At 38.5% G+C, this 72089-nt stretch overlaps 6 protein-coding genes and 1 pseudogene across 6 annotated transcripts in view; 2 read left to right on the top strand and 5 right to left on the bottom strand.

Moving 5' to 3' along the window:
• The first annotated feature begins 3529 nt into the window (after positions 1-3529).
• On the top strand, positions 3530-7349 carry LOC104095258 (uncharacterized). Its single transcript, XM_070195915.1, has 4 exons — positions 3530-3847; positions 6006-6104; positions 6192-6300; positions 6378-7349. The coding sequence occupies exons 1-4, from the start codon at positions 3555-3557 to the stop codon at positions 6471-6473; spliced, it is 597 nt and encodes a 198-aa protein (XP_070052016.1). The 5' UTR covers positions 3530-3554; the 3' UTR covers positions 6474-7349.
• Positions 7350-8773: 1424 nt separating this feature from the next.
• Positions 8774-9409, bottom strand: LOC104095271 (F-box protein CPR1-like). The gene has a single exon (XM_009601356.1). It carries the CDS (start codon positions 9407-9409, stop codon positions 8774-8776), a length of 636 nt encoding a protein of 211 aa, XP_009599651.1.
• A 1576-nt stretch (positions 9410-10985) lies between these two features.
• LOC104095259 (protein AUXIN SIGNALING F-BOX 3-like) lies at positions 10986-19481 on the bottom strand (annotated as a pseudogene).
• Positions 19482-22624: 3143 nt separating this feature from the next.
• On the bottom strand, positions 22625-23494 carry LOC104095260 (histone H2A.Z-specific chaperone CHZ1). The gene has a single exon (XM_033655862.2). The coding sequence runs from the start codon at positions 23377-23379 to the stop codon at positions 22846-22848; it is 534 nt and encodes a 177-aa protein (XP_033511753.2). The 5' UTR covers positions 23380-23494; the 3' UTR covers positions 22625-22845.
• A 31784-nt stretch (positions 23495-55278) lies between these two features.
• LOC104095264 (B3 domain-containing transcription factor FUS3) lies at positions 55279-62759 on the top strand. The gene is made up of 6 exons (XM_009601348.4): positions 55279-56218; positions 61012-61101; positions 61318-61418; positions 61766-61812; positions 61924-62000; positions 62124-62759. The coding sequence occupies exons 1-6, from the start codon at positions 55976-55978 to the stop codon at positions 62442-62444; spliced, it is 879 nt and encodes a 292-aa protein (XP_009599643.1). The 5' UTR covers positions 55279-55975; the 3' UTR covers positions 62445-62759.
• Positions 62760-63444: 685 nt separating this feature from the next.
• Positions 63445-67645, bottom strand: LOC104095262 (mitochondrial phosphate carrier protein 3, mitochondrial). The gene is made up of 6 exons (XM_009601347.4): positions 67197-67645; positions 65892-66253; positions 65767-65810; positions 64205-64419; positions 63946-64070; positions 63445-63827 (listed from the first exon to the last, which is right to left on the bottom strand). Exons 1-6 carry the CDS (start codon positions 67488-67490, stop codon positions 63767-63769), a joined length of 1101 nt encoding a protein of 366 aa, XP_009599642.1. The 5' UTR covers positions 67491-67645; the 3' UTR covers positions 63445-63766.
• A 2694-nt stretch (positions 67646-70339) lies between these two features.
• LOC104095265 (pentatricopeptide repeat-containing protein At3g26782, mitochondrial) overlaps positions 70340-72089 on the bottom strand; it is a 2809-nt gene continuing 1059 nt past the window's right edge. The window contains exon 2 of the mRNA XM_009601349.4: positions 70340-72009. Within this exon, the coding sequence (XP_009599644.1) occupies positions 70966-72009 (1044 nt within the window). The 3' untranslated portion in view covers positions 70340-70965. The remainder of the gene's footprint in view (positions 72010-72089) is intronic.

The following is a 72089-nucleotide window of genomic DNA, read 5'->3' on the forward strand; positions in this document are numbered from 1 at the left end:
TATTCATATAGATATCAATTAATATTAATTAATCAAAGAATACAATTTACACAAGGCATGCTTTGAGTCCTAAACTACCCGGAATTTAGCACTAATAGTAGCTACGCACGGACTCTCGTCACCTCGTGCGTACGTAGCCCCCCACAATTAGCAAAAATTATTTAATTTTAATCACCTATGAGGTAATTTCCCCCTCACAAGATTAGATAAGAGACTTACCTCGTCTTGCTCCAATTCAATCCACTATAAGGCCTTTTCCACGATTATCCAACTCTGTCTGGCTCGAATCTAGCCAAAATAATTCGATACAATCACTAAAAATTATAGGAATCAATTCTATAAGGAAATACTACATTTTTAATAAAAATCTCAAAATTAATTAAAAATTCCTCTGTGGAGCCCACATCTCGGAATCTGGCAAAAGTTACGAAATCTGACAACCCATTCAATTACGAGTCCATCCATACCAGTTTCACTCAAATCCGACTCTAAATCGATACCGAAATCTCAAAAATTCATTTCTATAAGATTTCTAAAAATTTCCCAAATTTAAATCTCAAAACACTAATTTATGGTGAAAATAATGATATACTTGTATATGTGAACCAAATTTGAGTTAGAATCACTTACCACAATATTTTTCCCTTGAAAATCTGTCAAAAGTCGCTTATGCTCAAGCTCAAGTTCGTCAAAAATGGCAAATGGGACGAATGTCCTCTGTTTTTATAATTTACAACTCTGTCCAGTTCGATCAAGGAGCTCGATCTCAGGGAGGTCGATCTTGGGAGCTCGATCAAGGAGCTCGATCTTGGGAGCTCGATCATGGGTGCTCGATATTGGGAGCTTGATCTTGGGAGCTGGTCATGGCCTCGATTCTGTCTAGTTCAATCAAGGAGCTCGATCTCGGGAGCTCGATCTTGGGAGATCGATCAAGGAGCTCGATCTTGGGAGCTCGATCATGGGAGCTCAATCATGGCCTCGATCAGGCCTCGAGCCTGGGACATGGTCATGGCCTCGATCAAGTTCGATTTTGGGTCTTGATCCTGTCCCTCGAGCCTTGCCTTCGATCATGGCCCTCGAGCCTTGCCTTCGATCGTGGCTTCGATACTGAGCTGGTCATGGCTTCGACTCAGGCCTCGATCGTGGGCTCGATATCTGGGTTCGATCTGGGGCTAGATCACATCCCAGAATATACAGCAGAAAGGAAAATTGCAGCAGCTTTTTAAGTCCAACTTTTGATCCGTTAACCATCCGAAACTCACCCGAGGCCCTCGGGACCTCAACCAAATATACCAACAAGTCCTAAAATATCATACGAACTTAGTCGAACCTCTAAATCAAATCAAACAACGCTAAAACCATGAATCATACCCCAATTCAATATTAATGAAACTAAGAGTTTTTAACTTCTACATTCGATGTCGGAGCCTATCAAATTAACTCCGATTGACCTCAAATTTTACACACAAGTCATAAATTACATAACGGAGCTATGAAAATTTTCGGAACTGGATTCCGACTCTAGTATCAAAAAGTCAACTCATCGGTCAAATTTCCAAACTTAAATTCTTGTTTTTAGCCATTTCAAGCCTAATTTAGCTACGGACTTTCAAATAAAATTCCGAACAAGCTCCTAAGTTCAAAATCACCTTACGGAGCTGTCGGAATCATCAAAATTCTATTCCGGGGTCGTTTTCTCAAAATATTGACCGAAGTCAAACTTAGCACTTTAAGGCCAACTTAAGGAACCAAGTGTTCCGGTTTCACCCCAAACACTTCCAAATCCCGAACCAACCATCTCCGCAAGTCATAAATCATTACAAGCACCTACGAGAAGTTTTATTTTAGGGAACGGGATTCTAAAAGTTAAAATGACCGGATGGGTCATTACATAAAGATAATTAATTTAATGGATAGAAAAGTAAATGGGTAAGTAAGGGTAAATAGTTCTATTTTATGGGTAATTGTGTCGTTCACCCAGTTGTTACCGTAGTTCTGACTACACATCTCAAACTCCAGTACTTGTTACTGAGCAATCTCCAATTTTCAGTAGTTGTTGCAGGATTTTTTTCTATGATCTAGTAGGGTTGGGCATAATACCGACCGAACCAAAAAATCGACCGAACCGTAAACTTCAGTTTATTCAGTTTCGATTTTTTGACTTATTCGGTCGGTTTGCGATTTATATTTTTTATAATTTCAATATTCGGTTCGGTGCTCGATTTTGCAACTTCGATTTTCGGTTAAACTGAAAAATCGAAGTTTCATAGAGGGTACGGCTCCACCAGCCTTGATGTTGAGATTGACATTTTTCTTTTGCATTTTTTCCCCAAAACTTGCAAGAAAAAGTGTTGCAAAGCGTTTGTCCAAAACTTTCTAGAAGTTTTTGGAACAAACGTTCTTTATAGTTATTTTCTTGAAGTTGTGATTAGCGGGTGATTTTTAAACAATTTTTTCAAAAGTCTTGTCCTTCACTCATAAAATACACACAAAATCGTCAAAAGCGCTTAACGGTCTAAACAAATGTTCTAACTTATACAAACTCTTTTTGAACTTTTTTCCAAACGTTATCTAATTAGCTAAAATCCAAGTCCACCTCAGAAAATAAGTAGCAACAAAGTATTTGTACTAAATAGTTCTTTCCACAATCTTCTTAAAGCACCTTTCTACAACAGCTCGAGTGAATTTGCCAATGTGCATATTCCTCATTTTTTTTCTTGCTCATCAGCCAAAGATGTTGTAATGGAAGCTACACACCTTTGGGATTTGAACTTGCTTAGATTATGCTTCTAGATGATTGTCTACCTCTCTACGAGATAATTATATTGTATGTAATATTTATCAAATAAATTTATATTTGCTACATCAACTAAATGATTTGGCTAATCATATTATAAGTATCGTGTTTTCGAGTTTTAGTTGCGCTAAAATATGAAATTAGTCATATTTTTTAGTAAAAAAAGTCCATTTTAAAAGCTCAATATGACAAGACTAAACCGACCGAATTGAACCGAAAATCGACCGAACCGAATTAGCAAAAACCGAAGAAACCGAACTAATTTTGGTTCGGTTATTGGTGCACCAAATAGAAAACCGAAAAACAGAACAAAACGAACCGAACTTCATAAAAACCGAACCGAACCGGCCGACGCCCACCCCTATTGTCTAGTTAGGGGTATTTTTGTCAAAATATTTTTTGATGTCAAAAGAGTATTTATTTTCCTATTACATTTTAATTAGTGACTAAAAACTCATAACATACCCAAAAAAGGGTCATCCCAGCTAATATTTTTCTATTAAAAAGGCTCCAGACCTGAATCAATTCTGAGTGGAGTACAACTACAGGTCCTAGGGACTGATTTTGTTCAAGTGGCGGCCCCTTGCAAAAAGTGGCTGCACCCTAAAGAGCAATGTTAAAACAGGCTATTTGTAGGAGTCCAAATTCAATACAAGGCCGACTTTAAACTTGGGCTTAATCCAACATTGCTAATTTAACCCATGTCAGTGTAGGCTCAGTCCAGTTTAGAGCAACGTCATCGGGAGCAACTAGACCAATGACAGTCGGACATGTGGCCCATCTCCGATGCCAAATGCAAAGACCCTTAGCTGAAGACTCTTTTTATCATTTGTATCTGAATCTGAATCTGCAGCTGATTGTAAACATGGCGGATTGGACGAGGAAGTTCCTTTTAGCTACGGTCTTAGCTGTATTATGTTTCTCGTGGACCATCGCCGCCGACACCGACGGGCCATTCATCGTCGCACACAAGAAGGTGGCTCTTACTCGCCTCAAATCCGGCGTCGAACGTCTCTCCGTCTCCATCGACATCTACAATCAAGGATCTGCGTATGTCTTCTGTCCCTCTCCTTTTTTTTTTAATCAGATCCTGTACTTCCTTTTTTAAGCTTTTCTTTCATCGATGCTTTGCTAAATAAATATGCATGTCTATTAATTGCTTTCCTTGAAGATTCTGTTGTTTGGATCCGCGCGTTGGTTGGGTAAATAGTTATGTTATGCGTAATTTTTTTATTATCTGAGCTCGTATACTGTTTCCATAATAGGAAAATGATTAGACAGATAATCCAAAGTAATTCGCATTGATTATACTAGTAAGAGGCGTATTTATGGAGTCAAAGCTGATAAATACAACAATAGTTTGCTCAATTGGTAAGGAAAAAAGTTATATGCTGCATGCTAGCATAATCTCAGTTTTCTTTTGTCTCATTTCCAAATAGGAGTGCGAATTCTCTCGATCTGATTGTTTTGTTGGGTTATTAAATGTAATCAGTTTATGTTCTTTCTTACTTGTTTTTTTCTTTTTCTATCACTGTTACCTAATTGGGACTCGCAATTTCAGATCAGGAAATCAGATTCCTTTCTTATTGAAATCCCTATTAGATCTTTTATTGTTTTCCTTTTATTTATTTTTTGATCGGAAAAATTTTCTATTGCTTCTTGAAGGTGAAGCATCCGTGGAATATGAGCAAATAAACTACAAATGAAGAGATTGGAATCCCTTTTTGACTTTACCTCCCATCCTCAATAATTAAACATTTTATTTGTATATCGCCAGGAATAGAAAGAGTAAAAGATATAAACACACTTTACATTAGCTTTCATCTTTAATTTTGTGTCTATTATCATCCTATATTTGCAGTTTAGAATAGTTGTTTATCTATCATCTATGGTTGTAGTAAGATCCTTCTTAGCGCTTGAGATTGGAATTCTTGTCTGATGCCACTGACTTGTCACCAGCAGGTAACAGCTGAGTAAACTTTATAATGCTTGATAAACTAACACCAGCAGTTTAGAATTCTTGGTTGTAGAATAGTTGTTTATCTATCATCTATGGTTGTAGTAAGATCCTTCTTAACGCTTGAGATTGGAATATCAGCTAGTTTAGAATAGTTGTTTATCTATCATCTATGGTTGTAGTAAGATCCTTCTTAACGCTTGAGATTGGAATTCTTGTCTGATGCCACTGACTTGTCACCAGCAGGTAACAGCTGAGTAAACTTTATAATGCTTGATAAACTAACACCAGCAGTTTAGAATTCTTGGTTGTAGAATAGTAGTTTATCTATCATCTATGGTTGTAGTAAGATCCTTCTTAACGCTTGAGATTGGAATATCAGCTAGTTTAGAATAGTTGTTTATCTATCATCTATGGTTGTAGTAAGATCCTTCTTAACGCTTGAGATTGGAATTCTTGTCTGATGCCACTGTCTTGTCACCAGCAGGTAACAGCTGAGTAAACTTTATAATGCTTGATAAACTAACACCAGCAGTTTAGAATTCTTGGTTGTAGAATAGTTGTTTATCTATCATCTATGGTTGTGGTAAGATCCTTCTTAACGCTTGAGATTGGAATATCAGCTAGTTTAGAATAGTTGTTTATCTATCATCTATGGTTGTAGTAAGATCCTTCTTAACGCTTGAGATTGGAATTCTTGTCTGATGCCACTGACTTGTCACCAGCAGGTAACAGCTGAGTAAACTTTTGCTTGATAAACTAACACCTAGATGAATTAAATGAAGGGTTAAACGTTATAGTTCCAGACTTTGATTGATAATAAGAGGCTGATAGTTTGGACTCTAAAATTATTGTGTACAATGTTCAACATGATTAAACCATCTAGAGGAGTGCTGAGGATTGTTTTTGGTCAAAATAGTATTTTCCTTTTGAATAATACGGTGTTCTTACTTTCTTTTCACATTGTTAGCAATCTCTCGGTACATCAGCATGATTCAACCCTTGTGCTCATTCCTGAACCGTCTGTGGGATAGACTAATTCCCTTGGCTTCAATTTGGTGAAAAGTTAAGGAATCTAAGAATTCACAAACTTTTTAGAAATGACTTGCATGATTCTTTTTATCCTTTCTTGTGCAACCGACTTCACTCTAAATCGTTCCCAGAGATCTACCTCTAGATATCTGTCATATGCTATCTGTATAATCATTTACCAATGATGTGCTTTGACATGAAAAAGCTTTTTTTGTTCAGGACGGCATATGATGTGAGTCTTTATGATGACAACTGGTCTCAAGATGTATTTACCATTGTCGCTGGTAACACATCCATGTCATGGGAAAGGCTGGACGCGTGAGTCCTCATATTATTGGTGGCATCTAACAATTTGATTTCTTTATCTTGTCTCTTTCTCATGTTGGTTTGCCTGTCTGATGTCAGTGGGACCGCTCTCTCCCATTCCTTTGAGTTGGAGGCTACAAAAAAAACAGTGTTTTATGGTGCACCAGCGGTTATAACATTCCGCATTCCCACAAAGGCTGCTCTACAGGTTCACATTCTTGCTTGTATGGTTCTATTTAGTATGCTTGATATGGACGACATTGATCTATAATGTTTTTGTTTTAGGAGGCATACTCAACTCCAATCCTCCCACTTGACATACTAGCTGATAGGCCTCCGGAGAAGAAGTTCGACTGGGTAAGCTTGAACACTATTAGCTAGCTGCACAAACTACAGCACACATATTCTGTTAATTGTATTTGCTAAGAGAATTTCCTTTTTTGCATGGATTGTCCCAAACTCTTGGTGAATATTCACAGGCAAAGGTATGACATCTTCCTGTAATAGTGTTAGATTTGATAATGCTTACTGTTGCATAAGTTACGTACAGAAAGTGGAGAATTCCACAAGTTTCTAGGTTATCAATCATTATCTGATATAGAAAAAGCGTATCTGAATTTAGAGAGAATGAGAACTACATGGTTTGATAACTTATCCTATTTGATATATCTCTGAGAGCACCCCTAAGTTAGACGTGTTGTTAAATTTAGAATTTCTGTATCTTATATGTCCCACGTGTTGCCTTCTTCATAAAGCAGTATGGTTTTTCTATGAATATGATGCGCTTTGTGGAAATATTTGAAAGTTATAAGAATTAGGGCCTCATTTGTATCTCCCCTTGTTTACAGAGGTTGATGGCAAAATATGGCTCTTTGGTTTCTGTGATCTCAATTGTGGTTCTATTTGTCTACCTGGTCGCGACCCCTTCAAAATCAAGCAAAAAGAAACGCTGAATACAAATTAGATGTCTTGGTCATTATTCCGGCAAGAATCAATCGGAACCTTCAGGATTTATCTTTTCTTCCTCGTTAGTCAAACATCAGTTTATTTACCAGTTTTAACTTTTACACTTTGTAACAACATCCAAGCAGGTAATTAGACTGAGATTAACTCTTCGGCAGATCTCTAAGCTAAGATTTTCTTCACTTTTATGAGAATTTTGTACTGGGTTACTTGAATACCTAAGTTTTGTTTTTTGTGCTTTCCTGTTTGTGGTTGGCATGCTTCTTGAGCATCAACGATTTTCATTTTCTTACACTTCCATATGTGCCTTTCCATTTTAAGAAGTGCGAAATATTTTGCTGGTCGGATGATGGATCAATTAGAGTTGTTTAGTTGACAAAGACAACTGGGTTTAATTAAGGTTCTAATCATTTCAGGATGCTTGTAATATTATAGTCGACCAATATTGACCCTTGTGCACGGTTTTCTTTGGAAATATTATGTCTTCATGCCCATGAGTAATGATGTAGCCTGTAATTTGGGCACTTTTGGATTGTGATTTGGCATGCATATGATGTGGAGCTGTTCAGTCACATTATCAGAGAATAAGTCACCAGTTTTGTCTAAAGATCTCCACTGACATTTGAGCTACCAACTTTGGTGTTTTCCCCCTCTTTTAGGAAACAAACTCCACACAAAATTACATACTCTCTTATGTCTTCCTTCACCACAAATATTATTGCTGCAAATTGATCAATGCGGCTTGCCATTTGCTAAGTGCCAAGAATACAAGCCTTCCTTGACTAGTGCAAAATCTACAGTCTCTTCGTAGGTACACGTTATATATATTCGTGGATCTTTATCAGAGTAATTTGGATGCAGGAAATTGACCTGTAATGTGACAGGAACAAAGACATTATTATAGAGTATTTGGGCTGTGATAGCAGTGGCGAAGCCAGAAAATTCAATAAGGGAGTTCAAAATTTTGAAACCTTTGCCAGTGGGCTATGCAAAGGGTGTTCAACGTCTATTTTTGACGAGTTTAATTTCTATGCATTCACATTATAGAGAAAGATTATTGTTTTTCGGCGAGTTTAATTTCTATGCATTCACATTATAAATAAAATAATAGTTGCATAATCACATCATTTAAAAGATAAGTACAGGTAATTCTATTTAATAATATTGATTATTAATTTAAAATAAATGGAAAGTAACATGTTATAATAGGATAAATTACAATATGAGATAAAAAAAAAATCATAGTACTAATATATAGTACCTCTTAAATCCTTAAAGCCAATTCAATTCAATGAGTACTAATTATTTGTCTCACCAAAATCAAACAGCCCACTCAGACGCATACACTATTAATCTGAAATCAAACAATCCACTTAGAGCGAGGCGGACTCAAGTAAACCCTCTTCTTATAAGATGGGGTCCGCGCCCCTGCTCGTGAAGTAGAAAGCACGAGTTACTAACAAAATGAGCTGATGTGCTTCCTGAAGAAAACTTGGTTTACTAACTAACATAAGTAATACATAGATGACAAAACTAAACTATATAAATTGAAGGTAAGCAATTTCAAAAGGCACTACATTTCAAAGCAGTAGATAAAATTATAAGAATAACATGTTGTAGTAACCAGAAAAAAGTGCCTCGATCTAGCATAAGCAAATAATAATATAGTACAAAGCAATGAGAGCCATAATTATTATCTAGACGGTCAACGACATACTCTAATGACCCAATTTCGGAGAGATCAGACTTTCCGTATAGACAAATTGATCAACACCATCATTATCAATGGTAACTGCATCAGTATCATCACAATCTAGAGGCCACATTCGATTGCTTAATCCAACTGATCCACCGGATATTATTCTATATTCAATTTTTGTTAGTTTTCTCCAATCTTCATAGCCGAACAGTACTTCACCATCTGAAAACATATATACTGGTATTATACGTAGAATTCCATTATTTGGTACAACGAACAATTTTGTCCAAGATTCTTTAACACCATAGTCTTTCATCACCCATAAATTAAAAATTCTCTCGTCCGTGTAGTAAACACAAAGGTTTCCTCCCAACACTGATGCGCCCACATCAAAATCAATCTTGATTTTATATAAAGGGAGCAAGCATATCGTCTCTGGCAATGCTATCTCTCCATACATTTCATCTGAAATATTAAACATAACCATGGAAAGCCTTGATAAGATACCAAGCCAATTAAATGCTCCGTGTAGAGATGTCAAACGTTCTCCAATAGACAGCAAAGAGCTATCTGTCCTACCTGAGGATCGATCAATTTTTCGCCAGGAACCACTTTTTAGTGCCAGAATTTCATTAGCGTCGTCATCCCCCGACATGTCAATCCTAATAACTTTATAATCATCAGTAGTAGAGTCATATCCCAATCCATAAGTAGATTCCTCCTGATATTCATCACAAATAAAGTTTAAGTTTTCAGAGTGGGGAAGTAGTACTGATTCTCCTGTGGAGGGGTTCCATATCAATAATATTGAAGGCTCTTCCTGATTAGGAATAATCCAAATCCCGATGAGAAACAAGCCATCGCAACAAGAAAAGACTTTTATACCATCGCCTGGTTTAGAATTTGAAGGCCAATCAAATCTTCGGATATCCTTAACAAGTTGAACCAAGGATAAAGAAGAACAATAGAAGTAATAACGTTTATCCTTAGGGGTCCATTGGGAAAAAAGAATTTTTTGGGAATTGGGTTCGTACTTGGCATGATGGAGATGTTTCTTCTTAAAATAAGGTTCAGAGATCAATGTATTCTAAGATTCTGAAACACACTTGAAACGAATAAGTGATTTCACCGGTAGCCTGCTGAGGATGTCCGTAAGTATTTCATCCTTTTGGATGTGAATTCCCATCACCATACTACAGGACAAAAATAGGTTTTTGGTAGTTCCCATCCAGCGACTGCAGGTAGCTGTGATCAAGAGAAAGAATATAATGCAGTCCGGAGAAAGAAATATGTGTCGAAATAGGGTTAAGCGTTCTATTTATAACTTTGTTTCCTTGTTGAAATAAAATAAGGATTGGAGTACTTTTTTGTGTTGTCATTGTATAAGGATTCCACGTTCTAAATAGAATGGTCACTTTTAACCTAAATAATCTATTATTTAAATAGTTAACCAAAAAAAATGCCTAAATTGATGGCTACAAATAAGGACGACGTTTTAGGTATATTGGTAGTTCCCCAGAATGTTTCATTACTCCAACCAGCTCGTTTATATATTCATCATACAGTAAGTGTAACTAAATTCAAAAGCAACAAAGTAAATACTGTTTTCAATGCCAAGCGGGTTCTGCCTACCTAGTATAAAGGCTTTATGCTTTTCAGATAAAATTCACATATAAAAGTAATTTAAGTTTTTTCGATGAAGTCATCATTAACAATTAAACAACAATAGCAATTTAAAGGCTGCTCTTAGATGCAGGTTTTGGTCTACTTTCTTTAACAAAATGGTGGGAACAAAGATCCAGAGGACTAGTCCAGTTCATTACATGTATCAGTTATAGAGAGAGGACAATGCACTAAAAACTGACAAGAATATGAATTGATTTGGCCTTCCACTGGAGGAATCAAAGACATAGGGAAATGCCTAAATTTTTATAAGAAAAAGTTCTAATTAATGATAAAATTCACCACTCTCACAGTCGCAAGAATATCTAGGCACGTCAACTTGTAATAGTACAACAATGAGAGTTGGTGAACTAAAGTAGTGCTCCACTACAGTATGCTGATAAAGATAGAAGCTGAGACCTGAGAGACCCAAAGTCTATGAGAAGATTTGTAACTGGAAAAGCTATATACCGCAAGGATTAAGAAATAACGTAGAAGAGTTAAACTATCAAGATATAAGGATTAAGGGGAAAGCTTTTGTAAGGAGAAATTAACAGAGCAAGGGCAGCTGCTTTCAACTCATGGATTGTTCTCATTCCAACAAATACATGAAGTTAATCGCCAGATTAGGATTACATAATAGTTCATTTAAACAAACTAAACAAACAACTGCAGCACTGGGAAACTTCTCCAGTGCAGATGCACACAAGTATCCTCTACAATGTCCGAACAAAATTAGGTGCATCTTTCCTGGGCCCAACCAGTGTGCGGTACAAGTACATCATCTCTATTTTATCGTCGTCCTCCTCCTCATCATCATCATCAGGGCTAGTGATCTCCACATTGAGCCCTGGCATCTTCTGTGCCAGTGTCTTGCATGCTCCAAGGGTCACTTGGCAGGACAACATACAAAGGGCGTTTCATACTTCCTCACGCCCCCCCAGGAGTGCCACATTACCAAAAGGGCTATTCATGATATCAAGTTTTTTCAGTTTCTTACAGCCATTCAACACATATAGCATCCCGCCATCACTGTCTCCAGCAAAGGGTATGGTTAGCACCTTCAGCTGCTCAGCATACATTCCTATGTAAAGGAATACTTGATCAGTTAAAAGACCAGAGAGTTTCAACTGCTTAAGGCCTTTGCATGACTGTACAATTGCCCCAAAACCTTCATCAAGTGGCTGCTTAGTCATTGCATCTGGCACTTTCGAGTTCCCAGTATGCAATATGAAACGAACTAAATTGGGGCAATTTTTTGCCACAGTTATTAGTGCTGCATTAGTCATCTGCTCGCACACATACGACAATGATTTAAGCTTTGGGCAACCAGCTGATACAGCAACCAAGCCTTCTTCAGTAATACCCTGCATCCTCCCTGGGAAGACCCTTAATTCCTGCAGCTCTTTACTAGTAGAAGCCACAGCGCCGAGCCCTTTATCTCCAATATTATCTCGAATCTATAAAAAGAAGTTTATGTCATTTCATGTAATTGTCTAGAAAGAAAGCAGATAAGGTATTCAAATTTGGGGGGGGGGGGGGGGGGGATAGAATATCGAACCAATAGGCGCTCTAGCTTCGAGCAATGATGAATCAGTTCGCTGAGATTACTACTGTCGATCCGCGAACAGCTCAAAAAGGATGTCAAACTCTGACAGATTGGATAAATGGCTGGCAGGCAGCGAGGAGACACCACAATGAAGAACCCAGACAAGCTCCTAATTGAAGTACACTTCTGAAGAGCATTCTTTAGTTTATTGTAAGTCTCTGAAACTGGACGAGTGACAAAGGTCTCAACCCCCAAGTCCACCAATTGAGGAGTTTGAACTACAATCCTTTGAAGAACATCAAGAGGCACGTGATAATTTAACCTCAGACTTGTTAGGTTTGGACATCTGGCCACCAGTCTCTCAAGAGATCTAAAGTTAACTTGTCCTTTGAGGCAACCAAAATTTGAGGAGACAAGGGTGGTGCAGTTGTCAGGGTAAACAACTAAGCCACTGTCCTCTGTCATCATGAACTACATTTTCTTGCAAGTCCAGCTCTCTTAATAACCTGCATTTGTGTGAACTAGATCAACAAACTAAACATTTGAAAGCAAAGGAAGGTTCTAGCATGTATAGACCAAAAATCTGTCCTTGTAATATTTAGCATAAAATGACATTAATGAATGTCATCGGCCGGGCTCGCCTAAGATGTAGCAAGATTAACTGCCGAGGTGCCAATAGAAGCCGTGGTCGAGATATCAATAGAGATCGCAGTCAAAGCGTCAACAAGGGTCAGGTCGAGATCGATTATTAGTGATGAGATTTGTAACGGCTAATTTGTCAGAACAGGGTATTAGAAAGGGAAATATTCTAGTGAATATTCCTGATGTTTGTATTATTAGGGTTTTCTAAGAAAAAGGGCTCATATATATAGAAAGAGACAATGATAAGGGCATGTAATATTTTCTGATAAGAGCACTTTTTGAGAAGAAGACTCTCTCTAAAAGATACAAACACTACATTTCTAATAAGATTCTACCATCCATTATTCTCTATTTTTCCATCAGATCCGAGAATTATTCATACAAATCTTGGACTTATATGTCATTTATCATTGTCAGGAGAAATATTCGTTCACCCATTCATTATTGGGTGAATCTTCCTCCTTATTTACTTAAATGCCACTTATTGTCATTTATTGCTAGCTATATCTTCATTAACGTTTATGCTTCAAGAATATTTTGCATTTATTATCACCAACCATTTACGGGGTCTGTCCCATCTACTGTATATTTTCAAGATTAGTGTCTAGAGTTATTATTCTTAACTAGATTTAACCCCTTGTTACATAAATTTAATAGTCTAACCAGAAGTTATCCTTTTTGGTCAAACAATTTGGCGCCGTCTGTGGGGATTTTCTAGTTAAATTTTTAGTTTCTTCTATAACTAGCACAGTTTACCAAAAAAAAAAAGTAACAACAACAACCCAGTATAATCCCACTAGTGGGATCTAGGGAGGGTAGTGTGTACGCAGACCTTACTCCTACCCCGGGGTAGAGAGATTGTTTCCGATATACCCTCGCCTCCCTCCTCCAAGAACTCCCCACCTTGCTCTTGGGTGACTCGAACTCACAAGCAAAACTCCTTTTTCCTTGTCCACACAGATCTGACATGGCAGGTAATGGAGAAGAAAGAATGAAGGCAGTGGCCGATCTCACCACTAACTTCTTGAACACCATCAACAAGGTTTCTGGAACAGAAGGCGAAGATATAACGCCTAACGCGTCCCCTAGGCGAGGTGGGTCGCCCCTCCCTCACGACAGTATCACAACATCCCGTGGTAAAGGAGCTTCCACGTCCACGACGGAAGAGGCGCCACCAGCAGTGAAAAAACTAATTGAAGCTTGGCTAACAAACACGCTAGCCAGCATCCTCGACAAGCCTGCCCAAGAGGAAGCTAGAGAGAACACAAGGACTTGCATTACGCCGACAACGGCCGAGAAGCACGGCCCTTTCCATCCAGCAACAGGTATCACTCACAATGTTAATAATGCAAGTGACGGCACCCTCACAGCCATTCTGAGGAAGATGGAAGGAATGTAAAATGAGAACAAAATGCTTAGGGACCAAATGAGAGAGCACCAAGAAAGAGTCGACAAAATACCGGTTGCCCCAAAACTCTTGCCAAAAAGAAACGCTGGTCGATTCGTCGAGCAACCCTACAGTGATGAAGCCTCCCCACATGCCATACCCAAGACCTTCAAGATGTCGCCTTATTTGAAAATATATGACGGCACGACCGACCCCGAAGATCACGTAACTCACTATGTCACTGCGGTAAAGGGCAAACAAGTATCCTCCATCTTGTTGAAAAGGTTCAGCGAAACCCTCACCGGAGGAGCATTAACTTGGTATTCACAACTGCACGTGCGTTCCATCGAAACATTCGAAGAGATGGCCGACAAGTTCGTAACGGCCCATGCTGGGGCAAAGAAAGCGGAGGCAAGAGTGAACGACATATTTGACATCAAACAATCGCCCGGAGAGGAATTGAGGGACTTCCTCGCTCGATTCAACCGAGTAAGGATGACCTTACCAAATGTATCGGAAGGAATAGCTCAAGGGCAACCAGAAAATTATTAAGTCGGCTTATGAAATATCCTCCAACCACTTGGGATGAAATACACAACGCCTACTGTGCTGAGGTCCGTCCAGACGAAGACGACCTGAATGGGCCTACCCATCGGTTGACCTCGGTACAGGCCGAATCCAGGAAGGATCGAACAAATGATGCCAGAAGGACCTTGCAGCTCCACGACCCAACCGAGAAAGGCATAAGCCGTACATCAGAAGCGCCATCATGCCCCCCTACTGCCACGAAGAGGGCCAATCTAGACCAAGGACAGGGACTCGCCGAAACGAGAGAGGTATGCCCACTTTACTATCCGCTCACAATTTCTGTGTGTCACCCTCAGAAATAGTCTACGCATTGGAGAAGCTCTGACCAAGAGTAAAGTGGCCACAAAAGATGAGGTCGGACCCAAGCATTAGAAAGTCAAATGCCCTCTGCGAGTTCCACCAAGAGCGAGGTCACAAAACTGAGGATTGCATTACCCTAAGGCACGAGGTCGTAAACATGCTTCACCAAGGACACCTCAAAGAATTGCTGAGCGACCAATGGAGGACTAACTTTGCCTGAGGACGCGAACAACAAGGACCGCCGAAGCCGCCCTCACCAGCCCGCACCATCCACACAATCATCGGCGGTGAGGACGATGCTTTCATCAACAACGTAAAATTCACCACGACCCACAAGCTCAAACTATCGATCACCCACGAACGGTATGACGAACTCAAAGAAAGTATCATCTACGATAAGTTAGATACCAATTGTTTGGCATTCCCTCACTATGACGCTCTTGTTATTACTTTACGAATTTTAGATACCGACGTAAGACGGATTATGGTAGATGACGGAAGCGGTGCGTGTATTATCCATCCCCGAGTACTCACACAAATGAAACTCGAGGACAAGATAATACCACGCTGCATCACACTAACAGGCTTTAACAATGCAGTTGAACGAATATCTGGCGAGATCACACTCCCCGTCCTGGCGGGTGGCGTCACCCTGGAAACCACATTCCACGTCATGGATCAGGACACGGCATACAACTCCATAATACGGCGACCGTGGATACACACCATGAGAGCTATACCCTCCAGCTTGTACCAAGTCATCAAATTTCCAACTCCATGGGGATATTTAGCATATGCGGAGAACAACGTACATCTCAAGAATGCTACTGCATCGCCTTAGACTGCATGACCACTCAACAAATGAAAGACAGAGAGAAGAGAACATAGCAATCAACAGGGTCGAGGTCGGTAGATGACGACATCAAATACGTCATCAGAGATCCCGATGTGGCAGAGGCCGCGGGATCGACTATAGAGGACCTCGACCCCGTTCAGCTAGATGTCAACGATCTCAGCAAGAAAGCTTACATCGACTGCAAACTCCAATGACCAGGTAAGTTTCGCAAATTCTTAATTGCTAACGCGGACCTGCTTGCTTTTAGACATGCAGATATGCCAGGTATCCCAAAGGAGATCGCCACACACAGATTGAACGTCGATCCACTCTATCCCCCGGTAAGGCAAGTTCGACGCAAGTTCAATCCCGTAATCAATGATGCGGTGCGCGAGGAAGTGGAAAAATTATTGGAAAATGGCTCTATTAGAGAATCGAAGTACCCCCAATCGGTCGCCAACATGGTCATGGTAAAAAAGAAAAACGGCAAGTGGCGGATGTGCGTGGATTTCACCGACCTGAACAAACCTTGCCCCAAGGATTCGTTTCCACTACCTCATATCGACCAACTCATCGATGCGACAGCCGGACATGAGTTGCTGAGTTTCCTAGACGCCTACTCGGGCTACAACCAGATCCTTAGGGAGGAAGCGGACCAGGAAAAGACCACCTTCATCACCCACCAGGGGACATACTGCTACAGGGTCATGCCGTTCGGACTAAAAATGCTGGGGCAACTTATCAGAGACTGGTGACGAAAATGTTCAAAGGACAACTCGAAAAGACGATGGAGGTGTACATCGACGACATGCTGGTCAAATCCAAAAAGAAAGAAGATCACATCGATCATTTAAGAGAAGCCTTCAGCATACTCATGCAATACGGCATGAAGTTGAACCCCGAAAAGTGCGCATTCGGCGTGTCCTCAGGCAAATTCTTGGGTTTCTTAGTGTCGCAGCGGGGTATCGAGGTCAATCCCGACCAAATCAGGGCCATCGAGGGCATACCAGAACACTTAACCACCAAAAAATAAGTCCAGAAGCTGACCGGCCGTATCGCCGCCCTGTCAAGGTTCATCTCGCGATCCTCTGATAGGTGCCACAAATTCTTCGGCGTACTTAAAAAGGAAAACAGCCTCCAATGGACCCCTGAATGCGTCAAAGCTTTGAAGGAGTTGAAGGTATACCTATCCTCGCCACCATTGCTCTCAAAACCGGAACCAGGACAGCCTCTCCTCGTATATCTAGCCGTATCCGAAGTGGCTGTGAGCGTAGTCCTAGTCCAAGAAAATAAAGGTACGCAATCTCCCATTTATTACATTAGCAAGACACTAGTCGACGCCGAGATGAGGTACCCCACCTTGAAAAACTGGCTCTGGCCTTAGTCGTAGCTTCATGAAAGCTTAGACCATATTTCCAATGCCATCCCATCTCGGTCGTCACTACTTTCCCCTTAAGAAGCATTTTACACAAACCCGAACTTTCGGGCAGATTGGCCAAATGGGCCATCGAACTAAGCGAGCATGATATCACATATAGACCGCGAACGACAATAAAGTCTCAGGTCCTCGCCGACTTCAGTGCGCACATACTGCCCGAAGTCGACAAGGAAGACCTCCACACTTCTCAAACACACGACCTCTGGGTCCTATACACTGACGGCGCATCTAACGCGTCGGGATCCGGGCTGGGACTCGTACTTGAAGTCCCGACAGGCGAAGTGATTCGCTAGTTCATAAGGTACCCGGACATGACTAACAACGAGGCCGAGTATGAGGCCGTAATTGCAAGACTAAAACTAGCACTCAAATACGGGGCGAAGCGGCTAAGGCTGCGCTGCGATTCCCAACTCGTGGTCAACCAAGTCAGAGGGACTTTCCAAATCAAGGAGCAGAGTTTACAAAAATAGTAGACCGAAATCTGCAAACTACTGCCCGAGTTCAACGAATGTCAGCTCGACCAGATTCCCCGAGCACAGAATATCGAGGCGGACGGCCTCGCCAAATTGACAGCAGCCACCAAAAACATCACAACCGAAGACCAAAGCGTGGTTTACCTCCTCAATTCGTCTGATAGACCAAATCGAGGTAAGAACCGTAAACCTAACTTGAGATTGGCGCAACCGTATTGCTACATATTTGCAGGACGGTATACTCCCCAATGATAAAAAAGAGGCCAAGAAATTGCGGATGCAAGCAGCCAAATACAGCATCGTTCACAACGACCTGTACAAAAGAACATATGGCAGCCCCCTAGCGAAATGCTTGGGTCCATATCGATATATTTTGACATAACTAAACAGTATAGTATCCCATATCGCATACAACGGCGAGAGTGTGTGTATACCTGCAATTGGAAGCAATGGCGGCAATACCATCGGTGGAGAAACCTTGACAGCTAACCAAAACCAAAGACTTGAAATTAGGAAAGGATCGAGAAAGAAGGCGGAGGCTCTCATCGGAAACCACCATTCGTTTAAGACGAAGCTCCTCCAAATGGACATGGCTAGAGGCCAAGGTCTGAATCCAAAGGTGAACAAAGCCTCCCCAACTGGGCGGTACAAAAGTGAAAACATAAGAATCAGGCTTTCCCTTGAGAGCAAGGGATGTGAGCTTCGGAAACCTAGCGATCACCCTCTCGGGATCGATGGCATAGCAATTCCCAATGAAGACCTTGCTTTTGTTGAATCTGTCGATGTTGTACCAGGATTTGCACACCATAGACACCGCATTTCGACGCCTGTGACACGTCAAGTAATGGAAGACGTGCTCCACCACTTCCTCCGGTAAGTAAAAATAGTTCGCCATAAACAATACTCGAGAAAATGACAAAAATAGTCCCTTAACTTTGGAAGTAGGTTTATGATGGTCCTTTAAATATATACCTACCAGTTTTAGTCCTTTAAGTATTCACAAACTTAACAGTTTTGATCTCCATCCACCTTTTTAACCAACACCGTTAGTTTTTCCATTTTCTTGTCAATAAGTTGTCATTAAATCAATGAAACTGCACAAAATTCCACCAAACTGCACAACATTCAACAAAAATCCTGACATAAACTGTTACCATGAGGCAGCAGCACTTCTAGTCTAGTTTTAAATATATATCATGCAGCTAACTTTGCAAAGATAAACACCACAAAGCCCAGCCATATTGAAACCCATCTAGCGCTTACAAAGCAGACCAAACAAGAATCCGGTAATTGCCTAGGTACTGCCGGCATTTCGTTATCCGGCAAGGGAGTTCGGCCAAAAATGATGTACCTTCAACTAAGAAGAGAGAAAAATTCCCTCTTTTCAGTCTCTAAAACCCTTCATGTACTAGATCAGCTGTATTGTAAAATCAGAAGGCAAAATTAGACATTCTGTTGTTGCCTAATTTTCACTAAAAATTACGAGTCTTTGCCTTGTATTCATTTCTCCAAACTGGAGGAAGATGACGCGGTCAAGAGACATGGCAAAGACTGGAGGAAGATGAAGTCTTACTGACTTCTAAATAAACTAACACCGTTAGTTTAAAAAATGCATGGAGACTAAAATTGTTAAGTTTTTGAATACTTAAAGGATTAAAACTGATAAATATATATATTTAAGGGACCATCATAAACCTACCTTTAAAGTTAAGGGACCATTTTTGTCATTTTCTCAACAATACTCTACTTGATTATTACGAGGGAGCGTTCAAACCCTAATTATAGAATTCAGATAGATGAGTTACTGATAATGGCGATCATATATTTGGAGCTCAATGAAGAGATATACTACTAAACTGAACAGAACTAACCTCCGTTGCAGGCAAATGGCAATTTTTTCGTGAAAAATAAAATCCCCATTGATTATATCAATCCTGATCAACGGTGGCTGATGCGTACTGTATTAGTGAGTCGCAAGATAAGAGAGAATCACAAAACAAACGTTCCACTTTTACTCGCCTAATTTCCGACCTTAGTTTACGGAATTGCCATTTATTGATAAGGTGACGATTTCGATCTTTTTAAAGTGCAACATATTTTTATTTATTATAACAATAACATATTTATTGTTATACGATAGTCAAATATACCAGTGTGATTTTAGAAAAAATCCAAGGCCAATTGGCCTGGTAATGTTAACTATTGAAAGATTAAAATAGCAATAAATATAATTAAGTGAGAAAAAGTGTGTATAAAAATAAATATTTTATACTTATTGGTTTGATATAATTTTGAAGTGCGGATAAATTTTATAGATTGCCCTATAGCCTTTGCAGACTACAATATTGTGCAACTCAGGTTTATAGCATTCTACAAACCATTATGTTCCATTTATTTACTTGTACTAGTATTTATTTCTATCTCTTGTTATTAACGTGGAGTATTCAATCAATAGTAGCTTACAACTAAACAAGCCATTGGGAATTGAACCACTAAGCTATGAAAGATTTTGAAACTCTTAATCATTAAATTATATTTTTCGGCTATGTTAACGGGATTCAAAATATAATATATACAATTCGATTTTGTTATCCGAACCCTCGGCCCCTGTCACTTCTCAATTCCTCCGGGTTAACTCTTCTTTTTTTCTTTTTTCAAGTGACCATATAAGAAGATTCTTTTACGTTTTTGGTATCGGAACTGGCACAGCGAGTGATCAAGAACTTTTCTTATCAAAAATTAAAAAAATAGAAGAGGAACCCCCACCTTAAGGATTTGTTTGTTTATGCGCAACTCCATGCTTCAATCGTAGTACTATATAATAATGGGACTTGACTTAAGTTTGACGTGCAGTCACCTAATCTAATTTTTGACGACGACTTTACAAATAAATATATCAGCAACAAATCGTGCAGTCTTCTTAATCAGCAAAGTTATTCATCTTCTCGGGTGTTAAATTAGTACAAGTAAATAAATTGGACTCACTCACCATCAGTTCCCAATGGCTTTACAACTAAACAGGCCATAAGGGCTACAAACCATCAGTTGAGCTTTTAATTCATTTTTTCGAATTTAATTATTGGACTCTTCATCTTGCATGCAGATAATCACGCCAAAAAAAAAAAGATCCTACAGTCATCTGTCACCCAATATTCAAAATAAGAAAAGTTTCACATTTGAAGAGTATTAATCAAAAGTTATGAAGAATTTCACAATCAATGGTAGTCTGGATCCTAAGCATTGATAACTTGAAAACTTAAAAAGCATCCATAGCATTAGCTGCAGCCTCACTACCAATTTGAAAGGTTCTCAGATCTCGAATCCAACTTTCAAGCTCAATCATGTCCAACTTCTACAGTAGGACAATTGACAGCAATTAACCAGCTGCCCTGGGGTTTGGATCATCAAAGTACACAAATCTATTTATCGACTCCATTACATGAACAAATTGATGTTTAAAGCCACTATGATCAAAGGTAAAGTGCAAAACAATTTAAAGGCTGATCTGAACTGCGGTTTTTCTCTACTTCTGTTAACCAGAAGGTGAGAAGAAAGAAGCAGAGTACTACTCCACTTAATTACAGGTGTCTGTTATACAGGAAGAACAATGCAACCAAAACTGCCAAGACTAGGCATTTGTTTGCCCTTTAACCATCCACGGCTGAATACTATGGTCTGAAGAGTGACCCGGTTCACCTCTCACAGTAGCAAGAACATCTAGCCACATTGACTGGTAAATAATACAACACCACAAGAAATGAGCAAAAGAATGAAGGTACGTGGAAGTTGGTGAATAAAGGTGCTCAATGATCAGTTCTCATCTCTTAAAGGTTAATGCACATTAGTTTCCTCAAAAAAGTTAACTGCTTCACTTTCTACATATATATTCAAACTTTTATTACAAAAACAGAACAGCAACTTGCACTATAAAATCCATCATGTCACTGCAAAGACACTAGAAAAACGAAACTTTTGCTTAAGCAGAGTGTCCTAAATGGAGCACAATCCACCACGCCTCCCCCATCTTCATTTTTTGCCTTTTCAGAAGGTCAACATTTTGTTGAAAACAAATACTATTTGATGAAAATCTTATTCCCTAGCAAACTTTGGTCTATCAAATCCATAGAGTAAAGACTGTTATGTTAAACCAAGCTGTCAAGTGATTACTTTGATACCTAACAAGTTGTCAAGTGATTTAACCAACAACAGCAATCCACCCTAGATTCAGATTAGGGCTATTAGGCGCAAACTCTACAGCCATAACCTGGTCATGTATGCCCTCTTTTTTGAAGATTTCTGCTGAGTTTCAGTCCGAATGCTTACTATCATATGATGAATTACTCCTTTTTCCTAACAAAGATCATATACCAGGCAGAGGGCCATTTTCAACTTACTGCTAATGAACCAAAACTGATAACCAGTCGAGCTAGGTCATGCAGAGAGAACACTTTATTCTGCCAGATGCTGGCTTTCCTTGGACAACCAAAAAAACTGGCGAAAGAACAACATTATTAACATCATAATTTTTCACATGTGAAATGGAAATGAGATGACAAAATCAGCAGTTAAAGCTTGGTAAACAAATTTATTAAGCACCAAGAATTATATTACATCCAAAGGCCTAGTTCTTACAATGCAGAATAACCTGATGGCCATTAAAGGGCAACGATTGCATTAAACAGAGACCAATTCTTCCTTTAGAAATTCATGTACAAAAACATTGCCACATTAAGATAAACATCTGTTAGACAATTCCGTACCCATCTTAAACATGATCATAGAGTAACCTCAGCACGTTAAACATCTAATAGACTATCCAGTTCCTATCTTAGATAGGGAACATTGATGTCAAATAAACATTCATTTACCGAGATTAGCCTATCACCAAATTCATATAAGCCAATCTCAAAGCCTAAGGATAGAAGATGCTGCGCTTGCTACAGATAGCAACTTCTGAAGCAAATTATCAGGGAAAATAAGCAAAAGCAAATAACAATTGCAAGAGAAAGAGATTAATAAAATTGGTTAAGGATAAGGTAATTCCCCAACTACATTAGACATGTAGATCCAAGTTGAAATACAAGAGGAATGCAACTATTTAACCACATTGCTAGTACGAGGAGAGATGAGTTGAAGACTTAGTATTGCTAATAAGACTCAATTAATCATTTTAATAGCTTTTTGGAAGCTCAAAAACTGAATTAAGCATCGCTACCATCAGGATTTATCACCTTTAGCGGGGTCATCAGAAATCTTAAGACCAGAGTGAAGGGTACGCCGTCGAGTCCTGGAGGGAATAATGTTGCCCAAATCGACCTCAGCCAGTAGATCGTCGGAGAGGTCAGTATCACTGTCAACATCAGACGCGCTTCCAAAATCGTTCGAATCATCATCATCGTCGGAGTCCTCCTCGATCAACTTTCCCTTGCCCTTGTCATCCCTTAAAATCCCCTTACCTTTACGATCGATTTCGGCCTCTCCGTTGGACTGCTCATCGTCCTCCTCCGCGTCATCATCATCGTCTTCCTCATCCTCCTCGCCTTCATAGTCATCTTCATCTTCTTCTTCGTCCTCCTCTTCAACTTCCTCGAGTTTGTTTGAATCAGTACTTGCGAGTTTTTGCTTCTTGTTTACATCATCGTGTTCCTGGGATTTGGCAATAGATTCTTCTTCTGCAGCAGCAAGAATATCTTGGGGCTTTCTTTTCACTGGGAATGTGTGTTCTTCTTCGTCTTGTCCTGTTTCTGCCATTTTCCTTTTGGTTTGGTGTTTTCTGGGGTTTGGGAGGACACCCAAACTAGGGCTTTTGAGGAGAGTGTTCACTGCACCAGTACTCGAGCCTTTGAGGAGTACTTGATAGTGGATACTCGTGTCCGGTCAAAGAATTTTCTTTTTATAAAAGTAAATATTCAATTTAATTGAAAAGGGTATTGATTAACTTTAACCTAAAATTGGGATAATAAGTTACAACAATAACAACAACAACAATCCAGTATAATTTCACTAGTAGGGTCTGAAGAGGGTAGTGTGTACGCATACCTTACCTCTACCCTTGGGTATAGAGGTTACTTCTGATAGACCATCGGTTCTCTCCCTCCAAGAACCTTGTCAATAAGTTAATGAATTGAATTTATAGAATTAGGCCACAAGCAATTGTTTCACTTCAATTTTTGACAATAAATAATAGATGAATGAATCAAACAATTGTAGACGAACAATGTAAAAGCAATAAAGAATGGATAAAAGAAATTCTTAGAGCCCGTTTGGATAAGAAATTTTTTTCTTTTTTTCAAAAATTTTTCACTTTTTTTTCGAAATCAGCATTTGTTCATAAAATTTCTAATTTTCACTTGAAGATACATTTTAGAATTTTTCGAAATTTTGAAAAACTCCAAAAAACTGCTTTTCAAAATTTTCACTCAGATTACTCACAAAACTTCAAAAACAACCCAAAATTATATTTATGTCCAAATATAACTCTAATTTTTAAATATAATTTTCACTTAAAAAAATTTTCACTTTTTTTTTGGAATTTTACAATACTTATGTCCAAACGCCTATTTATTAATAATTTATTGAGGAATGCAAGCGATTGATCGAAATGTTTAGAACAAAATCAATAGTTAATTCAGTATAATAACAATAATAGTATAATGCAATCTGAAAATCAGAAATGAGATGAACAATCTAGGAGTTGCAGCAACTCGAAGAAGATGATAGCTAGGTCAGGGAATTAACCGAGATACTAACTGGAGAAGTGAATAGAGAGAAAGAAAGGCTGATCTTATTGATGAAACAAAAAATAAATCTTTCACAATGTGATTATAATGTATTTATAAGCGTGTAACTTAAAGCTCAACTAATCCTCTAACACTAACTAACTGAACTGACACCAGCAGTTGTAACTAACTTCTCTAACCAACTTTGCCACGTCGGATTCAAGCTCAATATTTTGCATTCTTGCATCAATACCCCCTGCTGAAGAACACCCTTGACCTCAAGGGTGAAATAAAGGAAACCTATGCTGTAATTCAGAAAGAATTTCCCAGGTTGCTTGAGAACTATCAATGCCAGTCTATCTCACAAGAACTTGACAAACAACCTTGTTACCCATCTTCACTAATCTCCTGTTGAGCACCATCTCAGGTACTGGACAATAAAGGCTCGATAGGTGAAATACATAAGGGTAGTTGATAGTATTTGGAATTGCCAAACACTTTTTCAGTAGTGAGACATGGAAGGTATGGTGAATTAGAACATCAGCAGGTAACAACAATTGATAAGCAACTGCACCAATCTTTGCATCAATAGGATATGGACCAAAATATTTGGCTGCTAGCTTGTTGAATGGTCGACTTGCCACAGAGATCTGTCTATAAGTTTGAAGCTTCAAGTATACCCAATTACCAACTGCAAAGCTTCTGTCTGATCTATGCTTGTTGGCTAAATCCCCCATCCTCTGCTGAGCTCGAGTAATAAGAAATTTCAAGAGTTGAATGACAGCTTCTCGAGCAGATAAGGACCTGTCCACCACTTCATTAGCAGCCTCACCACCTAAATAAGGAAGATGAAGAGGTGGTTGACCATATAAAACTTCATATGGTGTACATTTGATGGTAGTGTGATATATGGTGTTATACCACCACTCTGCAAGGGGTAAATAGGATGACCACTCCTTAGGGCTATCATAACAAAAGCACCTTAGATAAGTTTCTAAGGTTCTGTTTAAAACCTCTGTCTGTCCATCTGTTTGTGGATGGTAGGATGTGGATCTTTGTAGCTGGACTCCTTGTAACGTGAATAATTCCTGCCAGAAGTTGTTGAGGAATACAGGATCTCTGTCACTAGTCATAGTAGCAGGCATACCATGCAACTTAAAGACACTGTCAAGGAACACTAGGCCACTGAATGAGCAGTATAGGGATGGGACAAGCTCATAAAATGACCATATTTACTCAACTTATCGACCACTACCAAAATTACCTCCTTACCATTGGATTTAGGTAATCATTCAATGAAATCAAGGCAAATATCAGTCCAGACTCCATCCGGAATTGGTAATGGTTGCAATAAATCAGGATATGCAGCAACATCATATTTGTGTCTTTGACAAATATCACATTTACTAATGAACTCCCTTGTGTCCTTACTAAGAGATTTCCAGTAAAATAATGACTGTAGCTTCTTGATAGTGGCATCCATACCTGAATGGCCCCATTGAGTAGTATCATGCCATAAAGTAATAATAGAATTCTTTAATTGTGGGTCATCTCCGATCACAAGCCTGTCTGTCACGACCCAAATTTTTCCTCCGTATAACGCTGTGACGCCACCTAATCTCTACCACTAGGTAAGCCTAACATTCGCGGAATAATAAAATGAAAACAAAATTTTAACACCTAACTATTCAAAAATACACATCAAATTCCAAAATTTAGAACATCGTGAATCACAAACTACAGAAGGAAAAATCTAGTGTCTCTATACATCAGAGTCTAACAAGGAAAAATACAGAAGATAATGAACATAAGAAAGAGTAGAAGGGGACTCTGAGGTCTGCGGACGCGGCAGATATACCTTAAAGTCTCCAAAATTGTCCCGGCTCACTGATAGTGCGGCTGATAAGGTACACTTGGATCTGCACACGAAAAAATATGTGCAGAGAGTAGCATGAGTATACCACAATCGGTACCCAGTAAGTGCCAAGCCTAACCTCAGTCGAGTAGTGACGAGTTCAGGTCAGGGCCCTACTGGTAATTATATAAATAAACAATATAGAGTGTAATACCGCAATAAAATAAAAGCTGAAATTTAACAACAATAGAATCATAGAAGGTAACAGCACAGTACACAGAAACACAACAGGGAATCTCCCGAGATACCGTCTCGTAGTCCCAAACGTAAATGAGCAGAGAGATCTCCCGGAATACTATTCCGTAGTTCCAAAGTAAATGTGCAGGGGAATCTCCCGAGATACCGTCTCGTAGTCCCAAACGTAAATGAGCAAGGGGATTTTCCGGAATACCGTGCCGTAGTCCCAAAGTAAATGTGTAGGGGAATCTCCCGGAATACCGTTCCGTAGTCCCAAAGTAAATATGCTGGGGAATCTCCCGGAATACCGTACCGTAGTCCCAAAATAAATGTGCAGGGAAATCTCCCGGAATACCATGCCGTAGTCCCAAAGTAAATGTGCTGGGGAATCTTCCGGAATACCGTTCCGTAGTCCCAAAGTAAATGTGTAGGGGAATCTCCCGGAATACCGTTTCGTAGTCCCAAAGTAAATATGCAGGGAAATCTCCCGGAATACCGTTCCGTAGTCCCAAAGTAAATGTGCAGGGAAATCTTCCGGAATACCGTTCCGTAGTCCCAAAGTAAATATGCAGAGGAATCTCCCGGAATACCGTTCCGTAGTCCCAAATTAAATATGCAGGGGAATCTCCCAAAATACCGTTCCGTAGTCCCAAAGTAAATATGCAGGGGAATTTTCCGGAATACCGTTCCGTAGTCCCAAAGTAAATGTGCAGAGGAATCTCCCAGAATACCGTTTCATAGTCCCAAAGTAAATATGCAGCGCGAGTGATAGAAATACAACTACATCACGAAATTCTTACAATTTAGCATAAGTACCAGTCAAGGAAGAAACAGGTAAAATTCACTAAGCATGCTGCACATAATTCACATAAACAATTAAGACACGTAGACATGTTGTTTTAGACTAAACATGATAGCTACACATATTGGAATAACTCACTTAAGAATGAAAATAGATTAGTATTTATTAAAATGGTATAACTCAAAATAACAGGAAAATATGATGCTGCTCGGCAAGAAAATCGGATTTTACACAACTAGCCTGTGTACGTACTCGTCACCTCACGTACACGGCGCTCACATAACATAATAGTTCCAAATTTTAAGGGGATTTCCCCACGCAAAGTTAGGCAAGCCACTTACCTCGAACCAAGCTCAATCAATTGGTCACAATGCCTTTTCCACGAATATCCGGCTCCGAATAGCCCAAATCTAGCCAAAAGCAATTACATATCATAAATACAACAATAATAGACTCATCTAATTAACGAAATCAACATTTTAACGAAAATTCCGAAATTAACTCAAAATGCCCGTGGGCCCCACGTCTCTGAACCCGACAAAAGTTACAGAATATGAACGCCCATCCAACTACGAGTCCAACCATACAAATTTCACCAAAATCCGACATCAACTCGAGCCTCAAATCTTCAATTAAAGTCTATGAAGATTTCTACCATTTTCAACCCAATCTTTACCCATTTGAACCTAACAATCTTTCCATGACATTATTGGTATGTATACATAATACTCTTACACCCAAAAATCATACTATAAATCATCCATCTTTACTCCAAACCCGAAATTGAAGAATTGAGGAAAGAAATTCTTACCTCTATGAAGCCCTAGCAAGATCCTTGTGAAATCTTCAAACCTTGAACAAGAAATTGATGGATAAATGACTAAGTCTTCACTTTCTCTCTCTAAAATGCTCTCACCTCTCTCTAAAATATCAGATGAAACCCTTAAAAATGACCCCTAATAGTATTTTATAAGAATGGGGTTGGGTTTATAAAATCAGAAAAATGAAACTCCGGAATAGGTTCTACGGTCGCATATGAGACCGCATAACGGTTATGCGGACCGCATATCAGTCGCATAATCGGTGTCAAAAATTGGCAAACATCTGCATGTATGCGGTCACTATGCGGCCCGCATACCTGTTCTGCGGTCGCATAATGACCGCAGAACAATTATGCGGTCGCATAGTTGACCGCAGATTTCATCCAAACTGGCCCTCTTCTGCCTCACTTCTACGGCCATTATGCGGCCCGCAGAGTGATTATGCGGTCGCATAATGGACCGCAGAAACGCGTTTTTCTGCCAAAATTTTTTCTTTACTTCCCGGTGTATTGTTCAACCCAAAAAAGTCCGAGCCGACCCTTTGTACTATTTGATCTACCTCGACGCCACAAAAACTTAATTTTCTTAGCAAAACTTTCCGGGTCACTACACATACGTCAATATCTGGTCAACCTTTTCAACTGAATTTCGAAACCTTGGAACTTGGTGTTCCAAATCATTCAAAAAAGATCTCACCGGACCCGAACCAATTACCCCCGTCAAGTCACATAACAAATGTAAAGCATAAATTGAGCAGTAAATGGAGAAACGAGCTTATAATACTCAAAACGACGGGTCGGGTCGTTACAATGCCCTTCCATCTTAGTTGATCATTACTCCATGTGAATGACTTAAATGGCTGCACTTGCACTTTAGCAATAACCTCTTGCAAGTATGGATCATTGAGCCAAGTGTTCTTAATATGCTCCCACAAAGATCATTTGGTGTTAATAATGAAATGGCTAAAAGCTCAGCTTTAGATTTTCTAGATAAGGCATCAACAACCTTATTTTCTGCTCCCTTTTTATACTCAATAGAGAAATCAAAAGCCATGAGTTTAGAAATCCCAGCCACTTGGAAATCAGTGTGTATATGTTGATCTAGCAAATACTTCAAGGCTTTCTGATCAGTTTTAACATTAAACCTTTTTCCCAACAGATACTGTGTCCACTTAGTAACAACAAATATGAGAGCCAAAAGTTCTCTATCATATACATACATAGCTTGATGTCTAGGAGCTAATGACTTGCTAATATATGCTATGAGGTGTCCTTGTTACATCAGGACAACACCAATACCCTTTCCACTAGCATCCGTTTCTACCACAAACACCTTAGAGTAATCAGGCATAGCAAGGACAGAAGCAGAGACCAAAGCATGTTTAAGCTTTTAGAAGGTTGTTGTAGACTCTTCTGTCCATAGGAATCCATCCTTCTTCAACAGCTCATGCAATGGCTTGCAAATGGAACCAAAACCCTGTATGAACCTCCTATAATATCCAACAAGGCCTAAGAAACCTCTCAACCGTTTAATGTTACTAGGGACAGGCCATTGTTGGACAGCTACAATCTTTTTTGATATGTAGACACCTCCTCTGCACTGATGAAATAACCTAGATATTCCACTTTAGGTACTCGAAATGCACACTTAGAAAGTTTAGCATATAACTGATATCTTTTCATAAGATCAAATACAGCTTTCACATGATCAATGTTATCAGTCATGCTTTTGCTATAGATTAGGATGTTATCAAAAAAAACCAACACTGATTTCCTTAACAAAGGTCGGAAGACAGAATTTATAAGGCTCTAGAATGAGGATGGAGCATTAGTTAAGCCAAAAGGTATAACCAAGAATTCATAGTGGCCTTCATGAGTCTTGAAGGCTGTTTTATAATTATCACCTTCTGCCATCCTTAATTGGTGATAACCAGCTCTGAGGTCTATTTTTGAGAACAACTCTGCTCCTCCTAACTCATCTAATAAATCCTCTATTATAGGTATAGGAAACTTATCTTTTATTGTTGGCTAGTTTAGTTCTCTATAATCAACACAAAGGTGCCAACTTCTATCTTTTTCCCCAACCAACACCACAGGTGAGTCATAAGGGCTAGTGCTATGTTGAATTACCCCTTGATCCAACATCTCTTGAATTAATTTTTCAATAATATCCTTCTTAACTCCAGGATATCTATAAGGCCTCTTATTCACAGGACATGCAAACTCAATGAGAGGAATTCAATGATCAAAAGAACCTCTGTGAGGTGGTAATGTGGTAGGTAACTCAAATATGCTAGAGTACTGTTCCATTAAGACAGATAAAGCTGAAGGTAATTCAGTACCTTAAATAGTTTGTATATGGTGGCAGTGATTAATCTCATCTTCAGAACTGATTACTGTCATCATGAAGAACTGAGTATCCACTCCATTCTTCTTTGCTATTGAGCTAGCCTTAGCTACTTGAGTTGACTGGTGGCACCCCTCAATACATGCTTCTTCCCTTGATACACAAATTCGATGGTTCTATTCCTAAAATCTAATAGAATTCTTCCCAAGGTACTTAACAACTGCACCCCCAAGACTATATCCACATTTCCTAGTGGTAAAAGTAAGAAATCTGATGAGAATGTAGTTCCTTGTAGTAACCACTGCATATTCTTACACACTGAAGCTGTGTGTACCTTCCTACCATCTGCCACACTGATAGACTGCTCTACTATAGGGCTAGCTTTACACCCCAAGCTCTTGGCCACCTTTTGGTCAATGAAATTATGTGTACTTCCGGTATCAATCAAGACTTGTAATGGTCTTTTCTCATGATAACCAGTCACTCTAATCGTTTGATACCATGTGACACCGGTAAAGGCTTGCAATGAGATTGTCATAAATTCATCTATCCCCTCTATAGCTTCTTGTAATGATTCTCCTACTTCCACTCCATTTCTTGTATCTTTCTCATTTAATTCCACCATGAATATCTGTCTTTTTGCTTTACAATTATGCCCATGAACATACTTTTCATCGCAGAAAAAGCACAATCCATTGGCTCTTTTTTCATCCATCTCTGATGCAGTCAATCTTCTACCAACACTGTTGTTATTAACTCTGTTACATTTATTAGGATTAGGTTCAAATGGTCTTTTGAAGGTGGAGTTTGGTATATGAGATTTTTGAGAATTCTGTAGTTTGGTTTGAATGGGAATGGGTAGGATAGGATTAGGTGATCTAACAATAGGTTTGAGGCCCCAAGACTGAGACTGAGCTTCAAAGACCCCTTCCTGCAGCCTAGCAATCCTATAAGCTTGCATCAATGTTCTTGGTGATTGGATCTTAACAGCTTTATTAAGTTCTGGCTTTAATCCTCCTTAAAAAACAACTTATAACATTATCATTTGATAGATTAACTTCAGTCAATAACCTATCAAATTCAGCCTTATATTCTCATACACTACCAATCTGTTTTAGATTTTTAATGGATTCCATAGGATCCTCAAATCCCTCTCCAAACCTTTCATTTAAAGCCAACACATATTCAGTCCACGTAGGAAAAGCAATTGCATTCCAAGATCTCATATAAGATCTATGCCAAGCGATGGCTTTACCATCAAAATGAATAGAAGCTACCTTTACCCTCTCATCGAAAGGAACTTCCTCCATAGAAAAGATATGGTCCACTTTATACAACCATGACCTCAAATCACTTCCAAAAAATCGAGGAAACCCCAATCTAGAATATCGAGTAAAGAGATTATTACCATTTGAAGTAGGCCCTATGTGCATTTCCCTCTGTCGCTGAATACGAATGGGACCTGTTAAAGAATCACCGTCAATTGAGGGTTCAACTCCAAAATGTGCTGCTCCTTTGTTCCTCTGCTTCATAAATCCAATTGCTTCCTTGATTTCGAACACCTCCTTATCAGTATGTGTGTTCCTTTCATTCATGTTGGTCATACCTTCCATTAATTTCTCCAATTGATCCTGATTTTCTGAAAATTTAGTTTCCATTCCTTCCGAAGATTTGTCCTGAACTTTATCTCTGCCCATGATGATATTGCCGAGAATCGCGAGCTCTGATACCAATTAATGCAATCTGGAAATCAGAAATGAGATGAACAATCTAGGAGTTGCAGCAACTCGAAGAAGATGATAGTTAGGTCAGGGAATTAACAGAGATACTAACTAGAGAAGTGAATAGAGAGAAAGAAAGGATGATCTTATTGATGAAATAAAAAATGAATCCTTCACAATGTGATTACAATGTATTTATAAGCTTATAACTGAAAGCTCAATTAATCCTCTGACACTAACTAACTCAACTGACACCAGCAGTTGTAACTAACTTCTCTAACCAACTCTGCCACGTCGGATTCTAGCTCAGCATTTTGTATTCTTGCATCGTAGTATGTGATTTCTAATAAGGTATAATCGTGGAGAAGGGAAAGAGGATATTTATAATATGGATAAAATTTTCTATATGGATATATATATATTATAAACACAAGTGTTAATATAATATAACGGCTCCCTAGAATCTTGCACGTTTGTTAAGGGCATTTTGGCTCGTTCTATGCATTACGCCTGGTTAATTTATAATTGCCAAATAGTTAATGCCAAATCTCAAATATTTCGGAGTCTGTTAAATTAAGAATCAATTCATCAAAATATCAGCGACCCTCCAGAAGATCTCCTATGAAGTGATGCTATATGGTCCCGGTGGAACCATTGTTGGAGGTGCTTCTCAGTTGTCGTTCAGCCTTTAATTAAAATTGACTTGTCTAAGCTGGTGCCGAGAAAGATATGTTTGTCACGTGTCGATTACTGTGCTTGCCACGTGATATAACCGTATTTTACCAATATAAGTATTTTAATCTAGTGAATACTTTGAAGTTTCAATCAGTTGCTTGTTTTGGAACTCTCCGTATTTGAACTTAAATGAAAACTAATTTGATCATGTTTATAATAGTAAAAAACTGGCAAAAAAGGTTAAGTATTATTTACTCAGAATTAATCTATGTCTAATTTAAATAATATTATATATGTATACTATGCAAATACATGTGTTGTATATAACAATTAAGGTTTTAAAAGAATCATCCCAATTCTATTCGAGACAAGTTAATTCAAAGATCTAAGACGGTTATGATGATTAAAATTTCGTGAGGTTAAATCATTGAGGGGTGGGAGAATCGCCTAGTTCAAGTTTATGCGTTGAGATGTATACCAAATATTTTCAGTACGTTATTTATATCGCTGAACGCTTTACATCTTAAATAACATATTTTAATTCCTTTGTTAGTAACAATAATTTTTTGCGTCCAGAAAAATAAATAATCAGGACTGAAAATTTGCGTAATTAATGTAGTATTTGATTTCAATAAATAATGAGTGTTACAATCTCTATGGTATTCCTCTAATTCTTCAAGAATATAAACTGTCTTGATGAGCTTGATTTTGATTTTGATTCAAGGGCTCGTAATGCTTGGTCTTGAATCTCCTTCTTGAACTTGAATTTGTATTTGATCACGGACAAGTAATTTGATCTTGAACGCCTTGGTATTTGATTCGGCTTCGTTCTTGATCTTGAACTTGAACTTGAACTTGAACTTGTAGCTTGAGTGCTTGAACTTGCAGCTTGTAGAGAAATCTGCGGTGTTTGATCCACGAGCTCTCTGTTTGCTTCTTGTTATCACTTCTGGTGTCTTCTAGCTTTATGAATACCTATATTTATAGTTGTAGGGAGTGGTGTAGCTCTGCGATTTGATTGATCCGTTTGAACTGACTAATACTATCTAGACATTTGGCACCATTTAATTGGCTCACTTATTTGACTTGGATTGCCACGTTACTTGACGCGTCGCATGATTTTATTGGCTCGTTCTTTTGACTTGAATTGCCACATCACTTGACACGTGGCATGAGCCTGGGTCTTAAGATGACCTAATAGCCATTTGGGCCTTGGGTAGTAAAATGGGCTCATCTTTTGTAGTCCATTTAAACGTACTAGTCCAATATATTTAGATTTAAATAATCAATCTCATTGTATTAGCCACAATATTTATTGAGACTATTATATTAATTTTTATATAGTCCAAATTATTTTATGAATTTAAATACAATAAAATTTAAATACTTACAAATAACTCTACTTCAAGACTCGTCGAATAATAATCTTTTGAGACTAGTATTGAAGTACGCATGAGAATCCCGCTTTCACTTATTTATGGTATCACGCGGATCTCTTCAAAAGACCGTGAACATTTGAGTGAAAATTAAGCCACGTAATACAAAGGTCCATTTATTAGCGATATATGTGCGCAACATTTACCTTTGAATTTTGAAAAGAATTCAATCCCCTTTTTTTCTTCCCCTCCGGTACCTTGATGGCTTGATGTACTTCCACTTGGAAAAGGATTTGGATATAGTCTTAAGGATATAAACACCCAATTAAATTTTCACATAAACATTATTTCCTTATTTTAAGGATTTTGTTTTTGACCATTTATTGAATTTGTCAACTTAGCTGCTAAGCTCACTTTTAAGAAAGACGTGATGTATCCCTTGTCATTTGCTGGTAGCTTGTCAATTCATATTTTAGCATTAAAATAATAATGCTTATATGTTTTGAATTCACATATTTGAGTCAATCAGCAAATATGTCATTATTTTATCCCATATTAAGTCACTGTACGTTTCACCTTTACAAGGAGTTTACAATCTCCTAGTCCTTTGTGGTTAACGTGACTAGATAAGAAGAATTGGCATTTGAATTTTGATTATCTTTGATAAGCCTTATCAAACAAAAATGATTCTGTTAACTGCATACTGGATAAAAAGTTTTTCTCTTTTCATTGGAAAAAATATTTGGCTTATGAGCTTTACCTTTTGTTTTAGAATAAGAGTCTTCACTAGCTGTTGTTCCCCATGCCTATAAAAGGGACTACTGTAGTATGCATAAATTCGCTAGAACAATTGGTATATTAGGTACATCTGATCTCAGTAGAAAGTCAAAGCACCTAGCAGGTATTTCTCTTGGTTTCTCACGGAGGAATAGCAACAAGCCAACAATTTCCATACATTTGCTTTGAGCAATTTTTACTTGCAGATTCACTGTTGAAATGTCCTTTTACATGACAACTTTTTGTTTTTTTTTTAAATAGTACAATAGGTACCTGCTAACTTTTCTTAGTCTTTTTATCTTCTCCCTTACATTTAAAGTTCAGTCCTTTTTGTGCTTTTAGTTCCCACAGTATCCAATGTATATCTGTCCCATAAGTTTAAAGTTAGAGGATAAACAAAGACTGTAACTTATACACATTTTCGCTTCTAATCCCATATGAGAATTGAGATGTTCATCAAATTTATAAAAAACTTTCTTTTGTCCTCTGCTCGTTTTCTGTATGATGCACGTATGAGCTATGGCGAAAAGGTAGCGGCAACATCCTCTGGGCTTCTTGGAGCAATTACTGCTGCATTCTCGTAAAACCTAATATTTGCACTTTATTACCACTTTATTTTTTCTTTAGTTTGCCATGATAGAATTTAGTCACAGCTTATGAATTCAAGAAAATTCAAAAGATAGAACCATAGAACTTTTATCTTATGATAACACTTTGAATTTCGAACTTGGTTTCACTTCGCCAAGGCAAATCCAAGTGAGAATTTGAGAATTACCACTTATTTGGCCTTTCATTTGTCTTCTTCTATATACAGCTATCTTTTTGTTTCTGCACATAATTAATCTTCTATGTTTTCTTCAATCATTTACATGCAATTTTTTTTCTCCTTTTTTTTTATTTAGGCGAAGATTATTATACCGTCTAAGCCGAATATCCTTTTTTTTGTTGAAGATTTGACTTTAGTTTATCTTAGGCGAAAACCATTATACCGTTTGAGTCGAAAAAATTACTTTGTATGAGGTGAAGATCATTACACCGTCTGAGCCAAAATTTACGTTGTCTTAAGTGAAGACCATTACACCGTCTGAGCCAAAGATATTGCTTAATTTATAAATTTAACTTTACTTTATTTGAGGCGAATACCATTACACCATCTGAGCCAAGAACTTTACTTTATCTGAGGTAAAGATCATTACACCGTCTGAGTCAATAAATTTATTTTATCTGAAGCAAAGACCATTACACCATCTAAGCTAAAGACTTTATCTTGTTTGAAGATTTAACTTCATTTTATCTAAGGCATAGACCATTACATCGTCTAACCTAAAGATTTTACTTTATATGAGGTGAAGATTATTACACCGACTGAGGCAAAAATTTACTTTGTCTGAGGTGAAGATCATTACACCGTCTGAGCCAAAGATCTTACTTTATTTACAGATTTGACTTTTCTTCATCTGAGAAAAGACCATAACACCGTCTAAGCCAAAGATTTTACTTTGTCTGAGGTAAAAATCATTACACTGTCTGAGACAAAAATTTACTTTATCTGAGGTGAAAACTATTACACAGTCTGAGCCAAAGACTTTACTTTATACGAGGCAGAGTCTATTACACCGGCTAAGCTAAAGACTATATTTTGCAAAGGCGAAGACAACTATCTAAGCTAAAGAATTTACATTATCTGAGGCTAAAACCATTACATCGTTTAAGCTGAAGACTATATTTTATCTAAGACGAAGACCAACAAAGATCATTATAGAGTCTAACTTGCAGATTTTAATTTACCGCCAAAAGATTTGACCTTTTGGTGCAAAGGAACGAAAACTTGTCCTCATTTCGAGATGCATGAATCAGAGATTGTATGAAGCATGAAAAAAGATGACCACCAAGAATATCTCTTCAATTTCAATCTTCATAGGTAATTTTATGATCTTCTTTATATAAATATGTTTCTCCTTTCTTTTTTTTCTTTTTTTTTTTTTGCAGGTAGAAGAAGAAATCACTTACAAAGATACCATTTTAGTAAAGATAACCTCACAGTCGAAGAATTTTTATTGTACAACATAAATCAAGTCATGTAAGCCAATATTTTAAATACTTTCAGTTGAAGATTTGAAGATATATTAAAACCTTACTTCCAATAATTCAAAATATAAATATTTAAAGATGGTGCAGACCATATCAAAGGCTTTTACCATACACTTGGAGATATACTTAAGTTTCTAACTAAAGAATTGAAGGCTATATCAATTTGAATACTTCAAGACTATTATGGGGGCTTCTTATTGGCTTTCAATTGAAGACTTGGTGCTTGAAAGAATTTAACCTACAGATTTCAACTTGAAGATATGGCAGACTTGAAGGCTTCTACTTGAAGACTTAACAAATTTGAAGACTTCGACTTGAAGACTTAGTGGATTTGAAGACTTTAACTTGATGATTCAACCTGAAAATTTTACAGAATTGAAGACTTCAACTTTTGGCAAATTCGAAGCCCTCAACTTGACTTGGTGAATTTGAAGACTTTGACTTGATGCCTCAATTTGAGGACTTCCCAAAATTGAAGACTTTAACTTGAAGATTTGCCGAATTCGAAGGTCTCATCATCACTTAGCAGATTTGAAAAATCCAAAAAGACTTGGTGGACTTGAAGATTTCAACTAGAAGATTTAGGTGGCTTTTAAGAATTCAACTTGAAGGTTAGAGTATAAGAGTTAAACTTGAAGATATAGCCACTTTGAAGAATTCAACTTGAAGATGTGGCAGACTTAGATAGTTGAAGACTTAGCGGACTAGAAGAATTTAACTCAACTTCAACTTGAAGATTTAGCATACTAGAGACTTCAAATCAATGATATAGAAAATATGAAGAATTCAACTTGATGACTTAGCAAACTTGAAGAATACAGCTCAAAGACATGACGATTTCGAAAATTTTGCAGCCTGCTAAAGATTATAATTGTCTCGAAGATAACAATCTCGGTGAATAGGATCAAGTCATTATGCAGTTTATAACAAGTGAGTTTTTTTAAATATTTTATGGATTTGAAGACTTGACGGACTTGAATACTGCAACTTTAAGACCTAGCGGGCTTGAATACTTCAAATTGATGATGTAATAGGCTTGACAAAATTAACTTGACTTAGAATTGGAGCCTTCAACTTGAATATTTAGCCTCTTATTAAAGAGACTACAATCATTCCATCAAAGACCTCAATTTAACATGGAGGACTTGCCCTCATTGAGCCATCAAGATAAGACTGAGAGTTCAACGAAAGAATACATGTACATCTAATTTTCAAGTGTCAATCAAGTGAATTATATTCCATCATACCTAATTTGAATAATGCCTGGGGTAATATGTATGTTTGAACTCATATGACTGAAATTAAAATGAAACTCTAACCTGCCTACGTACCTCAGTGAACAGGATCAAGTCATTTCATAGTTCGAAATGGGTGAATTTTTTTTTAAATGTCCTAACTTTTGCCTAGGCCGCCTCTTTCGGAGTTTTCAATCTAGCGAACTTTTTTTGGACCGTGCATAGTTTATACTCTTGCGGGCCAGGAGTAACATGTAGTTAATGCTCGTGCGTCGAGAAAAGTATTTATTTTCTTCAAGGATAGTATCTCTTCATGAATTTTTCATTGATAGGGCCAATATACCTCTTGTACAACATATGGTCCATCCCACTTAGCAGAGAATTCCCAGATTGACGAGGTAATAATCAACCTTTTGACCACAAGAAGTTGGTCACCCACTTGGAAAGATCTAAGGCGCACCCTTTTGTTAAAAGATCGAGACAGGCGAGCTTGATAATATTCAAGGCTTTGTTGAACTTCTAGCCTCTTTTCTTCAAGAGCTTCTAATTTTTCAAGGCGTAACCGAGCATTTTCTTCATCAGTGAGTCCTTCTTGAATGGCAAGCCACAACGATGGGATTTGACGCTCAAGTGGAAGGACTGCTTCAACTTTATAAACAAGTAAATAAGGAGTCGCTTGCATTGGTGTGCGATATGTGGTCCTATATGCCCAAAGAGCTTCTTCCATTCTCTCATGCCAATCTCTCTTAGATTTAGAGACAACCTTTTTCAACAAGTTGTAGAGCGTCTTGTTAAATGCTTCAGCAAGTCCATTGGCAGTAGCATAATACATGGAGGAATTGCGTTGCTTGAAGCTAAAAAGATCATATATTTTATTCATCAACTTGTTATCAAATAGCTTACCATTGTCCGTCAATATATATCGAGGAATGCCAAAGCGATAGATAATATTGACTCGGATGAAGTTAGCCATATTTTCCTTCTTTACTTCCTTAAGAGAAACAGCTTCAGCCCACTTCGAGAAGTAATCAGTTGCAGCCAAAATGTATAAATGTCCACCATAAGACTTTGGCAATGGGCCAACAACATCTAAGACACAAGCATCAAATGGCCAAGAGGCAAGAGTTGGGTGCAATACTTCAGGTGGTTGATGTATGAAGTTAGCATGGAATTGGCAAGATTTACACCTTCGAGCGTAATCTAAACAATCTTTCACCATGGTTGGTCAGTAATACCCCATTCTTTTTATGTGAAAATAAAGTTTTGGCCCAGATTGATGTGCTCCACATACTCCAAAATGTGCTTCTTACAGGGCTTGGAGGGATTCATCGCCCCCCTAAACAACATAAGAGCACTCCGTCAAATGATCTTCTGTATAGTGTATATTTGTAATAAAGAAAATGAGGGGCTCTCATTCGGATTTCAGTCTTCCTTCGGGGATTTTCTGGCAATATCCCATAACAAAGATAATCAATTAATGGTTGTCTCCAATCTTCAATTTCAACCTTAAGAGCGGAAGCAAGATGCTCAACTTTGCTTTCTTCTTCCTCGTAGTCATTTGGTGGAGGAACTACCCATCTTTGGCAAACAGCGACTTCTGTTTGATCAGGCAAAGATAATGTAGAAGCTAAGGCTGCTAATGCATCAACTCTCTTGTTTTCCTTTCTTGGCACGTGTTGAATAGTTACCTCTCCAAGCCAACTTACTAGCCTCTTAGAATACTTGTGATATGTGACCAACTCTAGATTCTTGACCTCATAATTACCTAAAAGCTGATTAATCACTAACTTGGAGTCTCTAAAAACTTGTAGTTGCAATTGTTTCATATCTACAGCCATTTCAAGCCCAAGTATGAGCACCTGATATTCAGTAACATTATTGGAGTACCGTTGTGTCAGAGTTAAAGAATATGGCAAAACTTCTCCTTGAGAAGTGATAAACACTATTCCAGTGCCATCTCCTTCACGATGTGCAGCGCCATCAAAATACTTCTTCTAAGGAAGTTGAATTTCTATAACCATTGCATATTCATCAGGCAATCCATCAGATAACTCTCAATCATCTGGAATCAGATGGTCAACTAGGAAGCCTGCTAATGCTTGTCCTTTTACCGCCTTTTGAGAAACATACACAATTTTAAATTATTGAAATTAGAGGTACCACCTCGCTAATCGACCACTTAGGATAGGTTTAGATATGACAAACTTGATATGATTCGCTTTTGAGATGAGTCGCACAACGTGAGCTTGGAAGTAATGCTTCAGCTTATGAACAGAAAATACAAGTGCCAAACATAACTTCTCAATAGGAGAATACTTGAGCTCATTTGGCGTCATCATCCTACTCAAGTAATAAAGTGCATTTTCTTTGCCTTCATTGTTTTCTTGAGCCAGAAGCGCTCCTACTGACTTTTCTTATGCTGAAATGTATAATATTAATGGCTTTCTAGGTATGGGGGTTGCCGGTACTGGAGGTTTCATCAGATAAGACTTAATGCTTTCAAAAGCATTTCTGCAAGCTTGTTCTCATTCAAAAGGAACCCTTTTCTTCATGAGGCGACTAAATGGTTGGCATCTTCCAGCCATATTCGAAATAAATCTTCTAAGATATGCCAACTTACCTTGTAAGCTTTTTAATTCATGAATATCCTTAGGCTCGGTCATTTTCAAGATATCATCCACTTTAGCTTTATCAATTTCAATACCTCGATGTCGAACAACAAAATCAAGAAATTTTCCAAAAGTAACCCCAAAGGCGCACTTCAACGGATTCATTCTGAGTTGGTATCTTCGAAGCCATTCGAATACCACCCTCAAATCTTGTAAGTGGTCATCTCTCTTCCTTGACTTTACCACCAAGTCGTCAACATAACACTCCACGTTTTTGTGAAGCATGTCGTCAAAAATGTTTTGCATGGCACGTTGATATGTAGCACCATCATTTTTCAAACCAAAAGGCATTACCTTGTAGCAGTCTATACCTTTTGGGGTTCAAAAGGCGGTAAGTTCTTTATCCAGCGTTACCATGCGAATTTGATTATATCCAGACAAACCATCCATGAAAGACATTACCTCATATCCAGTCGTGACATCAGTCATGAGCTCCGGGATGGGAATAGGAAATTCATCCTTAGGACAAGCATTATTTAGGTCCCTAAAGTCAACACAAACTCGGATTTGGCCATTCTTCTTTCTTAAAAAGACGATGCTTGAAATCCATGTAGGATATTTAACTTCACGAACAAAACCAGCCTCAATAAGCTAGTTAACTTCGATTTCAATCAAGGGAACCAGTTCAAGTCTGAAGCGACGTTGTGCTTGCTTTGCGGGATGAGCACCTCGTTTGATAGCAAAATAATGAACAACTACCTTGGAGTCTAAACCTAGAATTTCTTTGTAGCTCCAAGCAAATACGTCTTTGAACTCCTTAAGTAACTCAATATATTTGCTCTCTTCATCACTAGTTAGAGAGGCACTTACATATGTCGGCTTTGGATCTTCAACAGTTCCGAGATTGACTTCTTTTAGCGCATCAACCGTTATCTTCACCCCTTCTTCAAGCTCAGGTGGTGCATATTTAGCGTCTTCATCCTCTGGAGGATCACAATCATTGAAATATATGTGCTGACATACACAAATATCAGCGCACTTTTCCTTGACTTCCATATAAGATGAAGCATTTTGTTCGTCATGAATGGTGATATGATATGATGACCCCACACTTTATTCATCTTCCTTTAGTTCTTTAGTGTGGACTATAGTATGAGACTTTGCTTTGATGACCTCTCCACACGAAACTACAAGTTTTGTCTCTAGCCTCATTCTAGAAGGAATCAGACTTGGGCAGTCCGTGGTCAAAATCTTCTTTTTAGCGAAGATAGGTGCCTCCAATCCTTCGATTACTTCCATGATTCTTGTTTTCCTTCTTTTGTGGTCCTAACCTATTAATGATTGAGGTCCTTGGTTTCGTAAGTCGATCAAACACAGAAGGCTTCTCATTAAGCATCATAGACACTTCTTTAGCAGTAATGTAGTTACAACTTGCCCTTTTCATTGAGATATGGATTGACGGGGGTTGTTTGTAACCCAAACCTTCACGTGATTGCCTCAGTGAGTACCATTTCTCCATCATCATCTTTTGAGTAGGGTCTGAAGCTTCAAGCGGGAGCTTTCTCAACTTGTATGGTTCATTGGGATCGTATCCAGCTTTTGCTAACAACTTGTAGGCATTTGGGTCAAAGCCCTCATCTGTGTGCTTTGCAAGAAGTGCTAGATTTAAAAGCGAATTGTGGTTTGATGATTTGACAAACCCTTTAAAAAACTTTGTAGATGACTTAATTGCATCAATTCGCTTGACAAAAAGGGTCAAGTCTCCTAACAAATTACCTTGTAGTTTAGAAGGTGGATCTTCAACCTTCCTTGCCTTTGGGACATAGTGAAGAACATGAGTCACTTTCTTACTTGAAGATGTTTATTTATCTTGTTCCTATCATAAAGCACCTCATCTTTTTCAACTGTAATCTTTGCTTTGCTAGTTGTGACATCAACCTTCTTTGTAATACTTTTGGTCAATATCACATCATCAACCTTAATCTCCTTTGAGACATAATTCTTTAAGTAGAATTTCGCATCGATAAAGTATGATTTAGCCTCGTAAAAGGGCTTATCATCAGCAATTATCTTCTTTTCGACCCCATCTTCACAGTACTTCAAGAGTTGATGGTAGGTGGATGAAACCACTTTGTTCTCGTGTATCCATGGTCTTCCTAACAAGATATTATATGAGGTCTTTGCATCGATCACGTGCATTCATGCACTCGAATGCATATCTCCCATATTGATTTCTAATTTGATTGACCCTATAGCTCCCCCCCCCCGATTGAACCCTTGAATCATCAAACGACTTTCACATAGTTCATCCATCGGTATGCCCATATCCGTCATCGATGAAAATTCTACTTATTCTCTGTTTCCGCACAAAGCCAACTATAAATAAGGGACGATTATGGTGTGTTTCACCAAGCAAAAGATCATCACTAGTAAATATGATTTCCCATCACAAATGTCCACTTCTTCATAATTCTCGGTGAGTTTTTCAGACAGGGGAGGCAGCAACAATGATGGATCTCCCTTCTTTGTCTCTTCTTCATCTACCTTACAACATGAGGCCTTGATATATTTACAGGAAGCTTGCGAGCGTAACCAGCTTGGCAGGAATTCATCCAATGTCACTAGACGATGTAGCCTTTGATAGTGATTCTCCTCTATTTTTGTTTTCTTCCAATTCTTCTTTATCGTTCTCTTCTTGTATCTTTTCACCATTTCCCCCCTAGTCAATTGCTTACTTGACTCCCTGTGTGAACTTGTCTTACGGCATCTCCACCGAGTCACAAGAATCCAACCTTCATCATCACTTTAACCATCACGTGATTCACTTTCCTCTTGAGATCTTTCCTCCGCTATTAGTTTATACACTATAGGGAGAAGCAATGGTTTTCTCACATCGATAGTTTCAACTTTACCAAATTTAATCATATTTGGTGTTGATGCAGTTTGGATGCCATCACATTCATGTACTTCAACAAAATTGCCAAGGACAATGGGATTAAGTAAACCAAAAACAAAAAGAGACTTGATTCGAACTGTGTTTCTCATCCTCAAGCAAGATGTTTCCATCAGCGGCCAAGTCCATGACTTTCTCCTTGAGGATAAAGCATTTTTCAATAGGGTAGCCAATCAACCAATGATACTTGCAATAATTTGGATCATTAGTCTTTCCAGCTTCGTCTGGCCGCTTCATTTCAGGTAACTCAATGAGTTTCAATTCAAGGAGTTCTTCAAAAATTGCTGGGACATCGGAGTCCAAGAATGGATATTCTTTCGCTTGCATTTCCTTCAAAGTTAACTTTCGGCCAACTTTATCCTGTAAGGACATTGTCTTCACACTTTGCTTCTTACTTACTTTTGTATTGATCTTTAATGGCGAGGCATTAACATTCATTGATTCATTGCTCTCAGACTTTGGCACAAACTTGCATCCTTTCTTTATTTCTTGTTTATCCTTAACTTTGCGAGTTTCATAAACAGATGGCCCTTGATTTTCACTTGAAGACATACTTAACTCCATATCATGAGAACGTATAGCCAATTCTTCAAAAGACTTAGTTTTGATACCCTATAAGATGTAGCGAAGTCCCCAATGCATTTCTTGGATACACATTTCTATTCCAGAAGCTTCACTAAGTTTGTCTTTACACTTGAATCTCGCATTCCTCCATCGATTGATGAAATCAACAACTGGTTTATCTTTCCATTGACGCGTGTTTATGAGTTCAACCACACTTAGAGTGCACCTTGTGCTATAGAAGCGATTGATAAATTCATATTCAAGTTGCTCCCAGCTATCGATGAAACCATCCTCTAGATCAGTAAACCAATCAAAAGCATTTCCTTTTAAGGAACGAACAAACTGCTTGACAAGGTAATCTCCATAGGTTCCTACATTATTACAAGTTTCGACGAAATGTGCAATGTGTTGCTTTGGATTACCTTTACCATCAAAGTGTTGAAATTTTGGGGGTTGATAACCTGCAGGCATCTTCAAACTATCAATTCTCGCAGTGTATGGCTTCGCATATGCGAGAGAAGACTTAGCAGAAACATCGTACTTATCTTTGATGGTTCCCATGATAAACTCTTTCAATTGGTCAATGGGAATAACCCCGTCAAATGAAATTTAAAGTTCTTTAGGAGTCATTGTCTGCCTTGCAAATGAGTCTTCTTTATCTTGCATCATAGGGAGCTTTCCAAGGGCATGACTTGAATCTCCCTCTATCATACTTTCAACTCTATTTGTTAGCTTGACAATTTGATTATCTTGATCTTGCATATGCTTCGTTAACCCTTCAATTGCCTTTATTAAATTTGTGAGTTGTTCTTCAACAGTTAAAGTGTTAGTCACCTTTGCTTGGATAATCGTTGTGGATGGTGGAGCAAAGCGTGGATTTTCTCTTATACCATACTTTGATTGGAACAACTCACGTGGAATGATTGGAGCAGATCCAGTGATCAAGACATCATCATCATCATCATCTTGTGTGATGAGATTCCTGGATCTAGACGGGCTAAGTAGAGCCAATGTCTTTTCAATAATTTCAGCAATGTTTGCTCCTTCTTCCAATTCAGTTGGAAATGATCTTGCCCCCTTTGAGGATCAAAAATCAAAGATAGAAACTGAGGCATACGATATTTGAAATGCTTGTTGTCCTAGCAAGTTTGCTTTGTTCCTAGTGACGGGTCCTACGCTTTCCATAGTAGCTTCCAACAAGTTTTCAACATCAGAGGAGAACTTGGAATCTGTAGCCTTAGCAGTAGTGAGTTTGAAGTTGATCTTCTTAGGAGCCATTTCGGTGTTCTTGAAATTTGGTAATTGAAGAGATGAGAGGTAGAGATGATCCCACTGGGCGTGCAAGAAATTTGTAACAACAAATTTTCGCGTCGAGAAAAATAAATAATCAGGACTGAAAAATTGCGTAACTAATGTAGTATTTGATTTCAATAAATAATGAGTGTTATAGTCTCTATGGTATTCCTCTGATTCTTCAAGAATATAAACTATCTTGATGAGCTTGATTTTGATTTTGATTCAAGGGCTTGTAAAGTTTGGTCTTGAATCTCCTTCTTGGACTTGAATTTGTATTTGATCACGAACAAGTAATTTAATCTTGAACGCCTTGGTATTTGATTCGGCTTCGTTCTTGATCTTGAACTTGAATTTGAACTTGTAGCTTGAGTGCTTGAACTTGTAGCTTGTAGAGAAATCTGCGGTATTTGATTCACGAGCTCTCTGCTTGCTTCTTGTTATTATTTCTCGTGTCTTCTAGTTTTATGAAGACCTCTATTTATAGTTGTAGGGAGTGGTATGACTCTGTAATTTGATTGGTCCGTTTGAACTGACCAATACTATCTAGACACTTGGCATCATTTAATTTGCTCACTTATTTGGCTTGGATTGCCACGTCACTTGACACGTCGCATATTTTATTGGCTCGTTCTTTTGACTTGGATTGCCACATCACTTGACATGTGGCATGAGCCTCGGCTTTAAGATGGCCTAATAGCCATTTGGACCTTGGGAATAGTAAAATGGGCTCATCTTTTGTAGTCCAGTTAAACGTACTAGCCCAATATATTTGGACTTAAATAATCAATCCGGTTGTATTAGCGACAATATTTATTGAGACTATTATATTGATTTTTATATAGTCCAAATTATTTTAAGGATTTAAATACGATAAAATTTAATTGCTTACACCCCTCTTGACCTTAAGTCAAAAGCCAAAATTGGATAGTCATTGGAGGAATTTTTAGAATGGGAAAAAAAGATCTTCAATTAATATGAATGGTAAAGTATGTTTTTCAATAATTTAAAATACATGCAATCGTGCTGTATAGAAATTAAAGTACACGCATCTCTTTTTTCACTTTTAGTTTTCTTTTATTTTCAAAATCTTATTTGCACTTATATTAAAAAAATCTCATTTACTTCATGGAAATTAAGATGCATTTTAAAAATTATGTATATATCTTGACCCTATTGTTGTTTCTATTACTGTTGATACTGAAAATTTATTCGATCTTGTCAGTTCTGGTACTACAACTTTATTTTTAAAAAAATGCCACGACTTTCTTATGTATTCCATATTTACATTATTCAAAAATATTTCATGAAAATTATTGTAAAAGTCAAAAATAACAATACCAAATAGGTATAGGTACTATGAACACAATCCTACGTATTTCAAAATCAACATGAAATTGTTAACTAAAAGACTATTTCATGCAAAAAATGAACATGGTTGTTTCAGGGAAATTAACTGAAATTTAGTCATTTTAATATAATACTATTGGTACTTTTAATTTTAATTTTATTTTTTTAAATTGCCATCCTTTAATAATTGATGGTCCTTTTTTGATCTTTTGAAAAATACAAGTGATTCCAAGATTATACATCTAACGTCTCTCTCTAATCTCTCTCTAACGTATCATTCACCGGACCTCCGGCGACCACCGGATCAGGTAAGACCCCCACCCCACCACACCCCACCACCACCCACCCCACCCCTATCTTTTTTCCTCTCTCTCTCTCCTGCTTTCTTCTTCTTCTCCGTTACTGCCCCCTCCCCCCTTTTTGCTTTCCAGATCTTCCCCTCCCCCCTTTATATTTCCCTTTTCTTCTTCTCCTTTCTTTCTCTCCCCTATACCTCGTCTCTTCCACCCCGTCCCCCTATTTTCTGGCGCGCTGACCTAGCCTAGCGGCGGTGGCGGTGGTTGAGACAATTTTCCGGCGAGCCTCAGCAAAGCGGGCGGGAACTTCCAAAATATAGTTGCTGTGGACAACACCTTTCTCGGCTCTCGTCATGACTTCAGGTTCTATTGTTCTTACTTAGAATTTGCTATTTGTTAATATTGGGTCAGCTGCCTTTTACCCTTTTATCATAGACAATTCCAAGGTTCTACTCGGGGGAGTTGGTACCTCCCGTTTTCCAGTTTCTCTTTGTTGTGTGAGTTAAATTGTTGTCATCTTAGTTCGTATTAGTTTATCCATCGTATTAATGTGCCTGTAGTTGCAACTTGTCTTTTTCTGGTTTGGGCTGTTGCCTTTGTATGTGATAGTGATTTCCCTTACTCTGCTGTAGGTATAGTGGCTGTGATCTGGGATGGTCGAGTAATGTCATGTCCTCGGGGGGAACAGAGGGTGGGGCGGGAGGCAGGGGAGGTAAAGGGAACAAGGGTGTCTATAGGTTAAGAATTGGGTCATGGAACGTAGGTACATTAACGGGTAAGTCTATAGAGTTGGCGAAGATCCTCCAGAAGAGGAGGGTCAATATAGCATGTGTCCAGGAGACAAGGTGGGTAGGGTCGAGGGCGAGGGACGCATATGGGTATAAACTTTGGTACTCAAGAGTCCAAAAAGGTAAGAATGGAGTGGGCATCTTGGTGGATATGGAACTTAGAGTGTCTGTGGTTGAGGTTAGACGAGTGAATGATAGATTAATGATTATTAAGTTGGTGATTGGAGAGTGCACCCTAAATATCATTAGAGCCTATGCGCCGCATGTGGGCCTAGATGAGTAGGTTAAACGGCGCTGCTGGGAGATATTAGATGAGATTGTACGCCAGGTTCCGCCTGCTGAGAAGTTATTCATAGGAGGGGATTTCAATGGGCATATTGGGTCGACCGCAGGTGGTTATGGCGAGGTGCACGGAGGCTTCAGTTTTGGGGAGAGGAACGGATGAGGTACATCGTTGTTGGACTTCGCTAAGGCTTTTGGGTTGGTGATTGCGAATTCTACCTTTTGGAAGAGGGAGGGGCATTTAGTTACTTTTCAAAATACAACATTTAGTTACTTTTCAAAATACGGTGGCGAAGACTCAGATTGACTATCTCCTCCTCATGAGGTGTGACAGAGGGTTGTGCAAGGATTGCAAGGTAATCCTGGGTGAGATACTCGCGATGCAGCATAGCCTCTTGGTGATGGACGTCAGTATTATGTTAAAGAGGAGGAAAAGGTCTACTCTAGGAAGACCGAGGATCAGGTGGGGAGGCTTAACTAAGGATAAAACCCAAGAGTTGGAGGGGTGGTTGTCGACTATGGGAGCTTGGAGGAGCAGTGGTGACGCGATCATTATGTGGTCAGCGACACCAGACTGTATTAGGGAGGCTGCGATAGAGGTGTTAGGTGTCTCGACGGGCATCTCTAGTGGGCACAAAGGAGAGTGGTGGTGGAGTGAAGTGGTCCAAGGTAAAGTGAAATCGAAGAAGTCGGCGTATCTAAAGTTAGTAGGGAGCATAAGTGAGGAGGTGTAACGACCCGGCCGGTCGTTTTGAGTATTATAACCCCGCTTCCCTATTTTCTGCTCAAATTGTACTTTACAGTTGTTGTGTGAATTGCCGGGGTACTTGGTTCAGGTCCAGTGAGGTTTTGAAATAAATTGAAACACTTAGTTCCAAGGTTTAAAGCTCAAGTTAAAATAGTGACCAGATGTCGACTTATGTGTAAACGACCTCAGAATTTAATTCTGATGATTCCAATAGCTCCATATGGTAATTTTGGACTTAGGAGCGTGTCCAGAAAATTATTTAGAGGTTCGTAGTGGAATTAGGCTTGAAATGCCGAAAGATGAATTTTTGGGAAGTTTGACCGGGGGGTTGATTTTTTGATATCGAGGTCAGAATCCGATTCTGGAAATTGGAATAGGTCCGTAATGTGAAAGGTGACTTGTGCGCAAAATTTGAAGTCATTCCGGATTGATTTAATATGTTTCGGCACAAGATGTAGAATTTGAAAGTTCAAAGTTCGTTGATTTTAAATTGAGGAGTAATTCATCGTTACGATATTGTTAGGTGGGATTTGAGGCCTCGAGTAAGTCCATGTTATGTTATGGGACTTCTTGATACAATTGGTTGAGGTCCCGGGGAGCCTCGGGTGAGTTTCGGATGGTTAACGGATCAAATTTGGACTTAAGGAAATGCTGGAATTGCTGCCTACTGGTGTGATCGCACCTGCGAAGATTTTGATTGCAGGTGCGAAGCCGCATGTGCGCGAGATCAGTCGCAGAAGCGGCAAAGTGTGGAATTGGGCAGTGCTTGCAGGTGCGAGGAATTTGCCACATCCGCGAGGCCGCAGGTGCGAAGGTGTTGGCGCAAATGCGGACTGGGGTTGGCGTAAGGCGACCGCAGGTGCGAAGGGGAATGCGCATATGCGAGCCCACAGATGCGAGAAAAGGGCCGCAGATGCGAGGTTTTGGAAGGCTAGCTATTTCCGCAGGCGCGCATTTTTGTCCACAAATGCGGATGCGCAGGTGCGAGCCCAGGCACCACAGGTGCGGAAATGCCTTGGCACTGTTTAAAAAACGAGGGTTCCGAGATTTTTCTCATTTTGGAGCTCGGTTTGGGCGATTTTGGAGAGGAAGTTTTTCACATAACTTGGGGTAAGTGTTCTTAACTCATTTGTGATAATATTCCATGAATTAATCTTCATTTTTGGTGTAAGATTATTGAATCTTCAAGAGAAATAGAAGGAAATTTCTATAAAGTCACAAAAACGAATTTGTCAAGTTTGAATACCGATTTGGATTCGGATTTGAGTGAAATTAGTATGGTTGAACTTGTAATTGGATGGACTGTAATAATTTGTAACTTTCCTTGGATTTCGATACGTGGGCCCCACAGGTGATTTTTGGGGCGTAATTTCGAATTTTTTGAAAATATTAGTATTTTGATATGGAATTAATTTCTATAATTTTTGTGGGCTGAATTAAATTAATTGTTACTAGATTTGAGCTGTTTGGAAGTTGATACGCGCATAATGGGATTTCTGGAACATTGTTTAGCTTGCTCGACATTGGATTTGGCTTGTTCGAGGTAAGTAACTCTTCTAATCTTGGAGTTGAGGGTATAAACCCTGAATATATGTATTTTGTGAATTGTTGGGAGGTGACGCACATGCTAGATGACGGGCATATGGGCGTGCACTATAGAAATTGTGACATAATTATTTCTGTGGAATTTTATAGTTAAATAATCTTGGCATTTTCCATGCAGTTTTATGTGTTAAAGAAATTGAGCTGAAAAGCATATTAAAAATCATATTGAGGTTATGTGCCAGTATTATTGGGACCCACAGAGGTCATATTGCTGTGAATTATTATGTTAAATTAAAAATTCATACTTAGTCATATTCATTTCATTGCATATCATATCTCAGTCTCTGCTGTTATTTATTGATACATCATATCATCATTTTGGGCTATTTTTCATGACATTGTGAGCCCGAGAGACTGGAGAGATTGATGACTGAGTGAGGCTGAGGGCCTGATTTGTGAGGATATTTATGGGATCGGGCTGCACGCCGCAGCATGTTGCATATTTATGGGATTGGGCTGCACGCCGCAGCATGTTTGATATCGGCCGGGGGCCTGTTTGTGAGGATGAGTGTGGATCGGGGCTGCTCGCCTGCGGCATACTTTATTATTATAGCACGTGAGTTTTCCATGCAACACGTGATTTGTCTGTGCAGATTATAGTCCTTGGGCTGAAGAAGCCCCTCCGGAGTCTGTACACACTCCTAGTGAGCACTTGTACCTACTGCGTGCGAGTACCGAGTGCTGAGTGACTGGGAGGCATGGGTTATTGTGAGGTATGCCCGAGTGGCAAGAGTGATTATGAGGTATGCCCGAGTGGCAAAAATAATTGTGAGGTATGCCCGAGTGGCAAGAGTGATTGTGAGGTATGCCCGAGTGGCACGAGTGACTGTGAGGTTTGCCCGATGGACTGTATATGAGTGATGTTCTGCCCGAGGGGCTGTTTATAATTTCATCACTGAGTTGCATCGCATTGGCATGCATACACGACATACATGCATAGAGATGTATTTTTCCTCATGCTGTACAACATCACATCATTCATGATTTCTCACATATATTTGACAGATTGGCATAGTGATGCATTTGTTTTATACGGGTTATGCGGAAGGAAAATGAAACATATTATTTATTATTGAAAGATTTTTTGGAGAAATTTATTGTTTTCAAACTATTCATATTATTAGCAACTTCAGCAAAAGATTTGAGTTTTCACTGATGGATTTGAAAGGAAGAACTATTACTTTTGAAATCATGATTTGGCTGAGTATTTTATCTCTGAGTTACTTCTGGTATTATTTGCTTTATGTTGTTATGGATTGTTGTGGACTATTGGTTTTGGACCCGACCTTGGTGGAAGCCCGTTACTACTTTTAACCTACGGCTAGGTTTGTTACTTACTCAGTATATATGGTCGGTTGTACTGATACTACACTTCTGCATATTGCGTGCATATGTTGGCTGTTGTTGTTGATGTGCTCGATGGTTGCGGGATTTGAAGATGTACCTGCATTCCTGTTGTAGCTGCCTCTTGTTCAGGGTAGCTTTAGATTTATAAAGCTTTGTTTATGTATTATTCAAACAGACTATGTATTTATTTCATTTCCGCTTTGGATACTCTATTCTTAGAAACTCATGATTTGTACTACTAGTTCTTGAGGATTGTATAAGATCAGGATCTTTATTCATTTAAATTGCTTTAAAAATTATATTAAAATTGGTTAGTTGGAAATTAGCTTACCTAACGGGATGGGTTAGGTGCCATCACGACTAGTTGGATTTTGGGTCGTGACAAGAGGAGAGGCGAGCATGCATGGAGAGGTATAAGGCAGCTAGGAAGGAGGCTAAGTTGGAGGTCACGGCGGCTAAGACTGCGGCTTATGGTCGTATGTACGAGGAATTAGGAAAAAAAGGTGGGGAGAAGAAGTTATTCCGGCTGGCCAAGTTGAGAGAGGGGAAGGCTCGGGATTTGGACCAAGTGAGATGCATCAAGGACGAAGATGGTAGAGTATTGATGAAAGATGCCCAGATTAAGATGAGATGACAAACTTATTTTCATAAACTTCTAAATGAAGAAGGTGATTGGGATATTGTGCTAGGCGAAATTGGAGCATTTCGAGAGTCACCGTGACTTTGGATACTGTAGGCGTATCGAGGTTGAGAAGGTCGTGGGAGCTATGCGTAAGATGAGTAGGGGCAGAGCGACCAGGCCAGACGAGATTCCGGTGGAATTTTGGAAGTGTGTGGGGAGAGTAGGTTTGGAGTGGTTGACTAGGTTATTTAATATTATTTTTAAGGCGAAGAGGATGTCGGATGAGTGGAGGTGGAGTATGGTGGTTCCATTGTATAAGAACAAAGGTGATATCCAGAGTTGTAACAATTATAAGGGTATCAAATTACTGAGTCATACTATGAAAGTGTGGGAGAGGTGGTTGAAGCGAGGGTGAGGATGACAATGTCTGTATCCAACAACCACTTCGGGTTCATGCCGGGTCGTTCGACTACAGAAGCTATACACCTTGTTAGAAGGTTGGTGGAACTGTACGAAGAGAGAAAGAAGGATCTGCACATGGTGTTTATTGACCTAGAGAAAGCGTATGACAAAGTTTCTAGAGAAGTTCTCTGGAGATGCCTATAGACAAAATGTGTGTCAGTTCCCTACATTATGGCGATTAAGGACATGTATGATGGTGCTAAGACTCGGGTTAGGATAGTAGGAGGCGCCTCTGAGCATTTTCCGGATCTAATTGGGTTACACCAAGGTTCTGCGCTCAGTCTGTTCCTATTCGCCTGGTGATGGACGCGTTAACACACCATATTCAAGGAAAGGTTCCATGGTGCATGCTATTCGCCGATGACATAGTTCTGATTGATGAGTCTCGAGCTGGTGTTAACGAGAGGCTGGAGGTTTGGAGACATGCTCTTGAGTCTAAGGGTTTCAAGCTTAGCAGCACGAACACAGAATACCTTGAGTGTAAGTTCAGCGCTGAGCCAGGGAAAATGGGCATGGATGTGAGGCTTGATTCGCAGGTAATCCCGAGTAGAGGCAGCTTTAAGTACCTTGGTTCGGTTATCCAGGGGGGAGGGGAGATCGACGACGATGTCACACACCGTATTGGGGTAGGATGGATGAAGTGGAGGTTAGCATCTGGAGTCCTGTGTGACAAGAGAGTGCCACCGATACTCAAAGGTAAGTTCTATAAAGCGGTGGTTAGACCGGCCATGATGTATGGGGCTGAGTGTTGGCCCGTTAAGAACTCACATATCCAGAAGATGAAAGTAGCAGAAATAAGAATGTTGCGGTGGATGTGCGGTCACACTAGGATAGATAAGATTAGGAATGATGATATTCGGGAGAAGGTGCACGTGGCTCCCATTGGTGACAAGATGCGGGAAGCGAGACTTAGATGGTTCGAACATGTTCAGAGGAGAAGCCCATATGCTCTGGTACGGAGATGTGAGTGGCTGGTTATGAAGGGCACGAGAAGAGGTAGAGGACGACCTAAGAAGTATTGGGGAGAGGTGATGAGGTAGGATATGGCGAGGCTCCAGATTTTCGAGGACATGACACTTGATCGGAAGATGTGGAGGTCGAGTATTAAGGTTGTAGGTTAGGAGGTAGTTGAGTCGTGCCTTACTTCGTACCATTGTGGGACTAGCCATGTAGAATTTTTGTTTAAGATAACTAGTGGCAATGTTGTCTTACTATTTCGCTTTTTAGTACAGGTCCTATTTACTAGCTATCGTTTTTGCTTTGCATCTTTCGTTTGAATTTCATGGTGTTCCTATTTTTTTTATGATTGCTGCGGTGATACTAATATTGTCTCCCTTTGCTTTGCATCTTTCTTCTAGATTTCATGGTGTTCCTATTTTTCCTATGATTGCTGTGGTGATACTAATATTGTCTCATTTTGCCTTTTTGTCTTTTTGTTTTCTTGAGCCGAGAGTCTTTCGGAAATAGCCTCTCTACCCCTTCGGGGTAGGGGTAAGGTCTGCGTACACACTACCCTCCCCAGACCCCATTAGTGAGATTTCACTGGGTTGTTGTTGTTGTTGTTGTTATTTGTTGTTGGAAAATACAAGTTATGACCGGCCGTATGGCCAATTATTTTTAATCTATTTTAAATATTAAACTTAGCTTATGAGTGAAAAAAACTCAGTAAATCCACCTTTGTAAGTACTGATCACAACAATTTGGTGAAGTTATCGTATGACCTATAAGTAACGGGTTTAAGTTGTGAAAATAGTCATTAAAGCTTGGGTACGACCCTTCCTCGAATCCTGCATGAGATACTTTATGGATCGGATATTTTTTTTTATTAGTAAAAGAATAATCTAGATGAAGAAATTCACTAAAAAATACTAGTAGAGAATATCTCAATTTAATTAAACAAAAGTCAAATACAAATAAAACCAATTAAAAAATTGAAATCAATGTGAAACTAAATCAGAAGGAATCGGGGTGCGACGTGGCAGCAGGAGAGGAGAAGCGGGAGTCGATGGCGCCCTTAAAAATCTACCTAGAAAAACTGCTTAAGTCCATAAAACCAGCCCCTCACTGTATACAAATTAATTAATAAACAATGAATGAATTAAACCCTCCACCACTCCCACAATATAAGTCTGTCTTTCCATCGTTTTCTCCATATAGTATAGTATAGAGTGAGGCAAGTGAACATAAAAAGGCAGAAATGACGGAAACTCCAAAGCAAGAAAGCACCATTGATTCCAGTGAGCAAGAAATCAGAGCTTTTTCAACACCTGGCTTTCCTCCCTCTTCTCCATCCGTCACACTATTTGTCCATTCTAACCGTTCACACTTAACAAAGACAAAGTGACAACTCCCCACCCACTTAGTAATTTTTATTATGATATATGAATCCGTTTGAAGTGAACCCCCTTCATTAAAGTTTGGAAATTTTCCCAAGTCCCAACTTCCCTTGCCCCCACAGTACCCCTATTTCATCTTTTGGCTCATTACATTACACTCTCTTTTTTACTTTTACTCGACGAGAGGAAAGAAAATAAAATAAAAAAATTAAAGGTTATCTCCTGAATGAGCATTGCACAAATGTCAATCGCATCAGTGCCATTTGGTAGCAAAACTCCAGACCCACTAATCTCAGCCAGTTTGATGATAATAATGACACTATCCTCCCACCCACTCACCGAAAACTCCCCCAATTTTCAATATCACAAAAAGAGAGGAACAAGAGCTTTTTGCAGAACCAGAAGCAGTATTGGTGGTGGAGTAGAAGGAGTTGATAATGGCGATGACCGAGGCGTATGGAGTGGTGGCAGATGGAAATGCAGCACTTGTTGCCAACACTATGAATGGTGTTTTTGAGGCTACTACTCCTACTCTCAATTTGAACGCTCAGCCTCATCAGACCACGAAAAGAAGTCGAAGCCAGAGGCGTAGGCGTTCTTCTATCAACTTTGCCTCTCTGCTGGATTTCCCATCTTTCCTTCCCCACGTGCCACCTCCTCCTCCTATGCCTGTCGCACGTGTATGCTCTCCTCTCACCTTTTTTACTTACTCTCTTGCTAATCACTTTTCTTCCTTTATTACTAGTACTAGTACTCCTTAATTTTTATCATCTCAACTAAATTACACTTTCCTTTTATTGCCATTTTAATTTCATGTTTTGCCCAAAAAAAAAAATATTCGCATCTCTGACGCTATATTTTAATTTGGAGTTGTTGCACTGTGAACTCCCCAGCTGCTGCTACTAGATCTTTCATTTCCATTTATTCCTCTCTTTAATTTTATATTCTTTTGGATTAATTCTCGAGATTTCGTTTATATGTTCTTGTTGGAGTTGTAGGAAATCAATTCGACTATCTGGTTGGCTTCTACTCACTATTTTTCTTAATTTGGGAGATCCTCTGCTCTATTTTTTGTTGGTTTTAGGAGTCCCAGTTGGACAAACTAATTAAAATAGTACTAATTCTGTATTGGTAATGTTGTTTAGTAAGTAGAAATAGCGGGTGCTAATTTGTTTGAGTTTGACACACATTATTTGGCTTTGACTAAGAGATCCATTCCCTCCTTTAGCTGTTTCTCCCCATTAGTGTGACAAACTTCCAGTATAGCTAAATTGTATAATGGACACCTCACACCTCCTAAACATGTCAAGTGGGCCGGGTCCAACCCAACTACATGGCAATTGGGTGGGGCTGGACCAGCCCAATCCCCATTTTGCATTTAATCTCACAAAGAATTTCTCTAGTAATATCATGAAGTCCTTCACCCTGTACGCCTACCATATAAATTACAACTTCCAAATATTTTTGGATTATCTTTCTGTTGATTAGTCATCAAAAGGACTTTTTTTTTTTTCCCCTTCTAATTATCCTTAACTGGAATAATGAAAAGAGCAATGTCTTTACCACATCCCTGCTCTACCTTGTCTTTGCCTACCTTTTGTTCATGCTGCATTCATAAATACAATACTTATGCTTAACTTGGTAAAGAAAATTTAGTATTTGAAGCTTGGAGATACAATTTTCAGTGCTGCTTAGGGGATTACATATTTGTAGGTTCTGTTTATTTTGGATTTTAACCTAAGAAAGAGTTCCCTGTGAAAATCGAGATTGAAAATTTGAGGGTCCAATATCCGGGACGACCTTATGTCGTCACGTTTGCAACAGTTGGAAGAAGACGAAGAGGCTAAAATAGCTCCTTAATTTGAAGAATGTAGCATCTTTGCCTATAATGGCACTTATGTAAGAATTAAGATCAAGCTACACTTGAGATAATTTGAGATATTAATGAAACAAATTCCACGGTATTAGATTAAGTATCTAAAGCAATAAGATATATATTCAGTTATAGATTTCCTTTATCCGGAGAAGAAAAATGTTCAAATCATTCAATGCAACTATGCAAGGTGTAGAGTGATATGGCAATTATACATTCTTCTTTGAATGATTAACTACATAGTAATACACTAAAAACTTGCCTAGTTGTCTAGACGCTTGACCAGATGATACATCATTGAATGATATACGGCAAGATTAGGAAGATGATGGTCAACTAAGACCTTGGAAACATTAAAGCAAAAATGATTTTTCACAATAAAACAACTATCATCAACCAACTTGCTCAACGAGAAGACGAAGCATTAAGTAATGCTCTAAATAAGTTTTTTTTCGTGGTCAAAATGCTCTAAATAAGCATTAATTTAAAGGCGAAAACCACAAAGATTAAAGGCATTCCAAAATGAGCAAAAGTCTGTAATTGCAAACCAGCACAGATTTATAGCTTAACATGATAGTAACCAATTGATACCTCCGCAGTATTGAAGCACATGAAGAGAATAAATTTTCATTTCAAGAATTTCTTCTTCTTGCTTTACTAGAATATTAAGCATTAAATAAAGTGCCAAATTCCAATGGCTAATGGAAAATGATGCGGCTATCCGCCAATCAACTGCATTAGTTGTTGTGCGAGTTTTCTTCCCCTATGAGCAATACTCTATTAAGATCAATGGATCTCATCTCCCATCATCAAAGCGAGACTCCAATTCATATTTGCTAGATCGGCAATGTTGAAGTACGTGGAAAGAAGACATTTTCATTTCATGAAGATGAATAGATAAAGCATAAATGATGCATTGGCACTAGAGGTTGATAAGAAGATGAACAAAGCAAAATTTTTCTCAAAAAAAGAAGATGAACAAAGCAAGCTGGTTCTTTCTACTACCAGCATGATTTAAGAGGAAATGTTTTACTGAGCTCCCAAAAAATTGTCGATCTTGTCTCGACGTGGAGATCAGAGGACACACTTATTGTTCACCTCTAGTTTGATATGTTTCCTTCCAGTTATATGATCAACATGATCAGTCGGTAAGACAACAGAGCCCTTGGCCGAATGACAATTTCAACATAGGAAAGGAAGAGTCAGCATTCTGGTGAGCCAGCTAGTGGTGTGGTATATATTGAGTTGTTTAAGCTGTTAATTAAATTAGTAAATTGGTAATATAGCTGCAAAAGGAAAGCCCATTATGGTCCTCTAACTTGTGAGAATTGAGTACCTGAGTAAAAACTAGTCAACATAGCCTACCAACTACATCGTGTCTTGAATGTCTTCTCACAAAGATCTTAAAGTAACAAAGATGCCTAGCATATATTATTTGATGTCTTTTGGTTGAAAGATTGTGTCATCTTTGGAGTTTGAGATCATAAAAAGTGTGATCATAAAAAGTGTGATAAATGAGCCAAAATGACAATGATAATTATTACTCCTCCATCCCAATTTATGTGATAATATTACTCACTGACTCAGTGCGGAGAGAAAGAAAGACTTTTGGAACTTATGGCGTAAAATAATCCATAGATATTTGTGTGGTTATAAATCATCTCATTAAGATAAAATGAGGAGTTTTAAGTCAAATATCTAAATATAGAAATATGTCATTCTTTTTGGAATAGACTAAAAAGGAAATACCATCACATAAATTGCGATGGAGGAAGTATGTACTATTCACTAAACAAGTGATCCTTTCCTTTTCTGGATAGAAGTAGACATCAGGTTGGCGTGACTGGTGAGCAAATTATATCAGAAACTTTATAAAATAGGGAAGATCTTTTTATGCCATATAAGGATGAGGATACTAGACAACCCTTGCAAGAAGGCATAATTATGTACACAACGTAATCTCCTCGTTCTATCAAACATCGCACATATAACAATAACTCCATCGCAAACCCAACCCTTTTGTGTAAATTGTATTGCTAGATGTAGCTATGTAGCAACAAATACACCTCAATCCCAGCCTTGTTTGGGTTGGGTGTATGATTCTTCTATATTATTCCACTCTTATATAGGTCCATTTCTTTCAAATACTTAATACTTTTCCTTTTTAGAAAAAATTTAGGAGTTCTTTAGAACTAAAGATTTTTCTAGATCTCATACTTATCCTTACACTAACATACAAACTTCTAATCAAACTAGAAAGTATATGAATAGTGTTGTTTCAAGTATCCAATCATCTCCTATAGATAACTCACTAAAATTATGGTGGAATCCTAGTAATATATATCGACATAAAGTACTTGTGTTGAGGCTTGTTAAATTCTATCAATGGTTATATATTGGGTGGTGCGAAAAATATTGATAACTATAGTTTAGATATAATGCCAAAAGTAGTCGGCTTGAGCCTTGTTGCACTTCACTAGTCGTAAGCCTTGTTCCATTATCATTCAACCCTTGAACAACACAATTGAAATCATCTAATGTCTAAGACGTATTTGAAAAAGTGCAAAGAAATAATTATCCTTTATTGAATTTTTTGGTAAAATCCTACTGTCAACCAGCCAAATTAGAATTTAAATTATAATGAGAGGCTGCAAGAAGTTTGTTTTAGAAATAGCTCTCAGACTTTATAGTTCTGTCTCTACATGCTACCTAAACTGTAGGTATGTGGTGGATGTGTGACGTTTGTGGTTCTTTGTGCACCTGTCCCAGTAAAAGAAGACCAAGTGATATGCTTTCGTACCAATCATGGCTTCACTTGTCCCTGATGGATTTGGGTTTATGGTCATTTGGACTGTGTGCATAAACTTAGTTGCTAAGTTAATCAGGAAACTAACTTCTAAGGGATATTGTCTACCAATCAAGCGAGGCCTCCAACTACTTTGCAACCTAACTGAGTCATATCTTGAATTGCAACTAAGAATTTTGTTCTCTTTTAACAAGAATTTCTTACTATGAAGATCATTAAAGTAAAAAGGAGCTCTTAAATGACCCATATCCAGCTTATGATCTTCCTAAAATTGTGTGAGTGAGATAGCCTTGGAAGGCAGAAATTTCATGTACCTGTTGTCACATCCTCTGGAAGAAGGTAACGAATTGGGACATAGTCGGATTCCCTTCAATGAATAAGGAAAAACATGAAATAATACCTTATGCGATTCCACATATAGCGAAATGATACAGGGTGATCCAATACGTTGGAGTGTTACGTGGACTATGGTATAAGTACTTGATATGGGTACCTTAAAATCTGTTTTATATGTGGGCACTTCATAAAAGACAATGAAGCTCAAAATTTGATCATTCTGTTGAAGCTAACTAATTGCAGTGAGTTCTAAAATGTTTGATATGTTTGATGCTTATTTATATATAGCAATGTAGTTCATTACATTCATTCCCCTCTTTTTCTGGTTAACATACATTTTCCTTGTCATCCTCTGTACCATCTCTTAAAAGAAACTAGCATTTTGTCTTGTGATCACGATTCAGCTAAGTTTGGCTCTGGATACTAGTAAGTCCTGTAACAGCTTGTTTATGCTTCAGGCACTTGAACCAACGGGGTTCAGATTTCTCTTTGACAAGCAGCTTCAGAACAGTGATGTTAGCTCCCTAAGGAGAATTGTCGTGCCCAAGGTTTGGACTTTTTATAGCATCATTGTAAATGCATTAAGACCACTTTCTCTTGCGCTTACTTTTTTTTATTTTGAGTACACATTGAAGTGAATTAATGTCGCAATCATTTAAGATTTCCAAACTAATGATTTAGCAGTTGTCCAATATTGTGTATGCCATCCATGGTTATTCAGACAGTCTGCGGCTGATTAACTTATATGTCATGATTAATTTCAGAAAGCAGCTGAGCGATATCTTCCAACTCTTGAGATCAAGGAAGGGTTTCCCATAACCATGGATGACATGGATGGCATCCATGTCTGGAGTTTCAGATACAGGTCTGAGGTTTTTTTTTTCTTTTTTTTTTTTAAATTTACTTGAGGGAACGATATTTCTAAGCTAGTGAAGCAATATAGATTGAAGTGTCCGGGCGAGGATGTGAAGACCAGCATATTAGATAAACGCAATTAAACTATTTGATGCTGGTCATCCTTGAGCTAGATGACATTCTTAATACCTCGCATTGTAGTGATATTTTGCTAGTGCCTTAACAAATTGGTTGATTAAGTCAACATTAAGGAGGAGCGCGCGCGGGGGTGGGGGGAGGGGGGAGGGTTTAGTTCGCCCATGCAATTTATGAATCGTTACAACAGTCTTTCTCTTGAATGTTATGATTTTCTTATAGGTACTGGCCAAATAACAGCAGTCGGATGTATGTGCTTGAAAATACTGGTGAGATCTCGAGAGTCCTTTCTCTCCAAGTTTATTTACTTCTGTTCTGTTTCTTAAAGGGCTAAAACTAAAAGCAGATTAATGTTGTTGGATTTGAAACTTGATGGTCAGGTGACTTTGTCCAAACACATGGATTGCGCCAAGGAGACTATTTTGCCCTCCACTACAATGATCAGAAGCAGATCTATGTAAGCTTGCTAAATTTTAATTCTTATGTTGTCGGTGTTGTTACTTCAAAGGTTATAAATGTATGTCGGTTGTCAAAGGCTATGGTTTGTTGTGACCTATATATGTGGTCTGTTCGTATATAGGGCATCGAAGCAAGGAAAGCTGGAGATGGGGCAGTATTTCGTGGTTATGAAGCGGAGGACATGATTTTAACTGATTATGCACAGGCGGCAGATGATGGGAATGGGGTGCTTATGAATGAACCAGAGTTGGATATGTCCAGCTTTTACTTCCCTGCAATGGACAATGAGATGGGCATGTCCTTCATTTATGATACCAGCTTCTGGAACGAGCCTGCCTTCGATTTTGTAGGGGGTCCAATGACCTATTACTCAACTAATGTGTTCCCGATGCCAAGCTTTGGATCCATTGAAGACAGCTTCTCTGTTGATGATTTCTATTAAGGTCTGCACGCGCATAGCGGAATAGGAGGATACATACTATTAATCCCGTGCAGCCTTGTAATATGATCCATACTCCTACAAGTAACTTTGAAGTAAAAAGCTGATACTCCAGTTACCAGCACAAGGAACTAAGGTTTCTGTATTTTGGTTTTTTGTAAGGAAGGGGCTGAGACTTCTGGGGTGTTTTGTACTTTTTTGGCTGGCTTCTGTTGTCAAGTTTGGATCAAAAACTCTTTACCACCGTAAATGTAATAAACTGGAGACCTAAGAAATGGAAAAATATGAAATAAAAAGGTGCATAGTTCGGGCTTATAATCTTGCCATCAAGCTTTGTTTGATTTGTCATGTTTAGAAACCGTGCTCTACTCTTAGCATAATCCCTACTAAAACGTTTGTGTTGTCTAATGAATATTTTAAAGGAAAGGCAGAGGTGTTTAGCAATTATTTTGTTACTCCGGCTTGTAGATTTTGTCACTACAGCTTTTCTCAGTCTAAGAGGAGTTTTTCATAGTTTCCCCTCATTTTGTTCTGTTTGGCTCAAGCTAAGAAGAGGTTAGGAAAAATTAGGTGCGAAATGAACTTCGTACCTCATCAATATAAGATAATAGTTCTATCAATAAACTTCCAGTCAATTGACGATATTTCTTTTTTTACGTCAATAACTACCCTCAGTTATCCGCAGAGGAGGTTGCTGTTCGCCCTCTTTTAAGTCTGAAAAGTATCAGAGAAGTGTAGTGGTGACCTGTCAGGTCACCCACAGCTGACCAATATTACATATAAGGCACTCAATTTGGTGTCACTTAGATTCGGTAGTTGATCTTCCTTCATTTACGGATCCATATATCAACTGCAGCACAAAACTCACAAACAGAGATGGCGTGGGTATGGGGTGTAGCAGCAGTGTCTCAAAACTCGCTCCAGTAACAATGGGATTTGAAAAAACAAAAAACAACAGAGCAATAAAAGAATCATCCTTCAGCAGCTATAGCTCGGCACAAAATGAATAAGGCAAATATATAGCCCCAAATATGCTGGTTATTCCCATCCTCGAGAGGGAACAGCGTTTCTAGCATCAAATTGATTTTGTATCTATTCTAACAAAAAAACATCCGCAATGCTTAAGTTTTAGGGGGACTCCCCCTCTCCAAAATCTCAAAATTAGAGAAATATAAAATTGTCAAGATTGTTGTGTAAGAATATACTCTCCAGCTTACTAGGAAAGATCACTAGAGAAACATCGGCAATCTGTGTTTATTGTTTCATCTGGAGAAGTCTTCTCTTACTACTTCTAGGCTTGGCGAAGAATTAGTTTGTACTCGACCCTACACCTTTGCAACCTCAGAGGCAGCAGGTGCAGCAGGAGCAACTCCTCCAGTTGTTGGCCTGAAATCGCATCAGAAAAAATAAACCAAACATATTTATTAAGTTCTCAAAGTAGACTGATACAGGAAATGTAGACAGGTTTAGAATGTCCAACAAAGTGTTAGAAGAAGACACTTACAGCCCAACAAAAACCTTGAAAGCATCATAGATTCCCCATTGTGCACCAGTAAGAGTTCCAATCATGACAATACGCAGAGGTAGCCCACGGGTAAAGAGACCCACTACTCCTATCTTCTTCACGGCCTGAGGAAATAGTTTTTTGTCAGAAACAAATGGCGGGTTTCACGTGACAGATTAATGACTTGAGGGCATTTCAAAAAATAAGAGGCGCAAAAGAGAGATGGCACAACAAACGATAGAAGCTTCGAAACGCTTACATCACCAACAGTTGCACCCTTGGCATTGTTGAGGAATGAAACAAGATTGTCAGCAGGATGGGATACAATAGCACAGAAGACACCGGCAATATATCCACCAGCAAAGCTAATACCAAGTTGCATAGATTTGCTGCACTCATTTTTAGGCTTTGGGACTGCATGCTTGTAGATCAACTCCACAATAGTCTCAAAGGACGCAAACTTCATCATTGTATCTGCAATTTACGATGTTTAATCCTTAATGTCCAACAACAAATAGTAACTCAAAACAAAGTCAAAATTGCAACATTGCAGGATTATACTTTTATTTGTGTCGTGCAAGTAGAAAAAGAGAAAAAAGATAGATAAAAGACCGAATTAAGAAGGAAAGCTTTAGTAGAATTACTAGGATGACTCTACTTGAACCAAAAATGGGCCTCCCTCTAAAACCTACCAAGAGCAGAAAACATCATGACATGGACCTTCCCAGCCCTTAATCTGCATTGCTTTAAATCACAGCTATAACAGCAAAAAGGTTCAAAAATTCTTACCCTCGAATCCTACTGTATTCCCGAAGAGTCAGAGCATCTAAACATATGAATAGAAGGGAATGTTGTCAAAGAATTGAGCTAGATTTTCCATCATCGAATATCCAACCTCACTCTAATTTACACATTTAACTTAAATCGCCAACCTCCATCCAATCATACTCCAATCCGAGCCCTATTATGTTCCCTTCCTCCCAAAGCTTCTGCTCTCACTCTGATTGCCCCCTTCCACTAGTCCTGTCCTTCCCCTTTCATTCCCCAAGCTCCCCATAAAGTTCAATACCCAATTTTGTGGAATAGTATGTTAATGGCCAACAAGCATATTAAATCTTGCAATGTACTTAGATCATAGGCTTACGTGCAATATTTTGTCTTCCAAAGAAAAATGCAATAAGTTCTTAATATAAAGCAGAGCATTTCAACAAGTGACCCTATTTACTTGGCTTGAACAAGTGAAGGTGCTTGAGAGCTAACTTTCTAGCTTTCACCTAACCAAAAAAGGAAGCCATTACCAGAACGAGAAAGAGACGAGAAATTTCCATCAGCTATGACAATTTTTTTGATGAAGTCCATCAGCTATGACAATTAATTACTGCTGCATCCAAACATAAGCCCTTATCTAGCCATCTCCAACTTCCAGGCCTTCTGGGGCTTATTGGATCCTAATTATAGAAACTCTTGCAGTTCTAAGTAAGGTGACTGTCCGCATTTAATAAACATACATGGAGAAGGAAATCTCTCTATTTGTTTTATTTAACAGAGAAATGAAAAGTTAATTTTCTCAAATAACTATTCCATCGATCTGTTTTGGGGGTAGCGAGGGGAGGTCCCGCATTTGAAGTTTCTATTGTTTTTAAAGACAGGTCCAACTAACAGACCCTAACTTTTACGAATTCTAGCAAACGCCAAAACGCTTCTCACTCATTTGGGTAATCATATGGTTATCAAACCCCTAGTCGCATTATTAAAATATCCCAGGTAATAAGCAAGTTAGTAAATAACAACAAGCAGAAGAAAACAGATGGTTCCACTTACATGGAATCTGACGTCCCCAAAGAGGAACCAAACCTTTGTACAGGCTGCAAAAATATAACAATATTAAAATCTGTTCTATAAGGTACAGATTAAGGAATGTGCTAACAACAATGATAATAGCATACCCCATGGTTCCTTCAGATCTTACAAATTTCGGTAATCCATCTGACAATCCCCTAGCAAAACCAGGCTGTGTCTGAACACGGACTTTTACAGCTTCAAATGGGCAAAGAGCAATGTCTGCAATCACTTCTGCAGATGCAGAACCAGCAAGGTATATCAGAGTTTTGTACTTTGCAGCATTTTCTGCTCCAGCAAGGTCAGAGTAGTACTTCTTGAAGAATTCATAGAATCCGAACTTGCATGCACCCTGAGCACTGTAACCCAAAAGAGTAGGAACCCATCCCCTGAAGAAGCCCTTAGCACCTTGCTCCTTAAGCAGCACTCCAAATCCAGATGATATGCTCTTGTATTTCGCGGGGTCAATCTAGGAATTTATGAAATTTCAGTCAGTTTAGATGCTTCATTACTAATGCTCGGTAAGAAAATAGAAACAATTTAATTACTAAGGGAAATCACACATGTAGACAATCATCCCATAGTTAAGAAAAGTAAAAGGGGAAGCTAGCAAATGAGAAACTATCCCATTGGGAAGGAAAGTCAGTACAGTAAAAGATCTAGGACCATTACGAGCACAATGCCCAAACATGTAAAAATGAAGCTCTTTAATCACAAATCTAAGAAAAAGTTATCCAAGTTTTCAAATGTCATTTCCTCAATCTACATGAAAACCTTAAGCTAATGCTTCAGAGAAGACTGTTAAGCAATAATACCACGGGTGACTGAGTAGGATTGTTTAGCAAGGTTCAGGGTTAAAAAGCACCGAGACTAAGACTATAATAGCAGAGAGTCCAATACATTCTCGTGTTGACAAACTGCTCGATCATAATCAGCAAAAGTGACATGTGAAGGATGAGATGGGAAACAACCAAGTCTGAATAGTACTCCTTCCCCTTTCCATATATCTAAAGATAATACAAATCAAAATTAAATGAAAAGGCCGCCCCGCTTCCTTGCTTTGAGACATGTAGAGGAACATTTCACATTTAAAATCATTCAAACTACACACATGATAGACTAAGATCTGAAATAATAATTTCCAATTAAATCTTAAACAAAATAATAACGCCTCCTCCTCTATACAGAGAAATCACCACTTCAACACTTTTGCCAATAAAATCAGTCCTGCTAGTCACGTTAAAAATTTAGATCTAGAACACGCACAATAATATTCGAGTAAGAAGAGTATAGATCGGATCTACACACACAAAAGGAGCATATAATAATGTTTAAAATAGTTGAGAAGTCAACGATCGCGTCACAAATGGACAGATCTGAAATGCAAAGCGTAAATGAAATTGGATCGAGACCTGCATGTTACATTTGACGAGATCAAGAGGAGTGACAGCCATGTGAGTGAGACCACAGCTGAGGATACCACCGAAGGTACAGGCAGCATAGAACTGCGGCGAGTACATCTCAATCTTTCCAGGTTCGCTAGGTGCAGGAATCACGAAGCTCTTGTTGGTGGACGACGGCTGTGCAGCGGGCAACACGCTGGCGGTGTTCTCGGGAACAGCAAAGGTTTTGGGAGTGAAAGAAGAAAACGAAGATGGAGTGTAGAGGAAGCTTGGAAGAAGAGACTGACGGCGTGAGTTTTCCATGGCGAAATGAGTGTGTGACGGCGCAGAGAGAGAGATCGGAAGCGAGGAGAAATGGGCGAGGGCAAAGTATTGCAGAGGACTGAAAACCTTCTCCTCGCGCTCTCCGAATAGCTCTTTGGACCTAATTCACAAACAATAAAAATTTCCACCTTTTTATACTGACTAATCAGCCATGCTCTTTGAGTTATTTACACGGAGTGACCAATACAGTGTGTACCGGCCCTAGTGTCTCAATTTACCTTTATGCCCCCGCAATAATTTGTTTCTTTCCTAATCAAATCACATGAGCCGTTTATCATGCCGTCATTTTTGTGTTAAATAAAAGACAGAATGGTCTAAATGACACCTATATTTGTGTCAATTCATCGTGCCGATTCTTTTACTTCATTTTTTTTTCATTCAGACATTTTAATTTGTTCAAAATTTATATTTTAAACCCCTTTGACTGTGTGTATCTCACTTGCTTGACGTTGATGACACATCATATTCCACGTCACTTTTTATATTTTATCTATTAAAACACTTATTATATAATATTTCCTTAAAGAAAAAGAAGAAGAAAAATCAATGCCTCCATCTCATCTATCTTCCCTCAAATTCACAAATTTCTTCTTCCTTGCCAATCTCATATCCCTTCTCCATTCTCATCTCCCTTCTCTGTCTCGTTATTTCGTCGATAAATGGTCATTTAGGTATTTTTTACTCAAATGATAAAATTGGTCAGGCCAAGAAAGTGGTTATTCATGCAAATGATCCAAAAAATTTTGAACCAGAAGAGAATTAAACCGAATCTTGAACCTGGATCTTTGTTGAAGATTGACTTGAATAATGATTGAGTTTGTTTTTGCTTTTGAGATGTAAATATATGAAAATGTGCTAATGTTATGGTGATCTATGAAGATATAAGAAAAAATAGGAGAACGGAGAATGTGCTAATGTTATAGATGTCATTTAGGTTATTCTGCCTAAATAAAATACGTCACATTTTACCAAATTAATTTTCACCCTTCGCCTGTTAAAAATGAAATTTTTTTTAATGACCAAGAAATTTGTTCTGGGCAAACCCTTAGGATCAATCGCAGTCTTCGAAACTCGAAATGATAGACTCACACTCTACTTTTCTCCACTTAAATATTATGCTTAATTCGCTTAAGTCTCGAGCCCCTCAATCTTTGCCTCTTGAACAAGCCTTGTAGCTACTAAAAATGAATAATTATTTCGTCTTTTACATGCAACCTGTCTAAATCTGTGCATGACTAACTAGATGAGAATTTTGTTTTTCACTCTCTACGAATAAATAGATGTAGAGATATCAAAGGAAATATAAAAAATACTTACAGGGAATAAACAACGATTTCAAGTTGAACTGCTTCTCAACTTCCACTTATCATTTAGTGAGTCTTAGCACAGCTAGCCTACTCTTTTCTTCTCTTTCATTTCCTTCTTGTCCCAAGCCTTAATCGAACTTACTTCATTTTGCTAAGCTAGGAAACTTAGTTGCATTTGTGCGGTGTATATACTGTGATATTTGTGGTAAAAAAGGTAAAATTCAGAAGGCTAGCCAAGATTGTATTCTTCTAAGTGAATGAGGTCGGCTCAATAATTGAGGGCTCAGCAATAACAACAAAATCACTATCTACATGGTAACGAGATGGATTAGTTAACTTAATTGCATATATGTTTTCATCTCTCTTTTGCTTGAATACTAATGAAGTGTGTCGCGCGAAATAATCTTTTCCAAGGCTCACTCAACGCAATTGTTGTTGATGAAGCAGGTCTCTGCACTGGATTTTTTGACCCCCAAAAGTAAAAAAGAGTAGGTAGAATAACAGTTGAGCAAAGAACAATGCAAGTATGGGCATGATGGTAAATTCAAATGGAGGACCTCAGCGGTATATTCCCTTGACGTGTTGCATCGGGAGAATCAATACAGTTATTCCAATTGGAGCACTCACCCACCAAATGCATTTACACGGCCACCTTCAAGTGTACCACTTGGAAATATTTCTTCTTAATATATATATATATATTTTTTTTTTGAAGATCAATTCAGATTAGCCAAAAGGCAAGAGAGAGAATATAGAGGGGAGAAGGTTGTGATTAGGGGTGGCAAATGGCGGGTCGGGTCGGGTCAGATATTTGCGGGTCGAAAACGGGTAATTTAAAAGTGGATAAATTATACGACCCGACCCGTATTTGAGACGGATAAAAAACGGGTTATCCGGCGGATAATATGGATATTCATATTATTCCTGGATTCTTGAATATGATCACTTATGAGGGAATTCCTAGTCTCCCAAACTTGATGAACCCCCAATTTGAGGTTTTACAAATGTAAAAGTTAAGTACATTAGTTATCCATTGGTTATCTATTTTGTTAATAATTTTCTAAGTGGATAATATGGTTCTTATCCATATTCAACCAATTTTTAAAAAGTTCATTATGCAACCCATTTTTTAATGGATAATATGGATGGATAACTATTTTCTTTTACTCATTTTGTCACCTCTAGTTGTGATACAACATGGAAAGTTGGAACTACTGCTACCTTTTCATTTTCTTCTTCTTTATCTCTCTTGAATAAAAACAAACAGCATCAACATGTTATTATTTTCTTATTATCTTTGTGGTATAACATTAAGTTTCCCTTTGGAAATATTCTTAAAGATAGTACTATTATTTTTCCGTATTTGGTATTATTAATTTTTTCATTAATAAGATTTTTTGCACCAAATAGTGAGATGATTGCCATTTATGGAATAAGTCATTTTCATATCAATAACAATACATACCTCTAGTATTTCATATCATTTGCTTAAAACAACACGTAAACTACAAGCTTCAGCACTCAAAACAACCACCAAAATCATACCCACCTTCAATATTTACTGTTTTCTTACATACCTTAATATCCACCAGTCAAAACTAACATTGTAAAAAGTTTTTCCAAGGTGAAAAACAGTTTTGCTAATGCTGGCAGAATTCCAAAATTGATGTAAACAAAAAGAGGCACAAAACTCTGGACAACCCAAATGACATGATCGTTTCAAACAAACAAGATTCAGCTTTCTCCATAGTAGATACAAGAGGTTGAATAGTGAAGAATCAAGCAGACAATGAATTCACAGAAAGAAAATTGCCTTTACTTTCTGTCCAACTTCTGCTTATTGATCCGCTTTCTCTTTTGGTCTTGTACATACCACACAACAGGGGAATATTAATCGGATACTAGTATCCTTCATAAGATCAGCATAAAAACAGTCGAGCTATGACGAATTCTGTTGAATAATGAAGAATAGGACGAGATGGATATGGAGGATTCATATAGCCGACTACCTAGTGTGAGATTGACGCACAATTGCAGAAGATCAATTCTGCTGCGAATCTCTATCACTTTATGCACTACTGCAGATCATATGACAACTCCTGGAAGTCGATTAGTCAGCGAAGATGAAATTTTGTTCAATGCTCGAATCACCAATAGTCCCCACAGGAGCACAAGCCATCCTTAAAATGGTGAAATCTCTTTGCATCTCTGACTACAATTTCCCTATTAACAATATTGGCAATTAGCTTAATTGTTGTATGACAGTCTCCACATATCCTAAGATTCTTAATCACCTGAATTGTACTACCAGGGACGGAATTCATAACCCCAAAAGCAACAGCGAGCTTCTCACTATGAACTCGTAATGTCAGTCCTTTCTCTTCCTCCTCAACATCATGAAGATCAGATGTCATGTTGGGTACATAGCCAGCTATCTGCAGCTTTACAGATAATTCCTCCAAATATGCATAAATCTTCTCATGTTGAGGGTGTTCTCTATCACCAACAAGAAATACATGCACCCTGCCTTTGAGTTCAAGCAGGCTGAACCCAGGAGGTTTACTTAATCCACGATTTTTCATAAGTATCCTCATCTTATCTACATCTTCCCACCTCCCAGCATCAGCATATATGTTCGAGAGCAAAACATAATACCCACAATTTGTCGAGTCTAATTCAAACAAGTTCCTAGCAGCAATCTCCCCAAGCTCGACATTCTTGTGCATCCTGCATGCAGCTAGAAGAGAACCCCAAACAACAAAGTCAGGCGTCACCTTCATTTCTTCTATCAAATTATATGCCTTGGCAAGGAAACCAGCACGTCCAAGAAGATCAACCATGCAAGCATAATGCTCCACTCCTGGTTGTATGCAATATCTAGGCTCCATGGCCTTAAACCAATACCACCCTTCATCCAGCAACCCAGCATGGCTACAAGCTGCTAGGACAGAGACAAAGGTAATATAATTTGGTTTTACCCCAGCTAAGTTCATCTCGTAAAATACTTGAAGGGCTTCCATGGCTCTACCGTGCATACCATAACCTGCAATCAAGGCAGACCATGATTTCACATTCTTTTCCTTCATCCGATTGAATGCGTTCCTCGCCGTCCTTAATCTTCCACATTTGCAGTACATGTCAATCATGGACGTAGCCACATATACATTATCCTCTAGGTTCATTTTTATAACCTAAAGAGATCAAAGCCCAATAGACAACTAAGAACATCAATAGAGTTAAAAAATAAGGAGTCCGAAAGAATGCAGCAGTT

The sequence above is a fragment of the Nicotiana tomentosiformis genome, chromosome 2 (assembly GCF_000390325.3).
Source record: "Nicotiana tomentosiformis chromosome 2, ASM39032v3, whole genome shotgun sequence".
NCBI lineage: Eukaryota > Viridiplantae > Streptophyta > Magnoliopsida > Solanales > Solanaceae > Nicotiana > Nicotiana tomentosiformis.

Coding starts and splice junctions, on each gene's coding strand:
- LOC104095264 (XM_009601348.4), top strand. CDS start 55,976: ATGGCGATGACCGAGGCGTATGGAGTGGTGGCAGATGGAAATGCAGCA. Junction 61,102..61,317: donor GGAGAATTGTCGTGCCCAAG/GTTTGGACTTTT, acceptor GATTAATTTCAG/AAAGCAGCTGAGCGATATCT. Junction 61,813..61,923: donor GTATGTGCTTGAAAATACTG/GTGAGATCTCGA, acceptor CTTGATGGTCAG/GTGACTTTGTCCAAACACAT.
- LOC104095260 (XM_033655862.2), bottom strand. CDS start 23,379: ATGGCAGAAACAGGACAAGACGAAGAAGAACACACATTCCCAGTGAAA.
- LOC104095262 (XM_009601347.4), bottom strand. CDS start 67,490: ATGGAAAACTCACGCCGTCAGTCTCTTCTTCCAAGCTTCCTCTACACT. Junction 66,254..67,196: donor TCGTCAAATGTAACATGCAG/GTCTCGATCCAA, acceptor ATAAATTCCTAG/ATTGACCCCGCGAAATACAA. Junction 65,811..65,891: donor AGATCTGAAGGAACCATGGG/GTATGCTATTAT, acceptor ATATTTTTGCAG/CCTGTACAAAGGTTTGGTTC.
- LOC104095271 (XM_009601356.1), bottom strand. CDS start 9,409: ATGTCGGGGGATGACGACGCTAATGAAATTCTGGCACTAAAAAGTGGT.
- LOC104095258 (XM_070195915.1), top strand. CDS start 3,555: ATGACAGTCGGACATGTGGCCCATCTCCGATGCCAAATGCAAAGACCC. Junction 3,848..6,005: donor ATCTACAATCAAGGATCTGC/GTATGTCTTCTG, acceptor TTTTTTGTTCAG/GACGGCATATGATGTGAGTC. Junction 6,105..6,191: donor TCATGGGAAAGGCTGGACGC/GTGAGTCCTCAT, acceptor GTCTGATGTCAG/TGGGACCGCTCTCTCCCATT.